Here is a 72,089-nt window from a genome sequence, read left to right on the forward strand (position 1 = left end):
TTGTTTGCTTTTAGGAGGTACTGGAGATTAAACCCGGGACCTCATACATGGGAAGCTGGTGCTTAACCACAGGAGCTACATCTGCTCCCCTTTTTCATTAGTTTTTCACTCATTGTGGTCCTTGAATTATATACCCAAACCAAATGAACTTGAACTTTAATCTGGGTTACTGGAGTCCTTTATAAGCAGGAGAAATTCAGAGAGTGAGAGACAGCATGGAAAGGAGCCAGGACAGGGAAGTCAGGGAAGTCAGAGGAGGAAGGAGAGGACATCGCCAAGTGATGTCAGGCAGAGATGTGGTCAAGGAACCCCAAGGAGCGCCAGCAGCCAGCACCAGAGCATTAGAGGCTTGGGAGAAAAAGCACCACCTGCTGATGCCTGGGTTTTAAACTTCTCCTAGCCTCAAAACTGTGAGTAAAAAAATTCCTGTTATTTTTCATTTTCCTATGTGGTTGTGTCATCATCTTTTTGGTGCATTGCTTCACTGCCTGGGTGGTCTGTGCTTCACTATGCAAGTCTGAGACACCTTTTTTCTTTACTTTTCTTTTCTTTTTTTTTTTTACCAGAAGGTCCCAGGGATCAAACCTGGGTCCTCCATATGGTAAACGGAAGCTCAATTGCTTAAGCCACCACAACTTCCCCCCAAATTCCCATTATTTAAGCCAACCCATTGTGTGGCGTTTGTCATAGCAGCTGGGAACAGCATATATTAGCTAAACAATCAAATCATGAACAAAAATTATCAAGTGCTAATAACAAATTAGTATTATATAAGAGTTTGCTGGTTATTATGGAAAATATTTAGTATGAATCCTAAATGTGTATAATTTTAGGACAAATATTTAGTAAATAACAAAATTGTTCAGCTTTGTTATTTTCTTTCATCTTTCTACACTCTGCAAAAATTTTTGGTATTGCTATGTGCCCTTAGTGTTATCCTTAGGATTAGTCTTTCTTCCTATTAAATTATTCTGAGAGCATAAAAGCTGGATAGGTGGATATAGTAATACCTTTATAAAATATATATAAAATTCAGTCTAAATATTCACAAATGTGATCATTTAATGATAAACTTATTCCTTCCTTTTCCTCCTTTATTCAGTGGGAAAATTAGCATAATAGTGTGATAATAGGAAAAAATACTTTATATGTTCAGCAAGCTAATTTTAAACAGTGGGTATTTTTGCCATTTCCATTTGGGATACTTTTTGTTCATCTTGGGTACTTTGCATAGCTTTGGAGTTTAAAAATAAAGCACTGCAGTTAACAAATTCATAACACAAAGCAGTACTTCATCTGTCTTCAAACATTCTTTCCTGTTTGCTATCGATGTGTGGAAGTCACTATATTCTATGGCCCACGAGCTCTTCTTTGGCAAGTGGCAGGATTTCTGAAGGACCTGGAAGGGGACTCTCAATTTGATAATCAGCTCAACCTGGTCAATTCTGGGATTCAATCCATTTCAGATGTCAAAGAAAAGTGCCCTCGTGTGTGTGTGTGTGTGTGTGTGTGTGTGTATGGTATGCAAACATTTGTACACTCCCTCATAAGCATGCCTGGTCCCCCAGAGTGAGCTGCAAACGTTTCTTTGTCTTTTATCTCTCTTGCTTCCTTTTGTTGTGAGAGGCCCCCTGAGAACTGCCTGAGAAGAACAATTAAAACTGAGATACAGTACATTAAGTGTTCTCTAAAAGTACAGTGGTGTTTAGATAGCATAACCTCACTGGAGGGAATTTTCAACAACTGCCTCAAATCTCAGTCTACTAAGTATCCCTTCTTGTGTTCACGGGGTGAAGTAAAGAAGTGTGAAACACTTAATGGATCAATTTACAGATACTTGATTTTGATTTTCAAGTATTTCATCCTCTTTTGTTTAAATTATAAGAATAGTTGTAGGTCAAGCAACTGAATTATCTGAATCATTTTTTTTTTACCTTCTATATATGTTTGAATAGTTCATTTGCTTCTGGAATATTTTATTTTCCCCTAAAAATATTTCATAGTAAATTATCTGCCTCAATAGACAGCTTTGTTGACATAGTGCAGTAGAAATAAAGTTCCACCCTTTTCTCCAGCTTTATTGACGTCATAGAGCTGCACCTGGAGTCTTGAGCAAGGTATTAGTTAGGGTTCTTTGGGGAAGCAGAACCAACAGGAGAGATCTGTAAATGTTCTGAGATTTTTATAAGAATTGTCTCACAGGACTGTGGGATGGGCAAGCCCAAATTCTGTTAAGCAGTCAGGAAGCCGGGAACTCCGATGAAAGTTTTCAATGAATTCCCAATGAGAAACTGGCTGGTTGAAGAAGAGATGGGAATTCTTTCTTCTGACTGCTGGAATCACTTCTCCTTTTAAAGCCTTCAACTGATTGGACAAGATGGATCTCTCATTGTTGAAGGCAGTCTCCTCAGTTAAATGTAGATATGATCAGCCATAGATGCAATCAATTTACTGATGATTGAAGTTCTTACAGTAACAATGAGGCCAGTGCTTGCTTGACCAAACAATTGGATACTGAAACCTGACCAGGTTGGCACATGGACTTCACCTTTACAAGTGGTTTTCTAATGACTCTCATGGTTGAGGCTTAAGAGCTTGAAGTTGTTGTCATCTGCCCAGCCGTATTTGAGAGACTCTACCCAAACCCTTCCAAATCTTCAGCCCATACCTAATACCCTCAATTCCACCATTAGTTAGTTTAATCCTTCTGCAAATTCTTGCAGGAAGGAATAGATTAAGTTACAAATTACCTAGTGAGAATCAGTTTTATCAAATCAGATTATGTTCTGAAACCGGGATGTTGGGACAGAAACCAGGTCTTGTACACCTGGGAGGTGGGTGAATGCAGGGACAGTGACAGCCAAGAAGAAGGGCAAGCTGAAGACCATAGGAGTTGCCCAATTTCTGTTGAGTCTTCAGAGAGGCTGTGGCCTGAGATGAGAGTGTGTTGGGGTGGAGGCTCAAAGTGGCAAAGAGGGCACTTTCTCTAGCCATTTGTCTTAGTTTCCTAGTACAAAGTGCCAGAGCCTGGGTGACTCCCAGTTCTGGAGGCTGGAAGATCAAGGTAATAGCAGGGCCAAGCTTCCTTTGAAATTTCCAGGGAAGACTCCTTCCCTGCCCGTTCCTAGCTTCTGGTGGGTTGCTGGTCCTCCTTAGCTTGTAGCTGCAGCACTTTAACTTCTGCCTCTGACTTCACATGGCATTCTCCCTGATTCTGTCTCTTCCCCTCTTCTACAAGGACATGGGTCAGATATGGGGTTAGGCTCACCCTACTCCAGTAGGACCACATCTTAATTTAACTAATTCCATCTGTAATGACCCTATTTCCAAATTATATCAAAATCTGAGACACAGGAGCTTAGAACTTCAACATTACTTTTTTGGAGGGCAGAATTCAACCCACAACACCAAATAAGGGCAACAAAAGAAGGGTAGATAAATCTGGACATATCTGTAATCATTTGGGGAAAAAATTCAGGTAATGTACCTTTGAGTATTGTTACCTTTCAGAAAATGCAAGTTGGATTTAAGAGGACATGGCTGGGGCAAACTGAGTCCCACAACCTAGTTTCTTTTTGAGTCAACATGAGTACTTATTTAGCATCCTCTGTATATAAAATCCAAGTCAAGTTCATTTACTTTCTCCATAGCCACTCTGTCATTAAGTCTCTCCTATGGGGCATATTTCTCTCTCTGATTTACAGCTCCTGCTTCTCTTGACCTCCATAAATGGGAAACATTCATGTCCTGCTGAGTGTTCAGAATCTTTGCTGCCCACAGATGCCAGATGAGATGATTGCCCCAGTCTTAAGCACTGGTCTCAGAGAAGGTTAGGACCTATCTTGAGCAAGAAGGTACGGCAGCCCAGTGAGATGTCATTACTCTTTGGAGAATGTTGGGTGGAATTCAGACTTTAATGTACTATCTTCCGATGAAGGTTTCTGCAGCCTTGTTTAGGGGGGCACTGCCCCTGGGAGTAGTAAATCATATCTGTAGTAAATTCCAAGGTTTTCACTCTGGGGATGAAGGATGCAAATTATAAGGATGCAATTGCACTAAGTTCCTCTCCCCGTGTCTAAAGCTACTTTGAAATAGCTTGTAATTAGTTTTGAGGGGGTGCTTCTAAAATAGCCTTATGATATTTACTTAAAATTATGTTAAGGATGTTTTACGATACCTAGAGGACTACACAGCACTTCGAGTTGATTGCCTTTCTCAATTTTGCCTTCGTTGTCTGGTGTCGTAAGAGTAACAGTGCAATTTGGGAATCCTTCTGGGCCTCCAGTACAGTGCCTCTGAGTTATAAAGGATAGGGGAGACTTAGTGGTTGTCTAATTTATTTGATCAAGCTTAGTAGCTAACTTAGGAAATTGGCCTCCTCCAGCGATTCTTTACCTGCCTTCTCTGAATTGTCTTCCTTCACCATAACAAGTTCTCAGTTTTTGCTTCAATTACACAGACAAATTTAGCAGCATAGTTGCACGCTCCCAATGTTCTGTGGGACATTTCAGCTAACTCTTGAGGTTTTCTTACTCAAACAGGGTGAGCGGTTGAGTAGCTGGGCTTTTGCTGATTGGAATGATCAACCTTCAAAGGTTCATTGGCCTGAATCAAAAGACCACCAGTGACCCTAAGGAGGCTGGGGAGCCCAGGACACAGGGCATGCATTCATTTGACACATTTGCAGGATGACTGGTCTCTGCTATTTTCTTCTGTCCCTTTTCTAGGAAAATGCAAAAAGTGCTTTTCTTCACACCATTGGACAAATTACCTCAGGATAAATTGAATCCCATTTACAGTCCAGTGGTTTTATGTAATCAATTTTTTTAAAACCTGAGCTTCAAACTAGAACACTTCAATAATATCAAAAATCTGAGTGCTTGCAGCAAGGCCCCTCCTCACCTGGTGCAGGTGAGAGCAACGGACCTAAAGCAAAGGCCGGGCCATGGACAAGGGGCTTGTGCCCTCCAGCCCTGCTCAGACTTACCTCTTTCCTAGTCTTTGTGTGTGTGTGTGTGTGTGTGAGAAATTCAAATGACGCAGTGTGAATGGGCTTTGTAAATTCTAAAATAGTAATGAACGTGAGTTATGATTTTGCTGATGAGCCTTCTCTCCAAAATTGGTCATCGCTCTCACCCTCAAGCAGTCCTCCTTGTCAGCATTGTTGAATCGGCAATGGCTGAATGATAGGGAAGGAGGACAAAGGGAGGCTGTCAAATGAGACAAAGAGAGCTGTGAGGGCAAGGAAGAAAGACTGGCATATGGAGAGGCGGGGGAGGGGAGGGCAGCAGAGAGCCTGGTCAGTGCAGCCGCATGCACAGACACAGTGTGCGTGCACGCGCGTGCTGCCATGCTTTCGCCATAGCTCTGAAACGTAAAAAGTGATTATTGGGGGTGGAAATATCTCTGAATCACATTTTTGCCAAACCTTGCCTAGCAGAACCAATCGCTCTTTTCCAATTGGCAACTGCAGTCGGGACTATTTAAAGGCAGTTCATCTCCATTTCGCTTTGGGGATGGAAAGTGGCTGTTAAAAGACATCTCTTGGACTCGTCCCAGGCTGCACAAGTGACTGGTGGGAAAGGGGCCGGTGCCACCTCCCTCAGTGCAGGTGGAGGGCGAGCCAGGCCTGCTGGGGGCATGAGCGGTTCTGGCCCGTCCTGCAGGCAGCTCGCTGGCTTCCTTTTCCTGCTCCAGGTGTGGTCCTTGGACCAAATGAGGTTTTGCTTACAATGCAGATTCCCAGGACCCCCTTCCAAGGTCGGGGAGCCTGGGGATTGGAATGCTTCACAGGTTTTCCAGGTGATTCCCACCCACAGGCCAGGGTGACGATCCATGACAGACCAAGGTGGCACCTGCTCAGGGGTCCTGGGAGTTGTGTCTGCCCGGGGCTCCTGGACACAGGTGAGAGCCTCTTCGCCCTGGGACAGGTAAGGCACTTCTCAGACAGCAAGCCTGCCCCAGGCCTTGTGAGCTAGACGCTCCGTGAAGCTTCCACGGCAGATGCCTCTCGGCTCCTTCACTTTTTCTTCTCGGTCGTCCATCTTCCTGGAGCCCTTCTGTCCCAGCCCCGTGGTTTAGCTTTGGTCACGGGCGGTGAGTCACACCCGTGTGTGTGTGCTGTGTGCAGGGACTCTCAGCTGCGCGTGAGGCCAGAGGCATCTCTTTGAATGATTTGGGAGAAATGCCGAAGAGAAAGCAAACTTGGTGTTGAGGCAGGCCCTCCTGCCACGCATCAGTGTACATCAAAAGAGCCGAGGCTTCCAGCCCGCCCTGCCCACCGTCTGAAAGCCCCAGACCTGGAGAGCCCCAGACCTGCTCGACCAAGGAAATAGCAGGAAGTGCAGTTTCCACAGGAATTAAGGCAGCACGGGGGCTCATCAGGCTGTTTGGGACCCTTTTCCTCATCCACGACCATGCACGGTTTTCCTTGTTCTCACTGCGGTTGTGATTTTCTAGAACTTTGCAATGCAATGACTATATTGCAGGTGAGAAAAAATAGCCCACGGAATCCTTATTGGTTTATTAAAAACAAAAACAAAAAACCCCACAAAAACCTGTGGCCCAAGAAGGAATGCCACTGCCTTTTTATTTAGGGTCCGCAGCCCAGAGGAAGATGTGGTAAACATTGTTGAGGCTGCCATCAAGCAAATCACCATGTCCCAGGAAACATTATTAAATTCTACCTTCCGTCTTCCTACTGTAGTTTCTCTGCATGGAGTTGGAGGAAGAAGATTGCATTCATTGTACCCCTTCACCAAGAAGCGGCTGAGTGGGCGCCGGTACCCTGTACCCAGAGCTGCCCCCTCAACCCTGTCCTCTCCCTGTCTGCCTTTTCCCACTGCAAGTAGAATGGAAAATTGTCCATCGTTTGGAGAATCGGGGCACACGGGCCGGCCTGTCGGGGTGTTTCTGGCCCGGCCCTTGACTCCCCTGAATTCTTCCGGCGCTGGGCCATGCTTCAAGTGCAAGCAGTTTGGGGTCTGCGCCTCCTGCTCTCAGTCCCCTCCGCCCAGGTAGTGGCCTGTTGTGTGGACCAGGCCTCAAGGGACCTGGAGAGCTCCTCCACCTTTTCTTTCAAAGGAGTATCTTAGCCGCCCCTCCCGCCCGTCAATGGAATGCTTTGAGAATTGATTAGATAGTGCGCAGAAAGCAAGCTGACCTCCTCCAGCAGGAGTACAATGTAGGATTTTATTGCTGGCCCCAGAGCGCTCGGGCCAGGCCTGCCCAGGACAACGTGGTCATTCTCTGGGCGGCCGGCCTGCCGGGAGAGGAAATTCACACCCATCGGGGCAAGACAATCCACTCCAGTTTCTAAATGGTGGGCATTGTCTGTCTGCGCAGCACAAATTCAACAGATGGTTGCCGACCTTCCACTTGATTTTGTGGCTCTTTGAGCTGTGTTCATGAAAACTTCAGCTTGCAGGCAGCTTTGCAGCCACCAGGAGGGACGCTGAATGGCCGCTTCTGCTGGGGGACTCAACCCAGACGAGGCGGGCTCCGTGCCTCTTGTCCTTGGAACCAGTTGTTAAATTCCCGTGTAAAATGAGCCACAGGATTACCATATCAGTAATCAGGGGTCCTTAAGCTCTTTCCCACGTGTTTGTGAAGTGCCAGTGGAGGGCAACATTTTGGAACTTACTTGGCTAGTCAGAATATTTTGCAGGATTGGGGCACAGCCATGTTTCATGTTGAATTTCAAGTTCCCTTTTCTCAGAAGGCGGAACATAAACCTGAAGCTAGGTTTTGGGGAAACAGAGACCAAATTTGTTTCCGTTTTTGTTTTACAATCTTTGCCACGATGCACAATGCCATGGCACGTTTAATTTCAAGCTGGCATGCTGTTTTCCCTCTCTCTCCCTTGGCCTCGATGTGCAGGCATGTGTGCGTTCACTCTTTAGGTTCTGCAGGTCTTGTTTATTTACCAAATGCCTTACTTTATGGAACATTTTGACTATTTCCTTGGACCACTTTGTTGCGAGAAATAAATGTGGTTCTTCAAATGATTTGTTTCTTTTTCTAACCTTGGGAACCAAAATAAAATTGACTTTCTCAGAAAACAAAGGTGCTGGAGAACCGAAAACATTTACTCTGAAATAAAAATTTGTGTTTACTTAGAGCTTGGTGTCTCTTAGAAACAAACATCACAGAGGCTCAGCAAAAGAGGGGCAGCCCCTGCCGACACTTTCTCCCCGTGATGGATGATGTTCTCTTTGCAGGGCCTCTGTCAGAGGTGGCGAGCGGGGGAGCCAACGGTCGGGTTTATTCAGTAAATATCCTCCAAACGAAAAAGGCTAAAACTCCAGGAATTGCATGTGAAACTTAATTGCATATGCTCGTTCTCTGCAAAAAAAAGGAAATGACATTGTGCTTTGGCCTCACTCTTATGGCCCCAGTTTGATTAGAAGGAGACCAGGCCACACGGTGACTTGTGACGTTATATACTGAGACATGCTCAGAATGGGGAGCATGGCTTCTGAGCCGTTCCAGCCTAGCACAGGCCCAAGCCGGGAACCACCACCTCCTGCAGGGTACGGAGACAGGTGTCTGAGGCTACCTGTAGCTCACGTTTATGAACACTGACAGCGAGCTGACATAGTGCATTGCAGGGCTATCTCACCTGAGCCTCAGGCTAGCCTTATGATAGCCTTTATATCCAGATGGGGAAGTAGCACAAAGAGGTTAAGACACCAGCCACAGATCACACTGCTAGGAAAGAGAAAAATGTGGTAGTCTGATTCCAGATTTCATTTCTCAACTGTTAAGCTCTTTTAAGTGTTAATAAAAATTTATTAACAAAGCAAACAAGCAAAAATAGAGCCAGAACCCATTAAAAACCTTTAGGACGTAGATAATTTATGAGTAGTCATATTATTTTTGTATTTGCACTCTCTATGTTTAGGCACCGTTTCATTTTCTTTTGCTTTCCATTTTTCCAGTGGATTCCATTATTTTACAATATCACCTTTAAACCCATAAAAGTGCTATTTACTTAGTTCAAGAGCATTTCTTGTTATTGTTGCACTCCATGTCTATAAAATTACACTGGGCAGGTATAAATCTTTCTTTCTTCTTATTATTTAAAGCATGAATCAAAATGCATGTCTTAATCTTGTTTTCAAATTTTAACTTTGTATTATCATGTCTGTTTTTTGCGCTCTACTCTAGCATTTCTTAAGGTGTTTGGGGGGACAGGTGATCAATAGGTCCTTTCAGTGTGGGGCTCCCTCCCCCCTCTTTGTTTTTGGGAGCCATTTGTGTGAGTGTGTGCTTATCTCTTCACTCATAGAGTAGCAGAATTGTTGGTGATAATAAAGGAAGCCACTTAAGAGCTTCCTAGCCGTGCTAAAGCCCTGGGCTGGGAGTTTGGTAGTTAGCAGAGCGCTATTCGGAGGTTAAGTGTGGAAGGGATGAGGCTCTTTCGCTTGGATCTGACAGGATTTTATATGTACGCGAATGAGCTCTTGCTCTGTTCTCTAGCAGAGGAAGTTAGGGAATTGGGCTTTCTCTACTCTCAAAAAGGTCCCATCCCAGGGTCCACAGGATGGAGGAATAGAGTATGGATTAGAGTGGACTTGCTGATATTCTACTATGGAACTATTGTGATCAGTAATGGAAGTAAATATAGCATTGAGATGGAGAAAGTGACCATGGTAGCTGCTGAGGGTGGGGAGTGGGAAGAAGAGATGTGAGGTGGGGGCATTTTCAGGACTTGGAGCTGTCCTGGGTGGTACTGAGGGGACAGTTACTGGACATCGTGTGTCCCCCCATGGTCCACTGGGTGGACTGGGGGAGAGTGTAAACTATAATGTGGACCATTTGACCATGTGGTGCAGCAGTGCTCAGAGATGTGTTCACCAGGCGCAGTGAGTGTCCCATGATGATGGAGGAGGTTGTTATGGGAGAGGAGTGGGGTGAGGAGGGTGGGGGTATCTGGGGACCAAATATTTTTTTAATGTAACATTAAAAAAATAAATAAAGACAAAAAAAAAAAAGGTCCACTTCAATGCGGCAATCATTCTCAAGACTGGCGGGGCGACGCCCTGGGGGTGCAAACACTGGAGGACACTGCTGGCCTCTCCCCAACCCCAAGTCTCTCTGCGGCAGGGCTGCCACTGTGGCCCCTTCCCCATTTGCTGTCCTACCATTCCGAACCCAGAATGTGAGCCAGCTTTGCGAGAGGGCATTGTCTTTGGAAACCTGCACGCTTTCAGAGTCAAGGCCCATAAAAAGCCCTCATTGAATGACGAATCAAGGTCAAGGGGCCCTGAGTCTCGCTGTTGGAACTTTGGCAAGCTCACCCAGCCGGTAGAACCTTCCGGAGTATTGGGTGGTGCTCCAGGAAGCTGACCGGGAGTTTGCGTGTGCACTGAACAGGTTATTCTTTAGGTTACTTGTCTTTCCTGGAGCAAAGTCTGCACTTTTAGCACAAATGGTACAGAAGGAATGAACGTACTTTTGAGTTTTGGTAAAGACTCGGAAGGCGAAACCATTTTCAAATGTGTTATGTGTTATACTGAGATGATTGACCAGTGAGTCCTCAAATGCATTTCCTCCAAAGAATTAAGAAGATTTTAAAGGCCATCTTTAGGAAGAGAGGCTATCACTGGAATTTGTTAGAGAACGACAATGACCTGAGAAAACACAATGAATATCTCAGTATAGCCCTGGGAGAACTTGACTCTTCTGTAGATGTCTTTTAGGTTTTCTAGTTTCTTTTACCTCTTTAAGTAAAATATCAGTATTTCATATGGGCATTAAAAACAAAGTTTTAATAGTTACTGTTTTTCAAGACCTTGGTTTTATACTTTAGAAGCATATCGCTTGTTAAGAAATTCATTTGTCCTGGAGACAATGAATGTAGGCATTTCTTTGGCAGAAAAAGAAGGAGAGAGGTAATGGTTTGAAAGAGAATCATGCTCAGGGAGAAGTTTGGATTCAGGCTAGACTTAAGTCAGGAGCTCTGGGTCTCCTTCCTCTATCCTTCATCACCACTTAATTCCTGCTATCAAAATCTAGCTGAACCTTCACTACACACCAGGCATCATACTAAGCCCTTGGGATGCATCAATAAATTTTGTCTTTGTAAGTATATTTATAATTTGCCTTATTGCATGAATGATTTGAGGTGAGAGACATGAAAACTCCCTTGTGCTGCCCTTTAAGGGATAAAAGTCTACCAGAGCATGGACTCAGATGCAGAAAAGTTGCAGCCACATGTTGAAGTGTATCGCAAAAAGATGGGCCTGAATGGAAATAGTAACTGTTTTTCTATGGGGAGCTGAGAAAGACTTCATCAAGAAAGTATTATTTGAACTGGGTCTTGAAAGGTGAGCATGGATATGCCACATTAAAAAAGGTGGGGGCACCAAGCAGAAGGAAATAACACTGAGGACTTGGCAGGAGATACGGATGCAGTACGTCAAGTCCTGGGAAGGTGCCAAGTGGGGGCAACAGTGTACCTCATGTGTTGGTGTGTTCAGGTGCATGTGGGTGAGTGTAACAAAGTGGATTGTTTGGGCTGTGCAAAGAAGACGTTCTGGGAGAAGATGATTAGGCCTCTTGAGAGAAAGTTTAGAGTTGGATTCAAGAATATGGAGCTCATTTGAATTTAGATGACAAAGAGTTAAGAATGAAATAATCTGTCACAGAAAAGCTGAGAGAGAAAAGAAGAGGGTGAAGGAAGTAATGCTGGGAAGCCCCAACATTTAGGAAAGATAGAGGAGGTAAAAAGCAGTGGAAGAAAAAACAGTGGAGTGTTCACGATGTAGGAGAAGCAGAAAATAATTGGAAATGAGAGGAATCTGAAAAGTGGATAACAATTTCTGGTTATGTGCAGATATTAATTGGGAGGAATACTGGACATATGAATTTGGATTTGACAATTTTGTCATTTATAATCCTAGCAAGAGCAATTTCCCAGTTCTGTTAGGATTAGCAGCCTAATTGAAATGAGTTAATGTGTAAATGATATGTAAATGGAAGATGAAAAAAACTTGAGATAGCAAGTATAGATTACTCTCAAGTAATTGGGCGGTGAGGAGAAGGCAATTAGTCTGGTAGTCAGACTAATGTATGATCAATGGAAGTTTTTCTGTCTTATTTTCTTAAAGAAATTGAAAAATGAGGTAGTATGTCAATGAAGAGGGGATCAAAGCAGAATGAAAAATTCTAAGATATGGCAGGTGATGGTGATGGAGAGCCCAAAGAAGAAAGTCCTCACAGTTCATGAGGCAGGAAGGAGGGAAGTAGGTTATTTTGTTTTGGAGAGAATGTCGGAATTTCCTATGAGACAGAGCACAGACACTAGAAGTTAGGGTGACTCTCTAGTTCATCGGACTCACCCAGGGCAACTAATAAAATGATGATGATGGACAACTCCTATCCCCCAAAAGAAAGAGTGTCTACAACTGCAAGCAAAACAGTTCCTTCCATCTGCCCACAAGATCTAAGTCCCTCTCGATCAAAAGCAGATCAGGAATCACCATCCCTCAATCCACAAGACTGAGGAATGAACAAACACGGGGGAGGGGAATGCAACCATGTTTCAAAGTTGACATTATTATTATTATTATAGTAACAGAAGAACTTGTAACATTGAGATGAAGATAGTTGTTATCACAGGTTCTGAGGGGAGAGAGAGGGAAGAATAGGTGGTATGTAGGACATGTTTGGGGCATTGGAATTGTTCTGCATGTCATTGCAATGATGGATCCAGGCCATTATACATTTTATCAAAACCTATAAAACTGTATGGTGAAAGCGTAAATCATAATGTAAACTATAGATTTTGGTTAGTAGCAGTGCTTCAATATTGGTTCATCAATTATAACACAGGTACCACACTAATGTAAGATATTAATAGGGGAAAACGTGGGAGGAGGAGGATATGGGGTATACGGGGCTCCCCTAGACTACTGATGTAACTTTTTGGTAATCTAAAACTTCTTTAAAAATCAAGTTTATCATATGAAAAAGAGAAGTTAGGTTGGCTGCTTAAATGACTGACGCTAGAGGTGGCAAGAAAGAGAGAAGGGGAGCATGACCCTCCATGACTCACTGAAGCTTCCTCAGGTTTGGGCAGGCGCTTGTGGGTGGAGAGGGTATGTGGGCTCTGGAATAACATTGACCTCATCCTCACACCTTCTCCCTCACTCCTGAAAGAGTTGCTGTGTGATCACTAAACTATCAGGCAGGGAAACCAGCCAGGACTAAGAACCTAAATGTCAATTGAAATTTAGCAGTCTTTTCTCCCTAACTTCTCCTATTATTTTATTTGGAAAGTCTCAAAAAATCTCTCCGACATGAAGGCATCTCACACAAATGGAACACCCGGCTGTGTTCTGTTTGACCCCGATGGGAAGATGTTTGCTTTGGCTCTCACTGACATTTGAGAGTCAGGACTGGAACTAGTTATGATAGATTTTGAAGATTCACTTGATTTCCAGCTTCTTCTCTCATTGATTCTTTACAAGTGATATGACTCTCCTATATGCCTCAGGAGGATGCTAGGGTGCTGGACCAGGCAGGAAATGTGGACCCTCCCAGGTCCATCACCTGCTTAAGATAAGAACCCTTACTCCTTCCCCATATCCAGGGAACAATTTCTAATCTGCCTGAATTCCCACTGGGCGACGCACAGATGCGGGAGACTCAGTCCCTAAAGATTTTGAGCTTAGAGATGGTAAGATACCATGTACAGAATTCCTGAGTGCTCTTGACAAGATAGGTATATTTATCTTTGAACATTCTAAATTCACTTGGTGGCATTTGTGTGTTTGGTCCCTTTGGAGAAACAAAGAAAAAAAGTAGTGTATGCGCTTCTGCCTGCAAGAACTTTATTCTCCCTATTTCCATTCATCATACATAGTTACATGTGGTTGAGACCAGGCGAAGATGTGAAGGAGAAACAGGCAATTATCTGGCTCCTTTTCTGACTTGGTCCCTGGCAAGTGATTGCATGTTAGGTCCGGATTGACAGAAAGCAACTCTACATGATCAGGTGAAGTCAAATTTTGTGGTCTCGTATTTTGTATTGTGCTAGTAGCTTTAAAAATGATAATTCAGTAAATGTCACATTTCTTCTTTTCCTCCACCTTCTGTTAAAAGCAAATTCAGTCTGAGTCGCTGCAGAATTGGTCTCGTGTTTCGCTCTTGCCAGAGTGTAAATTATAAAGTTTTAAAATAGGAAAACCATAGATTTGCTGGCAAATTCACATATTTATCGCAGTGTCGCAGAGGCCGCAGTACCCTTCTGACGGCCTGCCCTACCTCCTAATACAGTGTTAATCACATGCATTTTCTGGATGAAGTGATGACAGATGTTACCAAAATGTCTCTATTTGTTATAAACGAATTCTCCTCGGAACACACAGACACACACATACACGTGAAACAGGGCAAAATTGCTTCTCTTGTTGGAGAGGGAGCTGGGGGTGGCTGAAATCCGGTAAATATCCCAGAATTAGGCAGCATTTTTCAAATTCCAGCAGGAATCCCTGGGAGGAGGCGCTGGGAGGACGAGATAGAAGAGGGTGAATTGTGCCTTGGGGGAGGGGAAGAGGGTGGAAGGCTTTTCATACCCCTTCTTTTATAGGAAAAAAGAGCAGCCAGCAGAAATGAGAGGGGGATCAACGTGGGGTGAGGGTGGGGGGGCGGGCAACTGCTGAGACGGTCAATAGGCAGATTGTTCATTACGCACCGCCAGAAGATTAGCTGAGCAAATGCCCAGACAATGCTGATTAGCGCCTTGAAACGCATCGGTTCTCGCTGGGGAGAACAAAGCCCGTCCAGGTCCCTGTCCTGCAGCCCACGGGCAATAATGGACCCCAGCTACGACCCAAGCAATGCTCCGAGCTGAGGAGGGTGGGCAACGGTCTATCTGTTTGTATTCTCTACATTTCTCCCATTTCTGGAATGGCCTCAAGAGATGCATATCTTATTTCCAGCAAGTTCTCCAGGGACAGGAGTCTTATAATCATACCCGTATATTTCATCCCCTTGTGAGGTGTGTATTTCTTTCCACTTAATCTGAGAAAGGAGATAGCATTGAGTTGTCACTATTTTGGACTCTTTTTTACCCTGACCTTGCGAAAGCAGATGATCATATTGGGGACAAAAAATTAAATTACTACAAAATGCATTACTGACTTGCATAAAGAACTGTTAACCAACAGTTATAAATATATTGGGGTATTTTGAAGTTATGAAATAAAGTGGAAAACATTTACCTTTATCCTTCCGATGAGGTGTTTTTTGTTTTGTTTTATGTTTTTGTTTGTTTTGTTTTTCTGATTAGACAAAGCCTACACATTACTTGTTTCACTTGAGCTCCTTTTCATAAAAGTCCAGATAGGGCTAGCACCTTTCCTATACCACCTACCTTTGGAGTTATGATTTGGGCACTTAGAAAAGGAGTATGATTTGTTTGGCACTATTTCTAAGATGCTAGAAACTTTCATAAATAGTTCATTACTTTATGCAATGTCACTGCACAGGTCAAATGTAGCCTTTCACTTCATTGATATTATAAGGAAACCTAATGATAACATCCTTCTTTACATTTTCTTTACTCATGTAAAAATAATCTCGGTATTATTTATAAATTTGTGTTATTTTTTGTTAGCAGCCTTTTCTCTTCCTAGGAAGGAGTTTTACTTGAGTTATAATGCTCTTAGCAGGACTCACTAGGAGAAATCACTGTAAGGCTCAGGTGTCCTTCTCCATCCTACTGACGTCTTTTAACCTTACAGGGCTTACAGCTTTTCTCTCTTTCCCCTCTTCTCCTCCTCCTTTTTTTCCTCCCGCTACTCCTTCTTCTCCTCCTCCTCCTCCTCTCCTTCTCTTCTTTCTCTTCCTCCTTCTCCTTCTCCTTCTACAACACCCAGACCTCTTTTACTTGCTTTATCTACTCATTCACTAAGACTGGATTAACCTAGGAAACATTTTTCTCAATTAGTGTATAATGAGAAAAAACAAAACTATCTTACAAAAATACCACTTTTTTTTCCCTCTTCTGTTTTATAATAGTTACCCATGCCACAATATTTAAAAAATATATTGGAAGGAATTATTTGCACCATATTTAAGAGACAACAGACAACTAACTGTAATATATAAAGAACTCCCAAAAATAAATATTGTAGAAAAACTGATGCCAAAAAAAAAAAAAAACAAAACTCAATGGCAAAAGAAGGCAAAGGCTATGAATAAGTAATTTAGAAATGAAACACAATCACTAGTAAAGATATGAAAAGTGCTCACTCTCACTGGCAAACAAAATAAAAACAGATTAAAAAGAAATATTTTATACCCATCAGTTAGAGAGCATTTTAAAAACCTGTGGTTCAGTCAATATTCTCCAGAGAAACAGAACCAATAGGGTGTGTATGTGTGTGTGTGTGTAAAGAGATTTATTTTAGAGAATTGGATAATATTCAGTATTGTTGAAGATATGAATAATAGTGTAATTTTACAGTACTTGTAGACAATTTGCCAATACCTATTAAAAAGATAAAATTGCATATTCTTTCATCCATTAATGTCATTTCCAGGAACTTATTCTACAAAAAATTTAGATATGAACACCAAGGCCTTTTTTTCCCTCTTTCAAAGCAGTTAATAGGGAAATGATGCTAACAGCCAAACCATGGAATACTATATAGCAGTTAAAAAGAATGATACACTAATGTATACATATCTATGCAATCTATTAAATCACATATCAGAAAAGACAAGTCTCAGAAACATGAGCATTGAATGATCTTATAGATTTTAAAAAAAGGATATCACTTTTACATGTGTGTAAAACTAAAACAAATATCTATAAGAGTAGCCCAGTTAACTTTGGAGAGAGAAGTAGGATTGCAGCAAGAAAAGATAAGGAATTAAGCAATTGCTCCAGATTTTTTAGATTTTTACAATTGTGTTTTAGTTTGGTTGGTAACAAACCATTAAAAAGAATGTGTGTTCAAGGGCATAGATTAATGCAAATCAAGCTAAAGAGAATGTTAGCCAATAGAGGTCCTAGGAAATATGTTTTAATGAATAGATAAGAACAATGTGTTACTAGCAGGCAGATCTCCACATCAAATGTCGTTCTGCAGTAACACTTGCTTGGAAAATGCAAATTTGTTCCAATGAGATTGATATATTAGAGAACAATTTGAGCAGAACACAAAGTTCGCATTTCCTTCTGTGTGATTTCATCCGGGAGAAGCATTAGGTGAATGCAAAGCACTGCACTTACCTGAGCTGAGTCATGTAGGAAAACACAAATGCACGTGCACACCACAAACATCTACCAGCCACCTTGGTTCACTGGCCTGGGCAAGCCACTCCCATCCACATCTGGGTCACAACTGTCCCCTCTGATTTCAGATAACCCTCCCTCCCCTACTGCAGTGAACTCAAAGCTGAAACCCATGATGGCCACTTCCACAAGGCAGCGGCAGTTTTTTTTTCATGGTAAAGTGCCTTATTTATTGTGGTATTTATGTACTAGTCAATTGTATAACACGTATAAAAACTCTGCTACTTGTTTATCGGTTGCCTAATGTGTCACTGGTGAAATTCTTGAGTGCTGTGCTCCCAACACCATTTTCTTCAAAAGCTCTGTGCATATCTTTTCAGAGCATGGCATTTTTAGGAATGCATACTCTGCGTTATTGAACTAACTCTTCTCAATAAACGGTAGAACAGTGATCCTAGCGGTTTGCCCTTCACCAAGTGACATTTGCGGGAGGGACAATTATCCATACAGTTCTTGCCAAGTAGATGCACTGAATGTCTTTGTTTTAGACGCTGTCTTTTCAAGGATGTTTGTAGAGCAAACGGTTTTGGAAGGTAGAAAAAGCATTTCTCTCCAGAGCAATATGCATTCTGCTCAATAGGAAAGGTTCAGATTCCCTCAGCCGAGGGTTTCTGTAATGTGACTCTTTATGGGTTCAGGGGTCACCTGGCTTTTTTTTTTTTAAGTCACACTATGGGAATCTGCAGGAAAAATGATGATTCACTGATGACAGCTATTGCTGGGAACAATAAACTTTTCCTTGTCTCTGACTTGTGGTTTTGTGTCTTTTGCCAGCATCCATGAAAATGTGGCGGGCTAACAGGTCAAAGCAGGTAAATCTCGTACCCTTCTCACTGCACAAGTCTTGGCATTCTGCAGGATGTTGTGGCCCCCTCACCCCTCAAGCAGTTACAGGTATCTTTATAAAATTATTATTCAACACAGTTCATGACTTTATTTAAAACATAACGATAATCACTTTTTCATCTTTAAAAAATTTTATTTCAAAGATTGATGTATCTAATAAATTAGTACATTTGGGACTATTAATTTGTGTAGAAGAACATGCTTGGTAGTCAAAAAGTGGGATAGAGAGTGTTTCTAGTTTCCTTTTACTTGATTGAATGAACAACTCAGTGTTCACTTTACCTAAAATAAAAATTGTTTAGGTTAAATATCATTTTGGTATGTTTTTTTATTGCTTTTGAAGTTCTTAAAAATAACTCATCATTTAATGAAATTTGTATAACTCTGTGACAGTTCATTGATTTTATCAGACAATATATATTAAGATCCTAACCTACGTGAAGCACTGTGAAGGCTACGAAAATGATTAAACTCTTTTTGTTCTTTCAGAAATTTGTTCTTGTTTTAGTTTGCTAAATGGCTCAAAGCAGATACCATAAAATGGGTTGGCTTTAAAAACAGAAATTTATTAACATACAAGCTTGCAGTTTGGAGGTTGTGAGAATATCCAGATCAAGGCATCATCAAGACAATACTTTATTCCTAGTGACCAGCTGCCAGCGATCTTTGGCTCCTCTGCCACATGGCAAGTCACATGGCCTCATCAGCTGGCCTCTTCCTTCTCTTTCTTGCATTGTTTTCTGCTGTTTGCTTCTGTGGCTTTCTCTCTTTTTCTCTGAATTCATCCCATTTGTAAAGATCTCCAGTAAAGGGGTTAAGACCCACCCTGTGCCATGCCTTAATTGAAGTAGCCTTATCAAAAAAAATCCAACCCACAGGAGTGGATGAACAACAGGACTTCCTGAGGGTACACAAGGTTCCAAACCACCAGAACACCCTATGACAGAAAACAGAACAAAATGAGACAAAACACAAAAATTATGCAAGGCAGGAAATGTTAACTGCCACATGAGAAGAATGAATAAGGGATTACAGGTGTTCTGAAGAGAAAAGGATGGAAAGACATCAGGAGAAAAGATGGGATTTAATTAGGAAGGAGAGTATTGCAAGACAGGGAAGGTGTACCTGAGGCAGGAAGGTTGATGTGAAGGGAGGTGAAAGAAGAGCCTGGAAAGAATAATTGGTACTAGAGTCCCAGTTGGAAAGGGCTATGGATGGTTAAGGATACTTATTTCATTGTTCCTAAAAAAAATTTTTTTTTTGCATTTTCTAATATTATCAAGGATAAGCCCAGAGGAATCCATTTAGATGACTATGACTGTATTAATGCAATTGAAGGGTGGAAACATAGAACTTTGAAAGTAACCTTCATAAATTTCTGGTCCAATATTCTGATAGCTAACATTCTTTTTAAAAGTTGTAATATTTGCCACATAGTAAATGGTTATTCTTTGCCAGTCTTGTTCTTTGTATGTAACCCATTATCATATTTAATTCTCACAAAATTCCTGAGACAAGGATCAGCTTCATTTTATGGATAAGGAAAGAGAGGTTAAGAAAAGTTTTGCAAGTAGTCCAAGGTCCTAGAGAGGATTAGTAACTAAAATTTAGATCTAGGTAGTTTGTGGATGGAATCCATTTCTTCCTTCTCTCAGAACCAGGCATTGATTATGCAGTCCTTTCTATGGCACATCTTTCCTTAAACACACTCAGTGATAGTAAATTCTTTCTTTTAATGTGGGGAGGAGGTGATAGAATGTGTCAAACAGCCTCCCTGAGAACGTGACTCAAATCTAAGACTGATCAGCTCTTCCGATATTCACTAAGATGATAAATATTTATTATTTATATTCATTAACATTATTTTATACTTATTTTAGAAGCCATAACAAAGTGGACACAAGGTGACGCTATCACAAAGTTAGCCTAGGGAAAACTTAATCATCACATAAAAATTTTCAGTGGCTTCTTCTACTTTGATTAATACTAGAGTATTACTAGAGTAATATATTTTAAAATTTAGATCGAGTAGTTTTATAAGTACCTTATTATTTGGATTCGTTTCAATTAACAGATTAAATGGTTGAGGCCCAGAAAAGTTAAGTGATTTGCATAAAGTCACAGAGCATGCATTACAGGATACAGGGTTCCTAAATATCTTGATTGTCCAGTGCTAAATAATTTGAGTGACAAAATAACTCATATTAGAAAACAAGGTTGGCCAAGCATTGGCAGATTTATTTGTTGAATTTTGACTGTAGTTTTAAGAAAGGTCTGCTTTTAGGTGTCGTGTCCTATGGCAAAAACACCCTGTTCCTCAAATTTCTTTTCCACTCCTTCTAGTGTTTAAAATAGGTTATGCATTTGCTTGTCATTGTCAATTTTTGTTCTCCATCTAAAGCAACTCTGGGATTATTTTGTCCTAGCCTGACCTTATAAGGAAGCTTAGTTTTCATTTCAGAACCTTTGTAACTTGAATGTAGTGTTTGCTAAAATATTACAGGCCTACCTTGGAAATATTGCAAGTTTGGTTCCAGACCACTGCAATAAAGTAAATATTGCAATAAAGTGATTCACATGAGTTTTCTGGTTTCCCAGTGCATATAAAAGTTATGTTAATACTATACTATCGTCTACTAAGTATTCAATAACATTATGCCCCCAAAATAACATGCATACTTAATTAATAATACTTTATTGTTAAAAGATGCTAACCATTATCCAAGTGAGTCATCATCTTTTTGCTGGTGGAGGGTCTTTCCTTGATGTTGATGACTGCTGACTGAAAGTTGGGGTGGCTGTGGCACTTTCTTAAAATAAGACAATGAAGTTTGCTCCATTGATTGATTCTTCCTTTCACAAAAGATTTCTCTGCAGCATGAGATGCTGTTTGATAGTGTTTTACCCACAGTAGAGCTTCTTTCAAAATTGGATCCAATTATCTCAAACTCCACTGCTGCTTTATCAACTAATTTGATGTAATATTCTAAATCTTTTGATGTCATTTCAACAATGTTCACAGCATTTTCACCAAGAATAGATTCCACCTCAAGAAACCGCTTCTTTGCTCATCTCTAAGAAGCAACTCCTCATTCATTAAAATTTTATCATGAAATTACAGCAATTCAGTAATATCTTCAGGCTCCACTTTGAATTCTAGTTTTCTTGCTATTTCTACCACATCTGCAATTATTTCCTCACTAAAGTCTTGAATCCCTCAAAGTTATCCATGAGGGTTGGAATCAACTTCTTCCAAACTCCTGTTAGTGTTGATTTTTAATTTTGACCTCCCCCCACCCATAAAACACAGATGTTCTTTCTGGCATCTAGAATGGCAAATCCTTTCTACAAGGTTTGCAATTGACTTTTCCCAGATCCTTCAGTGGAATCACTATCTATGGCAGTTATAGCCTTAAGAAATTTAATCCTTACATATAAGACTTGAAAGTTGAAGTTATTACTTGATCCATGGGCTGCAGAATGGATGTTGGTTAGCAGGTGTGAAAACAATGTTAATTTCATTGTACTTGTTCATCAGAACTCTTCAGATTGTCAATCAGCAGTACTATTCTGAAAGGAATCTTCTTCTCTGAGCAGTATGTTTCAATAGACGGCTTCTAATCTTCAGTAAACCATGTTGTAAACAGATGTGCTGTCATCCAGCCTTTGTTGTTCCATTTAGAGAACACAGGCAGGGTAGATATAGCATAATTCTTAAGGGCCCAAGGATTTTCAGAATGGTAAATGAGAATTGACTTCAAATTAAAGTCCCCAATTTCATTAACCTCTAACAAGAGAGTCAACTTGTCCTTTGAAGCTTCAAAGCCTGACATTGACTTCTTCTCTCTAGCTACAAAAGTCCCAGATGGCATCTTCTTCCAATACATGACTGTTTCATTGAAATTGAAAAACTGTTAGTGTGGCCACCTTTGCCTTAGCTACATCTTCTGGATAACTTGCTGGAGCTTCTACATAAGCATTTTCTGTTTCACCTTGCACTTTTATGTTATGGAAATGGCTTCTTTCCTTAAACCTCATGAACCACCCTCTGCTAGCTTCATACTTTTCCTCTGCAGGTTCCTCACCTCTCTCAGTCTTCACAGACTTGCAGAGAATTAACGCCTTGCTCTGATTAGGCTTTGGCTTAAGGGAATGTTGTGGCTGGTTTGACCTATCCAGACCACTAAAACTTCTCCATATCAGCAATAAGGTTATTTTACTTTCTTACAATTGATGTGCTTATTGGAATAGCACTTCTAATTTCCTTCAAGAACTTTTCCTTTGCATCTATCACTTGTCAGAACATACATTTATCTATTAAGTTCACTGTCTTATACAATTACAATGTAACATCAAAGATCACTGATCACAGATTGCCACAACAGGTATAATAATAATAATAAAAATTTGAAATATTGTGAGAGTTACCAAAATGTGACACATAGACATGAAGTGAGAACATGCTGTTAGAAAATGGTCCTGATAGATTTGCTTGATGTAGGGGTGCCATAAACTTTCAATGTGTAAAAAATGCAAAAATTATGAAGCACAATAAAGGAAAGCACAATAAAATGAGGTATGCCTGCAATTAATTTGAAGGAGAAACAAGATTCATTTTAATTACATCTAAAAACAAGGACTTGTCAAGAGCAAAGGGGTAAACACATTCAAAAATGAGTCAAGAAATTGGATTAAAATGCTTTTCAAGTTGGTGCAATGATACAAAACAGGATCATGTCCTGGAGAACATCAAGCTGTCAAACACTTAGAATTTGGCTTGTTAGAATATTCTTTTGAGTTTAGGGTTCTTTGGCTTTAACTTGCAAATATTGCTTTCTGAGCTAAATGTTTTGTTTTATTTTTCACTCAAGTAGTACATCTTGGGATTTTGAAATTTGTTTGAAAAAATCAGATTTTTAGAGCTGCTTTGCATCTTTTCTCTGAATTTGACATAATTTATGCTGTTGGACTATGAATTTTCATGCTATGAAAAGAACTATCAGTTATGGACATTTAACAAATCACACCGAGCATTAGTCTGGTGTTATTTTCTTAACCTGTAAATTATGTGGAAGTTTAGGATATTTATTTGGAACTTATTCAGTCCAAATAAATTAGGCTAATTTTATATTCTAAAGGAATTGATTTTTGGATTACTTGAGAAGTAATTATCATTGCTAGAATTAGTCATGATGGAACCCATGGCATATGAGGAAAAATAGTATGATAGCCTGGGAATGATACATCAAACTTATTCATAATAATAGATCTACAACTTCTTAGTCAAGATTGATAAAACAATGAGTTTTTTTGCTATTGCCATTCCACTAAAATGTTCTAATACCAAAAGGAGATAGCTAAACATATTCTTTTATTGGAGATAAAAATATTAAGAAATATTTTAGAAAAGTCACATTCTTTTTTGAGGAGCTGGGTTGAATTTTGTGTGTTAGTTGTATATATTTTAGATTTAATGCAGAAGATTCATCCATACTCAGTATCACTTTATCCCTTTTGGCACCTGACAAAAATTAAGAAATTTAAATTTTACAATATTATATACACATTTAAATATACATTAATGAGATATAATATTTGATATATATATGACATGATATTTGTGTTATATTATAAGATAATATTGTTTCCAACTTTTTTAGTTTGCCAAAGTGGTGCCAATGCAAAGTACCAGAAATCTGGTGCTGTTATAAAGGAAATTTATTGGGGGATAAAAGCTTACAGTTCAAAGACCATGAAAAGTCCAAACCGAGGCACTGTCAGAGATGCTTTCTCACCAAAGTCAACTACTGTTGATCCTGGTGTGTTGCCATGTGGTGAAGCAAGATGGCCGCCGATCTCTGCCCAGGTTTCAGCCTTTCACTCTGGGCTCACCTTTTCCTCTTGAGCTGCTCTGCGGGCCAGCCTCTTGGGGCTTCATGCTTAAGCACCCCTGTAGTCCTCTTTCTCCTGGCATATGGCTTGTTTCTTTCTGGGCCTCCTATGTCAGTCTCAGCTGCTTTTTTCTCTTCCCGAGTTCAGCTGTAAGCTCTCAGGCAAATGGTTCATCTCTCCCTGGAGTCTCAGCCGTTTGAGCCTCTCCTTTCTGTCACATGGCAGGATCAACAATGGCAGAGCTCTCTCTCCCTGTGTTTGTGTCCATCAGTCCATTTATATCAAGCCCAGAAAGGGGGTGAGAACTCAACATGTGTCATGCCTCACTGACATAATCCAGTCAAATGAGTCTCCCACCCAAAAGGAATGGATTAGTTTCAAACACAATCTTTTCCTTTTTTGTGATTTACAAAATTCAGACTGTCATACCAACCCCACCTTTCCCTCAGTTTTCTCTTTTCACACTTGGGGCACCTCACATTTGGATCTCCTGTGGAACTCTGGCATGTCAAGAATGACAAAAATTGTTCAATTTTCCCAGTGGGTCTTCTCAATGAATTCATAGCTGGTTGGATGGAGGAGGTTTTCATAAAAAGGCAACAATAATAGATGCTCCTTGAACTTCAGAGAAGTTCCCTGTGGGGGCAGGGAAATTATCCTGGGAGCGTGGTTTCCTGATCTCACCCCTGTGAACTCCCAACTCTCCAGCTAACCACCAGAAAAACCTGTTGAACAAGCAAACCTACGTTTATTACACCTTACGGCAGTAAAGGGAGAATACTACCTTGACAGAATCTTAGCAGTATCTTAGAAGAGGTGACTAAGGGCAGGCTATTTATAGGATTTAGTTCCAGGACTAGATGATTTTAAGGCAGATCTTTCAAGGTGGGACGCTGATGATGATCAGGAAATACTTAGGACATAAGAGTTTGGTTTTGTGGTCACAGAAATGAGGGGGCCTCAGAGCCCTTCTTGATGAGAAAGACATTAGCTTTACTAAGTAATCTGACATTATTGGTTTATAGTCTTATCTTCCCAGGTGTAGATATTTCCTGAAGAACACAGTAAAATTCTCTTTCCAATTCTCAATATTGCTTACCACAGACAGGCAGGTGTGCCCAACAATCTAAATAGTGTTTAACTTAGGGACAGAGTTGGTTTTGGTTGGTGGTTTCCCTACAAGTCATTTTTCAGTCTAAGCAGAATGACAATTATCTATGGTCTAAGAGTGTGATTGGTCCAGATCTGTACCACTGCTTAATGTATAGTATTTTGGTTGGTACTTATTCCAACTTCTGTATTGGCCAAATTTCTTGTTCTGTTTGTGGAAATATTATTTGAGGAATAATTTCCCAGGACAGTGGTGGCCAAATGACACTGAAGACTCCAGACAGCATTTGAGCATTGAAATACAGGCAAAAACTCAGAGAAGGATTGCAGTCTAGTTCTCAATTAGAGACAAGGGTTACCAAGTTAAAACAAGAGCAGGTCCTGATCCTCATTTGAAGAATTCAAAGAAACAGCAGGATGTTAGCCAAATTATCAAACTTCATTTTTTGTTTGTTTGTTTGTTTCCAAGATTTGCAGGGATTAGCAGCCTTCTTTCCTTAAAACTGTGCATGTTCCATCTCGACAGTCTGCTATCTAAAGTGGCTTGATGCTGAACTACAACCCTCCAGTTCTCATGAGCTGATCAGCCTTTGTGGTGAGTAGAGTAACAGCCTACAAAGACAGTTATGTCTTAATTCCCAGAACCTATGAGTATTCTTTTCCATGGCAAAGGGGAATAAAGGTTTCAGATGGACTTAATGTTGCTAATCTGCTGACTTTGAGATGGGGTAGTTTTCTTGAATTATTTGGATGGTCCTAAGGTAATCACAAGAGTCCTGGTAAGCGAAAGAGGAGGGCAGGAGGATCAGAGGCAGAGAAGGAGCTGTGACAATGAAAGCCATCCCTGGATCTGGCTTTGAAGATGGAAGGAGCCACAGGCCAAGGAATGTGGGCAGCCTCTAAAAGTTGGAAAAGGTAAGGAAATGGAGTCACCTCTAGAGCCACCAGATGTGCTACAGCCCTGCCAGCACTTTGATTTTAGTACAGTGAAATGTGTTTTGGGATTCTGACCCCCAGAACCGTAAGAACATAAATGTGTGCTGTTTGAAGACATTACATTTATAGTCCTTTGTGACCACAGCCATTGGTATCTCTATTTAGCTTTAGTGCTGTAGTCTGGTGACCTGCTGCCCTATGAACCATAACCTGTGAAATTTCTCCATTTTTGGGGTCTCTTGAAAAACATGAAATTAGAGACAGAAAGAAGCTTCTATATTTCCCTTCAATGGCTGAAGTTTTTGAACTTAATTTAAGGCCCAGTTTTTGTCCATAAATTAGATATCAGAGACAATTTCTCAAGAGAGGTGTCATTTTAGCAAAATAACATTCCTGTCAAATTCACAAATAATTGGAGAGAAACTTGATCTACAAATCAGAAAACCCCACAATGGTCCATTATCAGATGAGATATCCTTAGGTAGTTTTCAAATAACATTATGATATTTTGATGTCACTCATCAAGTGTGGTACTATGTCAAGTGATGAAATTTATCATATAGAGACCTCTAGGTAGATCTAATGAACCAAGCTAGAGTAGAGCCTGAGCTTTCAGCCTTTTTGTAAGGTCTGAAAAGGGGGATAGCTCCAATTATACGCTATCTGTTCCCTGTCTCCTTATAGAGTCTAGTTCCTGTGAAAGTGTCACAAAGGCTGATTCTACAGAGCTTACCATTTAGGTTTGATGTGAGCAGATTTTAGATTTCTGACTTCCTTTTCTACTGTACTAAGTGCTACTAAATGGTTTAGTCCAATTACTCAGGAAACCAACTTATTTGTTACAAGGAAATGGTGTCAAAGGAAGGAAGGGGCACTAGGAATATGAGCACAAACTTAAGTCATTTGGATTGTATGTTTTAGCCAAATTACAAGCAAATTGTAGCCAGCCATTGAACCTTACAAAGGAGTGATGAAAAATGCCAAAAGCAATATTAAGAGTAGGAACCTTTTAGATATCAAATTTAAGACACAGCAAGTATTTTAATTTGACTTGTGTCCCTAAAAGATATATTCAAGTCCTAACCCTGGTCCCACAAATGTGACTATTTAGAAATAGTGTCTTTGAATATGTGGTCAGTTAGGATGAAGCCAAACTGGTTTAGGGTGGACTCTGAATACTCATCACTGGTGTCCTTATAAGAAGGGGAGAATTGGCACAGATAGATGGACCCTAGGGAACAGGCAGTGAGACCATGGCAGAAGAAGAGCCAAGGAATGCTAGGGATTGCTGGTCAACCCCAGGGGCTAGGAAGGCAAGGAAGGAGACTCCACTAAGGGGTCCACAGGGAGGGTGGTCCTGCTGACACCTTGATTTCAGACTTCTGGCATCCAGAGCTGGGACACAATCCAATTTTGTTGTGTTAAGTCACCCAGTTTGCAGAACCTTGTTGTGGTAAGTCATGAATCGGTTGCCTTGAAGGGAATGCAATGCAGTACTTATGAAATAGAAGACAGAGAGAGACACACAAGAGAGGAGAAAAAGATGGGACCAGTGGACTCACAGCTTCTGGAACTGAGAGCCTCAACCCTAGTTTCCACATCATATTTATTTGGAAACTAATGAGCAGCTGTTTGCTATCAGAACTGCAACATTTAAAATAACAGGAAGCAACTGCAATATCTATAATAACAGGAAACAACTGCAACATCATCTACAATAGCAGGAAGCAACTTGCAACATTTCCAATAACAGGAAGCAACTTGTAACACCTACATTAAGGTAACATCTACAATAACAGGAAGCAACTGCAACATCATCTCCAATAGCAGGAATCAACTTACAATATTTCCAATAACAGGAAGCAACTGCAACATCATCTACAATAACAGGGAGCAACTTGCAACATTTCCAATAACAGGAAGCAACTGCAACATTTCCAATAACAGGAAGCAACTTGCAACATCTACAATAAGGTAAATCTTCAATAACAGGAAGCAACTGCAACATCATCTACAATAACAGGAAGCAACAGATAGGGAAGCCAGTTTCCCACAATATATTCCCCTTCTTGTTTTTATAAAGCAACAAAGGCAGATTAGGTGATTTCTTACTACTTCATGCCCTGAAGGGCTTGTTGCATACTTATTGTTTAAATAACATGTCAAATCAGAGAACAGCATTTTATACATAATCCATAACTACAGAAAATTATGCAAACTTCCAACTAGTAGATGATTTATTTCTCATGGGCTTAAGATTTCCTACCAGCAAGGCTATATAAGCCAGTACTCAATAAAAAAGTGACCTCATTTTTCCCAGTTTGTATAGTGCTCTTAGCATCTTCACTGGACCTTGGGCCACATCTAGTTCACAGGCTAAATCAATATCCACTTTCTGCCCCTTTTATTATTTTTCAAAGGAGCCTGCTGGAGGTCCTCCTACTCCCATGAAGGACCTTTCCTAATTAACACATCTTAGTGAGGGATAAAAGATTTTTAGTATTCCAACAATGTTACAAATTCTATTAACACGAGAAAACATTGTACTTTATCAATTACAGCAGAGAATATAGTTTTGTCTCACCCAACCAAACAACATTTAATAAGATGATAGAGTAGCAGGGACCTTACAGCTTGTCCCAATTGTTTGTCTATTCCAGGCTCTTAATATATCATTGTCTGATATTTCTTAGTAGGGTCCCTGCCACAGGTTTTTTCTGTGCAGCCAGATTTATTGCAGCCAGGCTAGGGTAGAAAGCCTTGAGGAAGAACTGCAAAAGTCCATTGCTGACCTTTCACACAGTTTTTGTAGTTTTGGTATTCGTTCATGTTCATTTTCTTTTTACAAAACACATAACTCACTGAATGCTACCACAATACTTTTACAATTTGCTATATGCATTTTAGTTCTGTCCTGCATATCTTCATTTTCTGAATTTATAAAACTAACCATTTTATTCTAGGACAAAATACACCTTATAACATTTCAGTTAGCATTCCCACAAACTTTTTACCTTTTTCAATATTCGCTTAACTTTTAAATCTTTCATTTTATCCTCCCTTTCTCTCTTTTTTCCTTTTCCTTTCTCTTTCTTTTTTCCTTCCTTTTTCTCTCTTCTTCTTTTTTCTTTTCTCTTTCTTTATGGGCACTTGCCCTTCTCTGGGCACCTGCCCTTCTCTGGGCACCCACCCTTCTCTTTTTCTTTCTCTTTTTCTTTTTAACACACACTGAAAGAATTACAACACACACAGTGACATTGAGCAGACAAAACAAAACAAAACAAAAAAAAAAACACAACAATTCCAAATCTACTAACCTAGAATTTCTTCATTGATTTTAGTTTGACTTTTAATAAGCTCTCAAGCTTCCCTGTCTTCTGCCTTTTCTGTTTCTTTCCTCTAATGTTCTTTTTGTTAACTCTTCTTCTAGGTTTCTTTTATAATCCAACATTTCTTTTCCAGTTTTCCTCCTCTCAATTTTCTTCTTAATCTCTTTCTGTCCCCAAGTCATACTTTTTTAATGATGCCATGCTTAAACAAGTTCTGTAGTTTAGATACTTTTGAGGTAAAGTCATTCTAGTCTTCGGAATGAGACCCAGCTGTGCAGGTTCCAGGGTCTGTCTCTCCATTTGCATGACCAGATGTTCTGGGTTCTGTAGGAACTTTAGACATCTCTTGGCACCCATGGCTTGGCTCCATCCATCAAGCTGGCACCCACACAGCATGTTCTCCATCTCCCGGGGAAATACAAGCAAACCCTCAAGGATTTCGAAGGCTTTCCAAACCACTTGGGGCTCTGTGCCATCACACCGACTTTACTTTTGCTCAAGGCAATCCTTCTTCCTTTCAGGTTCCTGTTTGGGAGCCAGTTGCTTAGCTTCCCTTCAAGCCCCATGTTGGGTGCCAGTTGTTGCGCTAAGTCAGCAATTGGTTGCCTCAAAGGGAAGGCAGAGTAGAACATATGAAATAAAAGGATTGAAAGAAAGACACAAGAGAAGAGATAAAGATAGGACCAGGGGCTCACAGCTTTTGGAACTGAGAGCCTCAACCTTAGTTTCCACATCATATTTATTTGGAAACTAATGAGCAGCAGTTTGCTACCAGAACTGCAATATTTACAATAACAGGAAGTAACTGCAACATCATCTACAATAGCAGGAAGCAACTTGCAACATCTACAGTAAGGTAACATCTACAATAACAGGAAGCAATTGCAACATTATCTACAATGACAGGAAGGAACAAATAGGTAAACCAGTTTCCCACAACAGTACCTTGATAGAGTTAGGAAACTAAGACAACAAGTGTCTTAAAAACTGGAAACTTAAAACAGCCAAGAGGAAAGAAAATAACTGAGAATATAAAGAGAGAGAGAATAAATCATGCAGATTAAAATATGAAAATCTGTGGCTCTTTTTGTGGGTCTTGTGCAGAAGCTGTTTGCAATCATCTTCCTTTTTCCAAAAGTTTTGAGTGGAAGCTTTCTCTTCACAAGTGTCATCTGATTTTGAAGAATTCTTAAGAATGTTCTGTCTGAGGTTTCTGACTAGAACAGGATTCAAAGAGGTTTCTGCTTTTAATTGAGTAGTGTGGCTCTGAGGACAAACCCTTGAGTCTCATTATTTGAAAGTTGCTAACAGAGCCTGATCAGGTGTTGGCATCAAGACCCAAGGCTGGGTTTTCTCTTAAGTTTCATTCAGAAGGTGAAATACATTCAATTATTACCAGAATGGAAAAGAGGGGAATGATCTCTGAAGTGTATACACAATTTGTTTCTAAGGATGTTTTTCATGATTTAGCCTGGGAGTAAGAATATGTCCTGGAGAGTAAGGACATTTATGAACTAGGGCCAAATCTAGGGCCATTTGGTTTGAACCAGAGCATACCACAAATTGCCTTTGATCAAAGGTGCAATTGGAATTTAGTAGTGGAGAAGCAAAAGCTTTTGGCAGATAGTTATTACAGTAATCCTTGTATATAAAAATGGATATTTTCCTTAGAAGTATGCAGTCACTGAAATATATTAATTTTTTTTATATAATTAACCCAGAGAAAATAAGTTTTTATTTAAAAAGAGAATAATTTGGTAATAAAATAACTCTGCCCATGGTCTAAAGATAATTAAAATTTGGGGAACACTGCACAAACCTAATTCTTTCTATTATCTTTTTTTTAAAATGCAAAGAAGCAAATTTTTGTGTTAGCTGATGGTCATTTCAGAAAAGTCAAAGAAAGCTTAGACTTAAAAGACTTGTTGATAGTTCATGATGAGTTTAGTTCTACTTTGGGAAAGAAAAAAAATCAAGTCAAAGTATCTAAAGAAACATTTATAGGAAATATGCTGACAACACAAAACAATATGTTATGTTACAGCAATTTGAAAATTAATGTCTTTCAAAAATAATGAACTTTTTGTCAAAGGGTTCAGGAGCAAGCCAAAACATTCAGAGAACTAACAATCTTTTAGTGATAAAATAGAACCTCTATTATTTCAGCACAGAATAATTTTTTCATTTTATAGAAAAGAAAAAAAACCTCAATTATAATTTTACTTTTGATATGTTATTTATGTAACAATTTGCAGGAAAAATTCATAAACCATTTTTCTTAAGAAAAAGTACATTGACAATGAGCCCACATTAAAAGCAAACATTTTAACAAAATTCATTGTTTCCTTCAAGCTCACCATCAATCATTAAAAAACTCAGTTGTAAAAAAAAATTATTACCATTGAAATTTTAAAATTTAAATATGCTATTAAATTTGTCTTCTAAAAAGTTATTTATATAGCTTTGAATTAATCTCAATATATCTTTATATGTATGTGTTTGGACATTGACATCTATGCAAATAGAGGATACACATGAAGCTTTTAATCCTGTCTTTTAAATATAATAACTTAATAATTAAAAATAATCTATAACAATTTCTATAGAAAACAGAGAAGCCATATTTATTACCTTATATACTTATTCCTGTTTGTTTCTAATTATTTGTATGAGTTACATTCTTTAACTAGAAGAGCCAACTTTTGCTATGTAGAAATAGAAGAAACTAGAAGGTAGTGCACAAGAATTGTGTAGCTATATATTTTTTCTGAGTACATATTATATACCTCTTTAACACAACTTAAGATGGTGAAATAAACTTATGCATGCATTAATTAAAGAGATTGTGCATCCTGTGAATATATAGTGATTCCATTTTTAGAAATAAGGAAAAAAGTTAATTTAAAATAATGTTTAGTGACTAACATTTGTATTTTTTTCTGTTTTAGAAATTGTGTATATACCCAAAATAATTTATTAATTAACTTAATTTAATATTAAAGATCTTAAAATTGACTAGAAATCTGGAAAGTATGAGTTGTCAACACATTAAATTTTTATGATTTACAGCCTTATAGGAATACATAATATTAAAACTATGTCTTTTGTTTGGTTTCTTTTAGTTAAACACATTCTAATATATATTCGTAATCTAAACTCTTTGTGGAAATGCTGATTACTTAATGACTCAGAACTAAATGTAGAACATTTTAAAAACTTAAAATAAGAAATCTTGTCTTAATTAAAATATTGTGACTACCTCACTTTTCCTGGTACTAATACTAGGGAGAGGATATAGCATTGTTTTTAAGCTAAAATTAAATAAATCCCTTTCATTTGTCAAAATAATCATTGATCAGGGATATTGCATAGGATTTTTTTCACTCTACACATGAAGAATAAACTTTTGAAAATGTAAATTAACTTATTTACATATGAGAAAATAAATTAAGACTGATGAATTCATGTAAAAGCTCTAAATGTCTAGCTTTCCTTTATTTTTAATGAGAATATTGTTACTCATACTCACAGGTAAACTTTTTCTTCTTTATTCCAGATTTGGTAAGGAAAAAAAAACAGCATTTAGAGCAATTTGTTTTGGTTTCTGTTTTTGGAAATTCTTGACTGTTTATCTGGGCTAAATATTTCTAGAGTGTGAACACAGTGACAAAACTATTGTTTTTTTTGGATCAGTTAATCTCTAAAGTTACCCAAGAGACAGAAAAAGGAGTAAGAGAGGAAGGGGAAAAAAGTGAGAGGCAACAGACTTCAGACAGATATTACAATATCACTGCAAAAGGCAAATGATCTGCCTGCTGCAAGGAGAGGAGAAGGCTTAGGTGAAAACCCCCTTTTCCCAAACAGAGGCACACGTATACCGGGGTGGGGGGCAGAAGGAGGGGCTCATTAGAGTTGATTTAAACAGTGACTTGGGCTTTTTTTACAAGTCCATGAAGCTGTAAGCTTTTTAACTGTACACCAATCATTAAGCTCTGAAATATGGAGGTGAAGAAGGAGAGCTTCTTATTAAACAAAGACATCTCTCTTTGCGAAAGGCAAATCATCGAATCTCTTTATGAGAGTTTCTTTCCCTTTTTGCTTTAACGTATCTTTCAAAGGAACATTCTTGTTCGTGCCAAAAGTTCCCCAAAATAGCCCCTGGAATTTCAGACAATCGTAGGTGCAATTACGCTACTTAGAAAGAAGCACACTTGCTCTAGCGCATGAAGGGAGGCGCCGTGTAAATAGCAAAGGTCGGAAAGGGGTGCTGTTGCCACTTGGTGTCGCCAGAACGTGGCCAAAGAGGAGCAGTCAACAGGGTCCAATGAGCCCTCCAGCTCAAGGCTAACAAAATGAAATAAAACATTTCTCAGGAACGCAAAGACAAGTCTGAGTTTTATTCGGAAAACAAAACAACAAACAACTTTATTAAGGTGTCATTTATAACAACTAACCTAAGGCAAATTTCGTCCAATGGACGACAGCCATGACCTTCTGAGCTCTTTCCGCCTTGGGGCCAGCCTGGGGCTATGCGTGTGCTCCCCTGTAGACTTCTTGTAGAGTCAGAACAGAAAGCTTCATGAGGACAGAAAGGCCAAACAGAGTCATCCAAGCATTTCTCAAACAGTTCTTAATTTCTCAGGGAGAATAAATGGAGGACTGTGAGTTGATAAAATGAAATTGGAGCTCAGACCCAATTCAGGACAGACCTCACTCTCGAGACCAGAAGTCCCACCCTCCACGGGGCACCCTAGTGGACCCAGGGGACGGCTCCTCCTTGTCACTTCACAGCACTGAGAAGATCTTGGTTGGAGGTGGCACCTCCAAGTTTTTCAACAACTGATTTCTCAAAAGACCACTAGAAATACCTGTTGACCGCGGAGAACTAAACTCATTAGTTAGCCTCACTGTGCCGTGAAAGAATATTAACATTGTCTCAAGAGGGGAAAGTCAGCGTAGGATATCCCCAGGGTTTTAGGGCCTGGGTTGGGCGATTTTAATGCCAGTTTTTATAAGGTAGGGTAGGGCTTGGGGTTGGTTGTAACAGTTTGGGATCCCAGAGAAGCCAGGGTCTTAAGCTCTTTTTAGTGAACAAACCGTTAATCTTGACAAGGAAGCTGTTTTGTTGGGCCACAGTCTTCTCTTCAAGGAACAACTTATTTCTGGAGGTGACAGCTAAGTTAAATTTGCTTTGCTCTCCATGTTATTTCACCCAGGGACAGAAATCACGTTGATTTTGGTTTTCATTCTCTCCCACCCCGATGGAGCTCGTGTCGGGTCCCAGAGAGAGGGTCTGCTAGATTCATCGCACAGGTGTGTTGTAACATTAGGATTATTATAAGGCCTTGGATATCAAGCCACACTATTAGAGAGGTCACTAATAGGCCTTTCTCCAAGGATTTCCAATCAAATTAGCCATCTTTTCGTCTCTATGGATTGATAGGGGGTACATAATCTTAAAGGGCTATTATGCATTCAGTGATGATTTTTACACACCTCTGTGCTTTGTTAGCACATTCACTATGTGACCAAACAGTAAGTCATCTTGAATGAACTCTGTAGGCTTCTTCCCACCAACGGACTGGTGGGACCATCGCTGTAGGCTGAGATGGCCGCAGGAAGACAATACAAGGTCATATGGTGATGGGGGAGAAGGCGATGCCTTCCAGGACAAAATGGCAAGTGCCAAAATCACACACTGTGTCAGGAACAATGGCCAAGCTAGAAAGGACACAAACCTTTGTCCATTCGAAGATACCTGAAAGCCCTTGGGCAGCATCTAAAACTTCCGCACAGTTGAGGCCCAAAGAGAATACAATAAATTCCTATATGTCAGAGGCTTCAGAAGGAAAAAGAACCAACAGAAATGTGAGTTACTCTGGGATCAGGCTAAGAGAAGAGAGGAAGATGGGGCAGGTAGTGCTGTGCCGAGCCCCGTGATTTGCACTGCTGTGGTCGTAGAACTGGAGACGGCTGCCATCGTCGTGCTTATTTCCTTGGCTGAGTTCTCTGGTGCCTGGTCCGTGGAACCTGGAGATGCGAGAGTCACATTCACAAGGGGAAAAAAAAAGTCTTGCTCTAAGGGTATGTCAAGTATATTATAATCACAGTGCATTAACAATAGACTGATTTGACCCATCGAAACAAGCACAATGACAACATATGATTTAAGGAGCACAACAGCTCGGGGAGCAAACCAAAAAAAAGAAAATACCATTTTCACAGAACAAAAATGGCTATGATTTTTATTTTAGTTTCCCATGTTTTCTAAAAATTGTCTCAGTTTATAAAATCACAGGAGTGACTATACACTTAACAATGACTTCTTGCACGTGTGAGTGCATCCTGAGAGAAGTCGCCAGCCTCACAAATCATCGCCGAGTGGCCAGGTGCCAGGGAGCAGGTGGCTTTGTCAGGTTCGGCAGGGTCGTACTTGTACAAATGCTAACGGCTGGGCAGGTCGGGGCAATTTCTCTTGGATGGAAGGAACAACGTGGTCTTTTCAGCTGATTTGTTTTTCTGGGATTTTCATAACATCTGCTAAGGGTGCCAAGTCCTGTGAGTCTCTTTTTAAGGGCCAGACTCTTTAACCATGCATTTTTGGGTCATTTTGGAACATTATTTCTTATGAGGGGACTGTGTGGCCATGCTTCACAGCTTTCTGGGGGAGAATAACCCTGGAGTATCATTCTTGAACCTGTTAGTTTATTCTCTGGGGCTTCAGAGAATTCAAGGGGAAAACACTAGGCGGTAGTCATCCAGCCTGCGCCTGGGAAACTGTCAGATCTCCCGAGCGAGGCACAGTGTTTGGGTCTGCCCAGGACTTGGGTAAGAGAACTCAAAAGAAAAAAAAAAGTTCACAGAACACACATCTGCTAGGCACCAGATGGCAGCTGTTATTTCATCTCCCATGGAACTTGCTCCTATAATTCTTGTTGCATTTCTTCTACGGCAGTCCTTACGGGTTTTAAGAGAGGCAAAAAAAAAAAAAGGAAAATATTTTGGGGAAAAATGAGGTGAATGTCACATTAAAACCAGGGCTTTAATTGTTCCAAAACTCAGGATTTGCAGAGTTAAGGTTCCCACAGCAATCCTCCAACTGTGCAGTGTGCATTACAAAGGGATCACTCATTACATAATCAGCAAACCCCGGGTAATGTTACACAGCGTTCAGCAGATAAAGGGCACAAAATAATGGAAAGGAACTGCACTTTTTCTCTAATCTTAGATGTACAGAGCATATTATGTTACTGCATAAATATTACATGATCGTGTAACAAAATATACTAATGAAATACGCAGATGTGAAGCAAGGGCCCAAGGGTTGCGATGGCAGTGGGAGCACTTAAATTGATTTTCTCATTCTTTCTAATCCAAATTCAAACTTAATTTAGCACTTGTGTCTTTTTGTAAGAGTGCAGTATGCCATGTGAGACTTGACAGTTTCTAATGGATCCATAAAAAGGCATTTAGAGTCATCTTTTTCTTTGGCAGCAATAATGTAGACACACAAATATGCCACTGCCTTTCTCGTCCCAAGCTTCGGTTGCTTCCTGACTTCAGCATTCGATTGCTGAGCCCGAGACGAATTTCTGCGCAACAGTTTCTTGCCCATCGAGAGTCCCACCCATGTGCTTTTTCTATTTAGGGAACTAGGTTTGTCTTTTGGTTGATTGGGTTTCTGCCTCTCTTTCCATCTCTTCATATCTGTGGGCAAAGTTGCCTATTCTTAGAGATGCCCTCTGCCAATTGATTAAAGATACATTTATACAGCACCTACTGTATAAGGAGCTCTGTTCTTGATGATGATGTGATGGAAAGAAATCATCGTAGTCGGCTTTTTAACAAATTAAGGCTTTCATTTGGATGATGCCAGAGTTAACCCTATTCAATTGGAATCACCTTCTGGTGTGCACCCCTTGTGCTGGCTTGTTACACCACCTTTTTTCCTTCCTTTTAATAATTTTATAAACGCCCTATTTTGGGCAATCACTTCCGGTATTGCTGGGAGTGCTGAATGGCCTTCTCAGAGTTGCCGTGTTGAGCAGCCCCATGTGCTATGGGGCATACTGCTCATGCCAGGCCCTAATCCCTTTGGAAGATGAGGAACCTGAGATATGTTGGTGGCAGAGTGGATTGGACCCAGCTTTTTCCTCTCTGTTGGGTGAATTTTTCCCACAGGCCGCCACTCGGGCAAACGCCATGTTCGGTTGCATGGTGGCAGAATAGATTTGCTTCCAATGACACTGAGTTAGTAAGAAGACAAAGACATCGAAAGGAGAGATAAAGCAACAGGTCCAAATGGAAATCAGTAGATGAAAACGGACACCCAAAAACCTGGTGGGGAAAAACAGAAAGAAAACAAAAGACAGAGAAATATATCTAAAACAAATGCTTTCATCAGTGCATCAAGTGAAGCTTCCCTTTAGAGTTTAAAACTATAATTTGACTTTTTAAAAAAGTTGTTTGTTCTATTTTTAAATGATCACTTGGATTTATTTTCATTATTTTAAAATTTTATCTGTCTGTGATGGAATAACATCTTTTTTCCAGATAATTGCTGTTCTTTTATGCTATAGCCCATGAGTTTAATTTTTGAATTCAATTATCAAATAGCATACACTTAGTATAGTTATTCTTTCCAATTACTATAGTATCATAGGAATGTATTTTGTATTATCAATGATCTAAATATACCACTTTCAAATAGTCAAATGATTTTAACAGAAGAGAAATTCTGAATATTGTTGGGGAAATCTTTGAAGTGCTCTCAGGCTGCTGCTAAGACTGCTACCTACTGTGGACTCTAACTTAAATATTTCTAACTATGGATATGCATTTTTTTTGGTTCTAACAATCTACTACCTATGTCTCCAGCAAGGAAACCACGAAACAGTGGGAGTAACTGAAGGTGAAGAAAAACACTTATTAAATTAAAATTTACTGCATTCGTTCTCAATGGAATCAATTACTAGACATCTGAGAAAAGGTATTTATATCTATAATAGGAAACAAAAGAAAGCAGCAATGTACAAATCAGATACTAATAAAGTAGCATTATACTTTAGAAACTTTGCAAAGTTCTGCATTAATATATGATTGTGGAGAATTGGAAAAGTTGAGAGAAAAACTATATGGCTGTTAAATTTTCTCTATTGATTTTCTACTCATTATTAAATAGTTCTGCTCTTAACATTCTGTTTATACTCTGTCACTTAATAACCAACATAAATCTCTAAAGCTGCTGGGAAAGTTTTGTTCTGTCTACTTTTACAAGAATGAGAGAGACTTTTAGATTGGTCTAATTAAGCAAGACTTTTTTTTTTTTAATCTCAGGAACTTCCATTTCTATGATGTTATTTTCTGTCACATGAGGTATAATAGAACTCACCATAAATGTTGACAGTTTTACCTATCATTTTTAGTTGTTAACACATTTACACAGAATTTTTACAGAGGTCCCAACCATAGTTCATTTTTATAGCCATGATTACGATGTCTGCAAAATTGGATTCATGCTTTTACCAAATTTGGCTGTGGTCTGCCTTCATTTGAAAGCCCATCTTTACTTAATTTTGGTCAAGTCCAAAATATATTGTTACAGATTTTTTAAAAATGACCATCTATGTGGGATTTCCAAATGATTTAGTCACTGGATCTGTTAGCCTGTCTATGTCTCCCATAAAAATTGATGAGACAAGTAGAGGTTTGTTTATTCAACTAATTTAAGGTCTTAAGTTAAAGAGTATAAACAACACCTTCTATGAATTAAGCTGTCATTTTTAAAAAATGTTTTCACAATATGTTCCAGAGTAATGTTCCCACAGGAAGTGTGTTAATAACTAAATAAGCTGTTCTGTTAGACTTATATTGCCATGGAAACATTCTCCTTACCTAAAGAAATGTGTTTAAGTTTTAGCTAGGATTTTACATTTGACACAATCCTGTAATTCTTTGATGGGTTTCCTTTACACTTGCTTTTTCACGTTGATGTTATTTATACACTTCTTGCACTTTTGTTACCCTCCTGAGTCATCTCAGAGAGAAACGCATTCCCGAGCCCTACTGTTCGATTTCACGCTAGACAGTCTACTCGTCTTTGGTTTGTTTACATGGGAAGATCAAGATAAGCCAGAAACAGATTCCAGGGGGCGTGCTCCATGTTTGGCCAATCAGAAGGCTTGGACAGAAACCTTTGGCAGAAAGGCAAGGAAATATTTGGAAAACAACAAGATTTTACAGAAATGTTCTGCAGAGTGGCAATAACTGATCTGTAAACTCCGATGAACCCTTTCCCAAATATCTGTTTCTCTTGGCTAGAGACTAGCACCTTCTTTTTCTTGTCCAGTGAATTAATCAGTTCCACTCCATACGTGTGATCACTTGTCTTTTTCTGTAAACCCATGGACTGGAAAAATGTGCACAATCCTTCCAACCTTTCCACTATTTCAATTCTGAATTCATCCAATGCTCATTTAATAAGCATTTGTCAAGCTTGGGGCATTGATAGACATGACTATTCCTGTAAGTAACATAGCACCTGTTATCTTCTTTAATACACCCAATAGTTGGTATAAATATACCACACTGACGATGGCGTTTTTCTCATCACTGAATTGATTCAGAAGTAGATAAGACCATTCAGGCAAGCAATGTACAGTCTATAGAAAATATGTAAAATAATTTTTCAAAATCACAGGAAAGGAATTCTTTAACAAAACATGGCTTTTTCACTTTAATATGTTGAATTGCTTTTTCCTGAATAGGTCAGACACCACACTTTGATTGCTAACTTCACTGTAGCACAATTACCTGTGACTCTGCCATGCTTTACTGCTCACTTGCATTTGCTATGCTGCAGTTTGGCACTTACTTCTCACTGCTCCTTCTTCTGCCAGGATCCAGTTGTTTTGGGCCTTGGACTATGCAAGGACGACAGAATTGAGCACATCTCTAAAATGAGGACACACTGGTGATAGGCAAACAACCAGCACAAGCATTTTAGTCGGCTTCCAGAAAATGCAGCAGGTCCAATATCTGTTCTAGATACAAGACCGTTGTCACTGGAACGGGGGGCCCTAACCTTACTTACCTGGAAATGGCACTGACTGGAGAAGAGTAGACATTCATTGTCCTTTGATGGTTTAGGTCATTTCTTTTCCTTACCTTGTCTTTCTTATTTTGAAAGTTTCTTTTTTTCAAATGAAGACCTAAGTGGAAATGACAATTAAGACAGTTAGAAATAAATGGTTGAAGAGGGGAGAGGCACCCCGAGTTCTGCCTAATGAGCCTGACTTTTCTTAGTACTGCTCCAAACAACTCGCCTCCCCCAGCCGCAGGGGACTCGCTTCCAGCCCCGCCCCTCTCTCCCAGCTGCCTCTCCCTCTCCCCTCTCCCGGCCACCGCCACCCCGCAGCTCCCAGAGCAACCCGGGGAAGGGAACTCAGGAGCATTTCCTTGAAGACTCTTAGCACGTTCCCACTTGGCTCTGATTTAAACACTTAACAAAGGCAACCCAGCATATTTATCTTAGGCCCCCCAGGGCCAGCGCATTATATGTACTTACAGACTTAGTAACCCAAATTACATAGAACACGGTTCCTTACCTTGAAAGGAAACTAGTAATTTTTTCTCTTAAAATCTAGATGGCTGGTTAACAGTGTCTCTCCTGAACACAGGTTTTTAACATAAAGGATGAGAGAATGATGATGTCCACTTACCAGTTTAGTTTTACGAAAAGGTCTGACCACTCCTGAAGTTATAATGGTGAAAGGTGTGGAGATTTATCAATGTGGGGCAGTAAGGGAAACAACGAAAACACCCCGTATATTGTACAGAAGCCAGCGAGTGTCCAAAGCTCTTCAATCTGCATAAACATGTCTTTTTCTTCAGCTTGTCATGGAGCCCCCCCTTTCCTTCCCACTTGGCATTAAATTCCCACCAATAAGAGTATTGGATCTTTTTATGACATTTGACCATTGTCTTGAGAGTTCAAGAAGTGAGGAGTGCTAGCAGACTCTCCTCCCACAGGGTTCCTATTAACATAGAAAGTGTTCATTTTGTGGTGTAAGCACAGGGACCCAGAGACTTCCGGGAGCCTCGGCTATGGGAATGGTCTGGAATGGGGCTCAGCAAGCCCTGGCCCCCAGGCCAGCTGCTTATGCTTGTGGATAAAGTTTTGTGGGAACACGGCCATGCCCATTCGTTCACAAGTTGTCTGTGGTTGTTTTCCAGCCGCAGAGGCAACGTTGAGTAGTTGCAACAGAGACCAGAAGGTTTGGAAGTTCAAATTCTTTACTATTTATTGTTAAGCGACCTTGAAGAAAAAGTGCCCTGATCCCTGGTCTACAGAGGCACTGTCCGATAACTAGAACTCTTGGTGATGATGGAAATATCCTATATCTGTCCTCTCTAATGTGGTAGCCACAGGCTGTGGGTGGCTATTGAGCACTAGAAATGTGAGTGATATGACCAAAGAAGTAGACTTTACTTAATGTTTAATTACTTAAAATTTAAACTTATCCACAAGTGGGGAGGATATACTAGCTGGCACAAATACAGAACCTTTCCATCATCTAATGGACAGTGCTTCTCCAGACTAGGGGAGTCAGGGCCGTTTTTCCCAAGGGACCACAAACAAAGCGGCCAGCTCCTGGGGAAAGGTGGTGGGTGCGATCGCAGCGCTCCTTTAACTCCTGCTGTAGTGGGTAGAGAGGGCTGGGGCCGCCGTTCCCAAACCCTGCTACCCAGAGAGGGAGCTTCTCCATCGACTGGGAACTGGTCAGAAATGGAATTTCTTGGGTCCCAAACTGGAGCTCCTGAATCAGAGTGCCTTTGGGAATGGGCCCAGGAAACTGTTTCCACAACCGCTCTCTGGCAGTGCTTCTCAGAGTTTAGCGTGCATCACAGTCACCAGGCAGGCCTGGGAAAGCCCGGGCTGCGCCCCTCCTCAGAGTCCTGATCAGCTCCCGGGGATGCAAACGCTGCCGCTCCCCGACCAGACCTGGTGGAGCCAGTGTCGGGCCAGCGGTCCGCACAGCCAGCGGTGGGCTCGGCCAGTCTCTTGAGTTCCAGGAAAACATGGTAAAATTTTTATTTCTATGTATTTTTCACCCCAAAATAAATAAATTATGCTTTCCCAGCATGGTAGGGTGCCCTCAGTGGTCAACTGTGTCAAATGCTCCCAGTGTCAACAGTCAACTGTGGGCTCATTTCCTTTTTATTTCTAATTCCATTCTCTTAAAAATTTGCATACTATGCACTTTTTTTAGTTTTAGTGTACAGCTGAGTGTATCATACCAGAGATATTCTGTCATCCCAAACATCCCTCCACTATTGCTTAATAGGTCCCCCTGTCCCCACCAGGGACCTCTGGCAGCCACTGATGGGTGCTCCATCTCTGTGGACGTGTCTTTCCAAGAATGTCATGTAAGTGGAATCATCCTGTGAGTGACCTTTAGAGACTGGCTTCCTTCACTCCATTTCATCCCTTGGAAATTCATTCATGTTGTGGTCCTTGTTTACTGCTGCGTGGTATTCCGTTGTAGGGAGGTACCCCTTGTTTGTTCATCCACTTACACATGAAATATTTTTTCATGTGCTTTTTCACCATTCTTATATCCTTTTGGGGAAGTGTCAGTTTTTATCTTTTGCCCATTTGTTAATCAGATTTCTTATGTTCTTATTGTTGGGTTCTGAGTATTTTCACGTATTCTGAACTTCTTATCATTTGTCAGATACGTGATATATAGTTATTTATCCTTGTCTCTTAACCTCATTTTCTTTTAAACTGTGATATGCTGAAGTTCATGTGAGCCACATTAATTTGATTAATTCCTTGCATTATCCAGTTTAGGAAATGGACAAAATAGACATGTGAATGAGTAAGATTGCCATAAAGGAGACTCTAATAGAAAATGCTGACACAGCAGGTACAAAGAATTAAGAAATAATACAAATGGCATGCATGTTCCTAAGAGAAGCTCCTCTTCAGCCAGATTATTAGAAAGTTGCTGCCGGTGGTAGTGACCTGGGCTTATATTTTTGTAAAAGTGTCATTTTTAACATGGAAGGGAAAGCAATGGCTTTTTGAAAAATACTCATGCTATAGAGAACAGTTTTAAAAATTGTAGGTTAGGAAATTTGGGGGTGATTTTTGTAGCTAAAAACAATACAAGTATGTCATTTGCTTAAATCCTCACAACTGTAAACTTTAAAACTTTGGAAAAAGGATTCTTATACCTGCCCAATATATTCCAGCTGAGGAACTTCAACTGGCTTTGGTGCCTATTTGTTACAAGTAAGAAACTACAGGGAAGTGGATTTGGCTCAATTGATAGAGCGTCCACCTACCATATGGGAGGTCCAGGGCCTCCTGACCTGTGTGGAGCTGGCCCACACGCAGTGCTGATGTGCACAAGAGTGCCATTCCCTGCACGGGTGTCCCCCACATAGGAAATCCCACACGCAAAGAGTACGCCCTGCAAGGAGAGCCACCCAGCAGGAAAAAAGTGTAGTGTGCCCAGGAGTGGCACCGCACACATGGAGAGCTGACGCAGCAAGATGACGTAACAAAGAGACACAGATTCCTGATGCTGCTGACAAGAATGCAAGTGGACACAGCGAATGGACATAGAGAGCAGATGGGGGGGGGGGTGAAGGGGAGAGAAATACATAAATAAATAAATCTTTAAAAAAAAAAAAGAAATTACAGCATCTCCAAGTTATTTCCTAGAATAACTGACGACATCAGGGAAGATGCAGATTGACTAGTCAAATTTCAACAATAGTCTTTGCCTAATTGTTAGATGGGGTTGACATTGAGTGTTATGATTTTACAAGTGCAGATCAGGGTGAATTTCTTCCATCTGAAGGGTGACATAGGATGTCATGTGAAGGGTGTCTTTTTTATTTTATTTTTTTCATTTTTCTTTTCAAGATTTACTTATTTATTTCTCTCCCCTTCCCCCCCCCCCCCCCGCAGTTGTCGTTCTCTGTGTCTATTTGCTGTGTCTTCTTCTTTGTCCACTTCTGTTGTTTCAGCGGCATGGGAATCTGTGTTTCTTTTTGTTGCATCATCTTGTTGTGTCAGCTCTCCGTGTGTGCAGCACCATTCCTGGGCAGGCTGCACTTTCTTTCGCGCTGGGCAGCTCTCCTTACGGGGGCGCACTCCTTGCGCGTGGGGCTCCCCTATGCGGGGGACACCCCTGCGTGGCAGGGCACTCCTTGCGGGCATCAGCACTGCGCATGGGCCAGCTCCACAGGGGTCAAGGAGGCCCGGGGTTTGAACCGCGGACCTACCATGTGGTAGATGGACGCCCTAATAACTGGGCCAATTCTGCTTCCCAAGGGTATCTTTTTTAGCTACCATAGACACAAAAAGCAAGGATTGATTTAAATTGAAGTCATTCCATACCTTTGAATTAGTATGCCTGTAGGTGTTAAGCTGAAATTTTCAAAAAGAAGGAAGCATTGTCAACATTGATGATATGTTTTCTGAAAGCAAAATCTTTTGTACCACAACTAGGCAATATTAAAATTATCTAAAACAGGCATTTCTTCCAAATCCCATGTCTGTGTCTATGTTTGAACATATAGAATATATCAGCTTTGACGGTTTTCCTGATGGTTGATGGGGTTGGGTAATCACAAACTCTGAGGCACCTGCCCTGGAGCTGACCAAAGCCCCTGGGGAATGCAGCTCTGTATAGGGGTTTTGTTTGAGGACTTTGGAGAGATACGGACAAAAAAAGAGAGCGAGGATACGGGGTATACACAAGTGTCTCAGACGTTTCCTGGGTGTTGACCCATTTGCGGCCTTTGATTAGACCAGGAGAGCAGAGTGAAGGTCATGGGGAAAAGAACTACAAAGTTGGACAAAACACTGAGCCCACCTTCAAGGGTGCTGAATTCTAATGAGCGGTGCAGAGCTGTACAACCCCAAACAACACTTCCTTGGGAATTTTGCTGAGAGCTTGATCTTTGTTTGGACTTTTCCCGCCTAAGTTATGAAGTCATATGGAGGGTTGTAGGTACAGCACCGGAGTTAAGAAAATGACGCCCTTAAACTCGAAAACCATAAACGCCCCAGTGGAGAGCGACCTCTCTATAAAGTAAGAGGGAAACATGACTTGTCCCACTTGGAGCTGGTTAGGCCTCAAGCCTACTTCAGTATAGTTTTTAAAAAGGCAACAATCAAAATAGTAGACCAAATAAAAGGGATAAACATCTACAGGGAAAAGTGTAATTCCTAAATATTCGGTGTTGAGGGAAAAAGAGGGATATTGGGAACAGGACACGGGGTGATTGCTCTCATTAATTAATAAGTAGTTTTAATTGTAAAGTAAAAAATTTTTATCCCTTATTACTTAAAGCACAATGAATGTTAATTAGAAAAATCAAGAACTCTAGTGAGCTGTCAGGAAAAATGGCGGAGTGACTTTTAGAGGATGTCCTCAGATGCTGAGATCTTAACTGCTGCAATCCTGAGAGTTGTACACGGCTAGAAAGCTACGGTGCTGGAAGTATTTCCTTATCTCATAAGTTAGCCAGCCTAACCGTTTCATCACGCTCTTTAACTTGCTAGAAAAGATAAAGGAGTCAGTTGGAAATAGAGATAGCTCTAGTAAGTTAATAAGAGGCATATTCCAGAGTGTTCAGAGGTCCTGCTGTTAGAAATAAAGTATTCATTTTCTCTTATTATTTCTGAAAGATTTTAAAGCTCATTCTGTATCTCTGAGAGGCATTTTTCAAATCTGTTAGCTCATAATTTAACTGTTAGTACCATCTTTCCGATGGAAAAAGAGACAAAGTGTCATATACAAAGAGAAGAGTGAGGAGAGAAAGAGAAGGGGCTATGAAACCTGTTGGCTCCTATCTCTTTCCACAGGTCTTTAGTGGATGAGGGCTCAGCCCTACTACGTGACCGTCCGTTAGGAAAGCATCCCAAGCCCCAGTGCCTTAAGAACTCACCTCCACTGCTTCCTTCCCACTTTCTTCCCAGTCCCCAACTCACAGCCCCGCCGTGTGTGAACCGCCTCGCCCTGCTCACGTGCTGGCGAATGGGGTCTCGCAGGGTGTTTGTCACTGTCATGTTTTGATTGTTTGTCTACAGCACCCAGACTTTGTTTCTTCTTTGGCACACAGACACTGAAATGAAATGGTATGTTGGAAAATCCAGGTTGCCTTTATAACAAAGAGCATGTTGCCTCTTTAGTGAACAATGGAACCCGATGAATAGCTATTCAGGGTTTTGTAGTACTTCCAGCGCTGGATAAAGCCGGAATCTGGCCCAGCACCGAGAGCCGCCATCTCCTTTGTAGGCGACGCTGGAATGGTTAATTACTTCGCGGATCTCTAAGAAGACAACAATGGGCAAGCTCCTGCCTCTGCCTCCCGACCTAAAACAACACTGACAGCTCGCACTCCGCAGCTGAAACAGATGGTTGCTTACGGGGCTGACAAAGCCAACGTCAACTGTAGAGGCTTTCATTCTCTGCCGCAGCCCCAAAGAGGTGAAAAGAACACCTTCCCTTTGGAAGGACCCACAACACACACACGACACACACACACAACTCAAGGGCTAAACTCCAGCATGCTGTCACCTCCGTAAACTATGGCAAAATCTTAAGCCATGTGAGATTGTGTTCAGGGAAAATTGAAATGTGGCTCTCTGCCTTTCCACAACCATAAAGAAAGAATAATGGACTTTTAAAATATTGGAGTGGACAGGGTGCCAGAAAAGCTGCTTCCACTCCAAACCTGCTTCTGACTTATGGGTGACAGTTTTTCAAACCATTCATTTTTAGAACCAAGAAAGGCAGAGAGAAATATTAGCATGCTGAAAAGTCACCAGCCCAGGAGAAAGGTATTTTAAAATTTCGAAAAGTGGTCAAAATCTTGGTGAAGATGAAAAATCTGCATCTGTTTCCTTCGGCCCAGAAGTGGCTAAACAGACATGATGGGAGCTGGCTGAGGTCTTCTCGAGATGCTAATAAAGTGGACGGGCAGGACAAGTCCAGGGACACTGCCATAGCTACCAAGAGGAGGGCTGATGAAATGAAGAGAAGGGGAACGTAAACCGAAGGTCAGGGAAACCAGCTTTCTCTCCCCTGTGGGATCGTGGATGTGGACTGCTCTTTCATCCCCGGCGCTTCAGCTATCTAAACCCTCCATCATATCACTGGTGGGTAGAGCTTGCTGATGACCAGGCAACTGCTGACCCTCCATCATATCACTGGTGGGTAGAGCTTGCTGATGACCAGGCAACTGCTGACCCTCCATCATATCACTGGTGGGTAGAGCTTGCTGATGACCAGGCAACTGCTGACCCTCCATCATATCACTGGTGGGTAGAGCTTGCTGATGACCAGGCAACTGCTGACCCTCGTCAGATAGAAAGTCGTCTGACGCCAGGCAGTGCCACTTGAGTCTTGTGACCAAGAGCGCGTGCTCTCAGCTCAGGGGTGGAAACCTGCTGCGGAGAGGCTTTGTTTGCTTTGTAAAGATGCTAGAGGCGTGGGCAGGGTGACAGCCTTCCAACTTGGTCTTGTTAACATTCGAGCCCCTCGGTTGACTAGGGTCATTGAGTTGTCTTCAGTGTGTATGAATTTTTGCAAAATCAGTTAAGTGCTAAGCTTGGTGTCCGGTCGCTGTTCTTCACCAGTTTCCTATTTTATTTTGCTTTCTTTCAGGGCTGCTCCCACCACCATCCTTTCCCATTTGGCTTCCGCGTCAGCCGTTTTGCCTGGAGGTCCCCTGCTGCACCGGTTAATGACCCCTCGGGCCTTCTTGCCCCCGTCCCACTTCCTGCCCTCTTGCCCGTTTCTGTCTGCCTTCCTGACACCTCCTTGCTTCTCAGGTGAGGCCACCTGCTTCTGAACAAGGCCAGTCAGCTCAGACTCTCCGGGTGCTTCACAAAAGAGCGTGATGTTGAGGTTTCTCCAGAAGCATCTCTTTCCTACCAGTTTCTGTTTGGATGGCCAGGGACGCTTTATATCCCAACATCTCACTTAGAACTTGGGAAAAGCATATGACTTCTGCTTCTCCCTCTTGTTTACACAACCCCTTGGCAAATGCTCTTGTTTTTTTTTCCCCTTGCACTGACCAGCTTCTCAGTTCACTGCTTTGTCTCCAATGTTCTCTCATGACAAACGTACTTATCACATCCTTTCTGTAACAGCCTCTTTGACCTCGTCTACATTCCTTCTGGTGTTTGGGAACAAGAATTGTTATCATAGCATTGTTTTTTGGGGGACACAGCAGAGGATCAGTCGAATTCTCTCCTTCCTCCTGTTAGGAGCTTGAGGGATCTGGCCAAGGGGAACAGATATGAAATTTGATTTTCTCTCTCCTTTTCTTAAAGGGCCTGGCCCTACCTCCTTTCACATCAGGTCTAAGAGCCAAATCCCTACCGGGTTCACCTAATTCACTGGGCCTCTGGCTTTCACGTGAGCTCTTTTTGTCATTTCTGGAGGAATGTTGATAACTGCCATGTGTTTCCTCCTGTGTAACGTGTCTATCCCTTTTTGTCTTTTTCTTTTTCATGCCAGGAAAATCAAGATCTCTATGTTTGAAATGTAAACATGGTTTCTTGGTGTTCCAAATCATCAATGATCATGCCTCTAGTTGTACATAAAATTGTGATGTCTCAATCTGGGTCCTTTCACTGGAATGTTTTAGATGAACTGATATCTGCTTCTCCTGAATGTTGTTGTTCTCACCCAGTTTGGATGCTCTGACCTGAAGGAACTGACCTCCAGAGTCCAGATATTCTGGAAAATGCTGGTGCTGCTCCTCCACTCTGTTTGTCCTGGTAAGTGGGTATGTTGGTTGGAGTAGAATTCTGTCCACTGCCAGCTATAGGGTATCTATTTTAATGGGAGATAAAAGTTCTCAGCAAACAGCATCGATTATCCTTAACTCTCAAAAAAATCTTTGCAAATATTTACTCCAGTTCTCTAGAGGGCATTTCCTGCAATGCCAGGCTCTGCTTCAAAGGGAAGTGTGCATCTGAAACCCCTTCTCCCAGTGTTCTATCAAGGGTCTCACAACACCTTGTGCGTGGGGATTCTGTTCTCACTCAACGGGTGTGAAAGGTAAAAAGGGAATGAATTTGCACTCCGTCATGACACGAGTTGGCTTTCCACTGTGGCTGCCTATAAATAATAAACAGACGTTGCTTGTGTGAGCATATGTCCATATCCTGATCTGTTGACCACAAGGAGAAACATTTTTTATTTAACCCAGACCTTCTAGAGACAGTACCTTGCTCCAATGGACTTGGACTCTGAGCCTTGAAGGGAAGATGGTGAAAGATGGTGGAGAGCTGGTGCAACTGCTGTGCTCCTGGCTGGCTCTGCCAGGACTCGGGGTCTTTCATTGCCGTGCAAGGCTCTGATCCAAAGCACCGCCCTGCCTTTGGTCTCTGCCATCCAGGAGCACAGGGGGCAGGAATTGCTTTGAAGTGCCTGGCCTTTCCCCTGCCATTTTAAAGCTCATTTGAAAACTGAAAGATAGCAAAATACATGTTTTCTTTCAGGGATAAATCCTGTAGTTTCTCTTTTGCCATCTTGGCGCTTACCAGGTATTCCAGGAAAAGGAGGGGTGATTTTTACCTGTAGAAATTACTGAGGGATATGTGAGGAAATTCTATTGGTCCTGCATTTTATTAACATACCACACACACACACACACACACAGCACACACAAATGCCTACAATATTCTCCCACTGTCCTAAGAGTGGAAAATGTACTTTCTGGGTGAATTGGTGCAGGACTGAAAATCAGATTAAATGGTTCAGTTAATCCTAAATGCCTGGGTAGTATATTCACTAAGTATTTAGACGTTGGGAGTAGACTGACTAGATTTGCCTTTTGGCTCCATCATTTAGCAGCAGTGCGACTTTGAACAAGTTATTTCACTTTCTGTTCCTAAACATCCTTGTGAAGATTCAGTGAATTAATGTAAGAAAGCTTCTTAGAGCCTGCCAAGTGGTCAGTCACTGTACAAGCCTCGTGTTGTCGCTACTGTTATTATTACATAATTATATGTTAGTGGTTGGAGGATTGCTTTTGGCCATGAAGAGCCAAATACTATTTTGCTCAGTTTTTCCAATTTGAATATTATATTTGCAAATATAAGTCTCCTGATTGAGCTTCCTGGTCCCTTACCCTTGTCCTACTTGCCAAGGCCCATGGAGGTTTTTGGGGCAATGTGTGTTAATTCAGAGCACTTTCTCTCTCAGTGCCCAGACCTCTGCAGATTAGGTATCCTGCTGGTGAACGCAGGAGAGGAACCCCTGCACACAGTGGCTTCCTGTTGAGTGGGGGAACAAACAGAAACAAGGGTGTAATTGCCAAGTACATTACATAATGTCCCAGAAAACCGTGGTGTATGGGCGGTTAATCCAGAGGCTCTGCATCGGACTTGGAGCGGGCAGCGAGGCCGAGAGCGGCTTAGCCGGAGGGTGGGTCGGGAAGGGCAGGTGGCAGAGGAAGGAAGGGGCATAGGGAGGAGGGGTCAGGGCAGGGAATGTGCTTCCACTTCACTTTATAAAAGCCCAGAGCCGTCGACCATTGCACCCACGCAGAGCTTAACCCCCTCCGATCCGCCGTGCTGAAGTCTGTTCTTGCCATTTCTTGTGTTATGGGTAACCGTACCTTTCTTCTTATGCCTTTGGACCAAGGTATGGCTCTTCCCTCCCAGGCGGTCCTGAGTGCTCTTCTCTCTAGTTTTCTGCACATGGGTAATTTCCCACGAGGGCCAGCCTGGGAGCTGGCTTCCTCGTCCAGGCTGCCCAGGGACGCCCCCAGGCTTTGGGAGGGGAGGTCCTCGACTGTTCCCTCAAGGCGTTTGTCCTCAAGTCACTCTAAAGAAAAGCCACACATTTAATGAATAGAAATATAAGTGGAGGCATATATATGCACGCATACATGCTTAGATACACAGAGAAATATGTATATACCCACAAAGCCTGAGACAACACAAAGAAGTTTATTATTTTTTATATTTTACTTCTGTAAAAAAGTAACAATCTAGTGTTAAACCACTTTTGAACTAGTGCCACTGTGTAAAAGTCACTGCTAATGGATTTTGCTTTGGGGTGGAAGTTTCCTCCCTGGTTACTAATGGGTGTCGTCTCCGTCTGCCCAGGTCCCTTTTGAGATCACAGAGCTTGATTTAGCTGCAACCCGATGACTCCGTGGTAATTTTGAGAAACAGTCTCCACCGTTGGAGGTTCTGGTGCTTCCTCTTGGAAGGGTGAGCTTGCGTTTTGGCGGGGAAATGTGCAGTTCCATGTGACCTTGCATCTCCCAGGGTCCCAACCCCTGGGTGGGGTTCCTGTGTGAATGGCCGGTTCCCCCTGTCTCCCCTTGAGCCTCGACTCCCATACGTCCCAGCTAGGGTCAGCAGAGGAGGTGAACAGGGCTGAGAACCCTGTACCAGCTTCCACGTCATGAGCTGTGGACCCATTGTCAACCCTTGGGGGCCCCAGAGCCCATTTCCAAGCCAGTGAATCACGCTGTTTGCTTTTCCATAAGGAAGAATTGTGCAGCTGCTTACTTCTGCTGCAGCCTTTGGAATTTGGTCCCCTCTTCCATCAGCCTTTTGTGTAAAGAAATTCTGCCTGAACAATGACTTGCCTGTCCCCTTCGCTCATTCCCAACACCACCATTCTTCAGCCTTCTGATTCCCATCAGGTTTTCTCTCAAATGGCTCATTGGCATCGATCTGTTCTCAGCATCCCCCAAATCCACCCAGCTGTCCTGAAACATGCTGGAGTCCAGGTAAGGCGAGGCGTAGCAGTTAGCCTGGTGGGGTCTCCATGTTTCGCCCCTGCATCTTCCTGTTCTCAGGAAAACTGAGGGAGGAGATGGTGTGGAGACGTGTCAGTGACACAGCACATTTCAGCACACAGCGACGTGGGTGAGCATCGCAGGGACTGCAGAAGGGAAATAGCCATTGCTGGACATTGTCAGAAAAGAGCTGTTTCAGACAAGTTCACAGGTGAAACCATGGTGCAGCCGGCTTCCAAGCACCTGTCCCTGCTGGAAAGGGTGCCCGAGATCTGTGTGGCTATGGCTACACTGTAATCCTGGCTGTTGACCTTGAGCTGCAGACTGTGTGCCACTACAGCTTGGCTACGAGTGGGCAGAAGACACTGCTCCCCGTTTAGCCCCCTTAGCATAAAGAGAAGGGTTGTAGGGTTAGTCTAGAAAACGGCCCATTCAACAGAGCTATCAGGCACGATCCGGGTTCAAGGAAATAGGTTAGCTCAGACAAAAAAAGGGCTTTAGAGCTTAACTGCTCAAAGTGCTTTCAAGTTCTCCTTTCTTCTGCAGAAACGGAGGTCCAGCGTTTTTAAGTAGCTTTCCTAAAGTCACCGTTCATTGGTGGTGCACTCAAATCCCAAGGGTTTTCTTTCGACTCCTGGCAAAGTGCTCATTCTAACAAACCACACCATCTCGGAGAGGTCGGGAAGAAATCCTTTGAAGCACAGGCCAAACGTTGAGCCCCTGTGGGTCTGGACTGGCCTTTCCCAGCCACTGCTGACGCGAGGCCTGGGGGAGACGGTCACTGGACCACTGGGTGGGTGGACAAATGGACCTTGCTCCACCAGGCTCTTCTGATGACTGCTCACCTGACCCTTCTCTTGGTAGGGGTCCCAGGACAGTCTTCTCCTCCTGGGCCCTAAAACAGTTCCTGCTGTGATGCCAGGCTATCTGGTCATGAAACCAGCCCCTAAGGAGTTGAACAGCTGTAGGCCTTCATATAAAACTGTCTGGGGTGTTTGACCAGACGCCGGTTAGATGTGGGATTCACTGTAAATTTGGGAGGGGCTACCATTTTGAAAAGTTTCTTTGGCATTGCCTGAGAAACCATCAGCCCTGTCTTCCCGATCCTGAAACGACTTGACCCCTAAATGCTTCCTCACTCTGGATGGACTAGTCTGTCTGTTGGTGCCACCCTGTCCCCCGTCTCTCCTTGCCTGCACAGAGCCACACTCCACCCAGTCCCACCGGCTCTTTGAGGCTGGCAGTGGCTTATGGCCTCTCTGTGGGACAGTCTGAGGCCACAGCACATGGCTTTGGCCTGTCCTGCTACTGCTGTACCCCTGGGGAACCGGGGAACCCCTAACGGACATTCTGTTATTATGATCTGGTGAGAAAAGAACTGGTTTTAAGGGCAGATGGCTGTTGAGATACTCCTCACCCTGCCCCATTCCATTCCCCTTGGCTGCTGCGGGTCCCAAACCTGCCCGGAGGGCTGTAGATGTGTCTGGTCACACCGCTCTTTGGAATTCCTCCCCTTTCCTTGTTTGCTCTGTTTTGGAGGGAACAGAGATGCCAGCAATGCTTGCTTGAGCTTTCATTTCTACTCTGGGAGTCCCAGTCTCGGAAAAGTGGTGCATTCATGTAGAGGGAAAGCAAAGTTCTTTTACTTCCCTTAGAATAGAAAAGTTGACTTTAAATAACGCAATAATTATTATTGACCCTATTTACACAAGAAGAAACCAAGGTTTAGAGAGGTTTACACTCAGCTAATAGATAAGAGTAACAAGGATTAAAATGCAGACCAATGTAATTCAGAAACACACTTTCTTTCTGCTAACCCACGCTGCAGTCGCTTGAGAAGATGGGCTGACAGATAGTACCAGTCCCTTGCTGTAGATGAGAAACAAGAGGAAAAGAAAGAAACCATTGCAGAATTACAGTTCTTCCCATTTAAAATCGCCTTAGAGAGAAAGAGAGTTACGTATATATAAAAAGCATTGCTCATCTATTAAAAATGCTTGTATTTCTGCACCTGCATGCACACACATACATATATACATACATACACACACACTCAGAGTCAGTCAAACTCCACGGCGTGCACACAGCTACATGCTCGTCTAGCACATCCCCAGTTCCCTGAGCTGCCGGTTGGGGCTCAGTCTGCCTGGGGAGGGAGCCAAGTGGTGAGACCAAGTGATGTTAAGAAGCTCAGTGCCATGGAGAAATCCATGATTTCATTGCAGAGTTCCTGGAGCGTTGCTTTTCCATCTTTTTAGTTTAAATAAAAATTTAACCCCTCAAAAAGTGTAGTGAAAATATCAGTAAGGCTTTTCCCTTCAGGAAATTGCTCAGGATGGCCTTTGTAAAATCTCTTTACCCAAACCCATCCCTAATAAACTTTTCTTATGTCCTAAACAGGTGGTGAGCTGAAGAAAACCCCTGGTTTGTATGGTTCACACATGTAGCCAATGAGAGAGGTCTGTTTGCAATCTAGCCTTCTTCCTCCCCCCCTCCCCTGCTTCTGTATTTATTTTTCATATGGCGTTTGGCATTCAGAGACTGCAGATCCTTTAATAAACAGTAGGTTGTTGAACTGGTGCCTCTGCTTCTCTGAAAAGAAAAAAGGACTCAAATCTGAAGCTGGGGCTGTAATATTCAAAATTCTTAATAGTTATAACTCTTGATTGGTGATTGGTTGATTTGATACAATATATAGCACTTTGATATGGTTTTGAATTCCAAAAATAGATGTTGCGTTATGTTTGTAATCTGGTCTGTACCTGGGCATGATTGAGTTATGATTAGGGCCTTGATTGGGCCACGTGATTAGGGCATTGAGTCCCCACCCACCAAGGGGTGGGTGGCAAAGGATAGAGTTGAGGTTTTTGATGTTGGAGTTTTAATGTTGGAGTTTAATGAGGAAGCCTTAACCTGGAGCCCTGGGAAGTAAGCACACAGAGAAAAGAGAAGCAAGCCCCAGGAAGAGAGGAACCCTGAACTCAGAGAAAAGCAAGACTCTGGAAGGGAGGAACCCAGGAATCCTGAACCTCGCGCCATCGGCAGCCATCTTGCTCCAAGACATGAAAATAGACTTTGGTGAGGGAAGTAATTTCTGCTTTATGGCCTGGTATCTATAAACTCCTACCCCAAATAAATACCCTTATAAAAACCAACTGATATCTGGTATTTTGCAGCAGGGCCCCTTTGACTGACTAATACACCATGGGAGTTGTGAGTCAGACATGACACATTCACCATAGTCTCTCCCATCCTTGGGACAACCTCTAAGGGAGGTGTTTTACCATTTTACAGAGAAGGAACCAGAAACTAACAAGGTTAAGCTGCTTGCCTGGGCTCCCCCTCCTAATATTTGGCTGAGCTGGGATGAAAACCCAGGGCTAACAATGATGCCCTAGCAGTTTCCGCTGTGCTTAGCTATGTTTATTATTATAAAGGACAATTTCAAATCTTAAACTCCATTATAAGTCGTAGGCTTATACTCACCTTTGCAGGTGCATCTCGAACACTTATTTGTCTTTCTAGGCAAATGGAGAGCTTTCTTCAATACAGTTTTGATACTCTAAAGTCCCCAGGAAGCCAATTAACCACATCTGTCAAGCAAGAGTGTGTCCGGATGAGCCTCAGGCAGCTCCGTGTACACTGCTTTATGGGGGGACCTTGGCGCCTCTACTGAGCGCTTATTCAAAATGCAGAGCTATTTGCTGGAGAATAAAACCAAAGCAAAACAAAAGAAAACAGACAACAAAAAAACCGATCCATCTACAGACCACTCCACGTGCCTGTGATTTGGCTATTTAACATGACAAGCGCATAAATACTCTTATTCAATTGCTGTAATAGCATGCTGTCTTTGTGATCCATGAGCCTGGTAGTATCTTAGAATACCTAAAGGATCTCCAAATAACTTCCATCAGAGGTCCTGCTGAGACACCAATACTTGAGCAAAATCTTCTAAAAAAGTAGATAGTATTCAGGAGTGCGTATTATTTAGGTGCAACCTGTGTTGAACCATGTTGTAGAAACAACATGTTGGTGCCTTTGTTTTTGGCCAACTTTTCCTTTCTTTCTCCACTCCCCAAATTCGCTTCCCAGGACTGCCAACTGCTAACAGGCACTTGGCTTTAGCGCCAGAGCCATGGAAGCATCGGCCCCGGGGCACGTCTCTAGCTGGCTTGTAAAATTGCTTTGGGGACAGTACGAGGCTCACCATCCCTTTTACAAAGATCATCATGACAAGCTCATCTTTGAACACGAGGATGGGAAAGATTGTCTTTGGTGATGACCGGGTGTGGTTTCTTTTCCTAGAATGTGGTAGCTCTGCCGTCCATCACACTGCCCTCTGCTCAGGCGGCTGGGAACGCCGGGCTAGGACAGTGCCCGAGCCCAGCCGCCTCCCTCACGGGGACTTCCTGCGCACAGTCCGCCTCCAGGTTTGCCCTTTAGCATTTAGTTTTGGGTCAGTTTTGGCTGTAACAGTTTTTCTGGTCTTATTATATCTATGATTTTAAAAAGAATGTCACCACTTATTCATTTTGGGATGAGGTTAGGTATAAATGAGTTTGTAGACTTACATGTTCAGGTCTGTGTATGCTTCTGTGTGTGTGTGTTTTAGAGAGAGAGGAAGAGAGAGACTCTCGGGAAGCACAATTCTCTAAGAGTCACGAACTATTCATTTATTCCCTATCACCTTGTAGTCATGATAAACAATTATGCAGGCTCCATGAAGCTCATGAATTTGGGCTAGGTAGATACCAAAGAAGATATAACAACAAAAAGCTGTATGTGTGTGGTGGAGAGCCGTGAGACTGTATTTACTCTAAACATTATACAATTTCAGCTTAATAGCTGCCAAAGCCTTTCCCACGCGACGTCAGAAAATGAGTGAACGGCTCAGCCAGTCACTCTCATACAGGCTCACACTTTTCCGAGAGGGCCTGCAGTTAACGTTTTTCAGCAAAGTTTATTTACTTCTAGACCTCTTTGTTTTAAAAAGTAGTTAAGGCCGTTACTTGACTATGAACAATGTCTGTAAGTGACCTGTAATTAAATTCTACTAAAACCCTCACTAACGTGGCTGGGCCTCGGTGTAAGCTACTGGGTCATTTCTGAGAAGGTCGGCCCCGTGGGTTTTTTCTGAAGAGCGGGAAAACACCTCCACCAATTGTTAATGCAAACATTTGCTTGCAGATAGGTACTACAATTTTACTTAAGAAAAATTACAAGTACAGTCTATGGTGTTTACGAAATGTATCTTGAAGTGTGGTCCAGCAAACTGAGATGATTTCTGAAAGAGAGAGATTCAAGAGTCAGAAGCGCCAGGCAAAGTCAAAAAGAAAGGACCAGGCATGCTGAGGACCCGGGTTCCCCATCTGTGCCCGGCTGTCTCTCTCTGCTCCCTCTCCGCAGCGCCCTCTTCATACCCTGCTTTAATTCGGGATGGGTGCCTGCCCCCCTTCCTGCCTCAGACTCTTTGCCACTGGCTGTGAAGGAATGGGAGCTACAATGATCACAGCTGATGAGGATGTAAAGGATTACCTTCCTGAGACCATTTACCTTCGATTGAGAGAGTCCAGTAGAAGGAAACTCTGCAAGGCCAAGTGGAATTCTTCTTCTCCCCGAGAGGCCCCCGGGGGCTGATTTTGGAGGGAAAGATTTCTGTGATGGGTCCATCTAATCTCAGGACCGAACAATCCAGACCTGCTCTCAGTTATGTTGTTCAGAAAATATAAACGTTTACTGTTATTAATTTACTAACAGGAAAACATTTGCATTAGAGCCGACATCTTTCGGGAAAAAAATTCTCATGAAAATACATAACCTTATTTTTAATTAGTGGTGTAAGGCTATAAAACAGTATATATATATATATATATTTTTTTTTCTAAAAAGGCTTTTTTTTTTTAAAAGTTTCCAGTGTTGCCTATTTCCTCTCCCTTTTCATTGGAAATCCCATACCACCTTCCTTATTTTCATAAAATTGGTAAGTCAGTATTTTCCTCTTAGAACTGAAATGAAACACTAGAAATAGTTTGAAAAATTCATCCATCAGTTATACCCTCCTTTTTTTTTTTGAACACTCTTAGCCTGTTTCTCATTGAGTCTCCTGCCCCACAGTCAAATCAATGTCCCTGGGTTTTTTCTTTTCTTCCGTGCATGCGAGCAACGACTCCTCATCAGATCATCCACCGAAAAATTATTTTGCTTACTAGTGAAAAAATAATGTTTTTCTACCAAAACATAACATAACAGTATGGAAGGATTTATTGCCCAGTTTCGCTCTGCTGGTTTTTCCCTTTTTGGACACAGAAGTATGCAAACCCGGGTGCCTGGCGTGCTGTCGGAAGGATCTGGGTGCTCCCCACAGTTCCAAGCTCTCCCCAGTGTTCGGTGCATCCTCCCTTTGTGCCTTATCTCCTATTTGTGTCCAGTGTGAATTGTTCCTTCTGGCTCATCTGGACCACTTCCTATGTTCCAGGACTTCCCTGCATAAACATGTTTTTTCAAATACCATCCCCTAAATACTCTCCCCAGCCTGTTTACGTAAAAGTGAGCCTTTTCCTCACTGTGCTTCTAGAGCCTTTAGCGTGAACCTCTCATCTAACTTCATCACTTGACGCTTTACGGGTCCATTTTTGTATATTGGTCACATATCCTGCCCAGGTATAAGTTAACTCCCTTTCACCCACTATACCCAGACACTCACTGTGAGCAGAGCACACTAAGAGCAAGACACAACCCCTGCCCTTGGAAGCTTACAGCTAAGGGGTAGTGACAAGCATCTAAACACTTCAGCAGTGCGTGCTGTCATTAAGACAATAAGCGAGGGAGTCTCAAAGCACTAACGGATGGGACAAATGTCTTAGACACCTCATTGCCTGAGCCAGGCCTTGGAAGATGAATAGTCTGGAAGAGAAAGAGGAAGGGGCAAAGGTAGCAGAGGAACAGACTTCACCGTGTAAAAAGAGAGCATAACAAACTTGAGTGACTGGAGCCATCCCTAAACACAACTCCCAAATCCCAAAAGTTCTGAAAATTGATTTTTTTTTCTTAACTCTTTAGATGTTGACCCTGATAAGATCTGATCTCGTTGGTCAGGAAAACCCACCTGACCAGACCTGAGATGACTATTTTATTTTTTGTCATAGGATGAATTTATGTGTTTGAGGATAGGGTATTATTACATACCTCTGGTAAATGATCTAAAGTTGTGCACCAAGGTGTCTTCCTAAACCTGAAGAATTCCGAATGCCCAGTTTTAAAGCAGAGCAGATGGCTGTCCATGTCAGTGAGCCTGCTTAAGGCCATGTTGCTGGTAGATGACGGAGCCGCTGGTAGACGATGGAGCCGCTGGTAGACGACGGAGCCGCTGGTAGATGATGGAGCCTCAGCCTCATGCCTTTCCACCTTGCCCCATTGCACTGCCTTCCAATGAATGAATTTGCACCCCACGCATCGCCCAGCAAAACGTCATTCGCGTCGTATGTGCTCAAGATAGACTTGCTGATAGACGAGGTGAACACAGCTTTATGTCCGAAAATAATCAGTTTGTCTGGACTCACAAAAGCGAACTTTCTGCGGTGACTTCGTATTGGAATTCTGGTGCCTCATTTGGAGGTACTCATTGTGATGGTGAAAGCAGAGAAATTTGGAAAGTCCAGGAATACAGAGAAGCGAGCTAGTTTTAGGAGGCACCTTGTAAAACACTGAGAGGGTGAAACAGAACGAAGCGGCAGGCCCCGGATCTCCTTCCCTCGATTCCTTTCCGCAGTCGTTCAGCAGCCCAGGGCTGTTGACACAGCTGCGTCGAAGGATGCCCTCATTCACACGTGCACATCCAAAATACTTTTACACATGTGTGCACAATTGTTGATTGAACTGATTTTAGAAATTTCAGTCCACTTGGTTGAAATAACTTATGTGTATACAAAAATCATGGTTGCCATACCTGGTACACATTTTAGTAGTCTCCAACCAAGAAATGCTCACGGTTCTTTCAATTGACAGAAGTGGAATACATAACTCCTTCAGCTTTTTTCAATGGTTCTGGTGCTTTTTGAGGTAAAATGGTGTGCCTGACAAGACAACGTAGGGTCTAGGAGTCGTCGTCATGGCTTAATTTAGCACAGTTTTTAATGATCTGCAAGAAGGGCTGAAAAAAGCACTTGATTAAATTTACAGATGATGCTAAATTAGGAGATGTTAAGAACATCCACAAGGACAGATATTTAAAGAAATTAGAAATATGTGAAAGAAATAGCAAAACGATATTTAGATTGCACAAAAATTTAATTGAATGTGTTAAAGTCTTATTAATCAGACCACTGATTACTCACAGGAAGTAGCAGAAAACATAATGACTTCTGCTTTCATATGTTGTATGGCTGCAAAACTAAGACCACACCGAAATTCAACAGACCTGGTTCACATCCAACCTGGTACCTTTGGGTCTCTCAGAAGAATGCATTTCATGAGTAATCCACTGCTCTTCTTAGGCCACTCTTAAGTTGTTTCATTCTAAAGAGAAAGGTAGAAGGAAACTAATGTTTACTGTAAATCTGTTGCTGGGCATTTTATTAATGTGGGTTATCTCAAGTGATTCTCATTATAACTGTGCGAAGAAGGTACAGTGTTAATATTTTTCCCTGCTCGTTTTTGTTTCTATTTTTATCTGTTCAATAATTTATTTTCTGATATGACATTTTCTTCTGAAATCACTTGCACATGAACTCACATTAAAAATATATTTAAGTGAAAGACTGAACACATTTTTATTTTAATTGAACTTTTAAAATGAAAATGCACTGCTACACTAGTTGCCATTTATAAGCAAGTGAGCGATTCCAAAATGAGTCCAATTACCAGGGAGAACCTTGGAGAGTCGCCCTGATGAACTTCAGTAATAGTGACACGTGCCCACAATTTGCTGCTGTGTCTAAGGCAGGCATTTGTAAACTATCTATTCATCAGGCAGTCCTAAGTGAGGATGTGTTTAACCATTATAACAAGGTATATGCAAATGAGCTTCCCAGGAGACTTTGAAACAAACATTTAATTAGTTGTACAAAGAAACAGTTAAACATACCCATACACATTACAGAAAATTGACTAGTGTGTATTGTTAATTTGTGCACATAATTCCTAAACAGCACCACTTAATGATGTATGTCTTTGTCATATGCTTATTTATGGAAAGGTGTAATTTTACGTGAAAATCAATTTTTCTGAACTTCTTATTTGAATACTTTTAATATTTCATTTGTAAATAAGAATAGTAAAATGTCAAAACTTAATTATGTATTTATCAAGTTGATACAAAAAGAAGAAATTCATAGAGTAGTATAAATTAGGGAGGTAGGTGGTAAACATTAGTTATCATTAAACAAAGAAGAGTACTGATATATATTAAGGAAATTTACTATATTTATTAAAAATGCTTTTAACTTTTAGTTTCCTCATTTACTGTCCAAAATAGACATACATTTCTTCTCTTAAAAGTAAAATTCATTAATAATATTTGTATTTTGAGTGTCTACATGTAAAAAATTATCTTTTTAAAATTTAGTTCTTAAACACTTTCATTTTATATTTTCTTGCTTTAAATCATAAAGAAATTCTGTAGAAAAAGTTACAAAAATATTTACTTTTTATTTTTCTGTAATCACACATGTTCCTATTTTTTAAAAATCCATATTAATTTTCATTATTGCATTCTATGCTGGTGATTTACAGTGAATGACAAAAGAGTTAACAACATTATTCTGGATCTCGTAATATGAGGTTCTTAAAAACACATTCAGAATAATCTCTCATTTTTTGTTTATCACTTAAAGAGTAATCACAAGTTATAACAAGGATAGCTCACAATTTCAAGCAAATCTTCTCCTTTTGAATATTAAGTCCCAGCTCAGGGTGGTCCAGAACCACCTAAATTTTCTTATTTTCTTATTTCAATTCTTAGATAATCAGGATGAGACCCTATAGTTTATGAGACTATAGTTTACACTTTGCCCCACATAATTTTATAGGTTATAACAAAATGTATAATGACCTGTATCTGTCATTGCAATGTCATGCAGGACAACACCAATGCTATTACAGCATTAAAATTGTATTTCCAATAGCTTCATTAAGATATGCAAATGTTTTACTTCGGATAAGTTTTAATTGGCCCCCAAAATTTCTAAAATTATGGGGTTTTTTTTCCAAGTAAAAGAATTATTTCCTTTCTTTTCAATGTATATGTCTTAAAATGTTGCCTTCCCATTGAGCTATGCTTCAAGGAACAGGTCAGAGTTCAGCTCATGTAGATTTCTATTTATTTAGGATTAGCATGAAGGTTACAGAGCGACACATGCTATAAGTTGACTTTGCTGTGTAAGAATAAGCTGCCTCAGCAATTCAAAACTGGTGAAGGTCTGAAAGAGACGCAGAGTTCAATGAAGTAGGGAAACTACAGAGGCGTGATCCTCGCCATCTAAAACAAGGAAGAAGCTCCATGTTACTCACAGGTGACTTTTCAATCTCTAATTTAAAAATGGTTCAGGAAATTAACCCTAGTGACTTCTTAATAAACGTTTGGACACAATCTTCCATTTTGGGCTTCTCCACCTATTCATTCATGTTTAATAAATTGAACTGATAAGGTCCCTAAAGTATTTTGCAAGCTTTAGAAGAGATAGAAGGATAAAGAGGCAAAGGCTTTGTCATTAGTGAATTAATTGTTTCCAATGCACATTGTTATGAAAACAAGCACAGGTGAAGAAACAAAAGCAATGCTTTTGTTTGTACAATATATACTTCTAAAATCAGTGCAAATTTAAGTGATGAACAGATTCAATGGAATAAAGTAGATGCACAATAACACATTTGCTGTTTTGTAATCTTATTACGCTTTTACGAAAGTAGTGATTAAATTATTATTTTTTTAATCTATAGCTACTGCTTATATTAATGCATCATTTTGATTAATAGCCATGGCATTCAATAAGAACATTATTATCCAGGATGACAAACTTCAATTCCAGGATTTTCTAAACTGTTCTTTGGGACACTAGTGTTTTGAGCAATGTTAATATGTTTTCTATGATCAATGAGTTTTACAGACAAATTAGTTTGGAAAAAGTTGCATTTTATATTTCCCTTTTGTTGATTCAAATGGATTTACATATTGAGGGCACATAGAAGTTCTGCAGTAAAGGTAACTGTTTAATCCTTTGTGGCACATGAGTGGTTTGGCAAATACAGCCAGGAATCACAGTTTTACTAGGAAGAATTCTGACATTGTCAAGTCCCTTGTTTTGCTTTCCTCACAACTCTATGATTTTCATTTGCTCACATTTAATACGAACTTAATTTGCACAATTCTTATTGCCAAGGCTACTGGAGAATGTTCACCCTGCAAGTGCGAATAAAAGTTCTCTGCACTGACTCTGAGCTCTGGCTTGAAGCCCCTCCAGGCTCAATTTCCCTCCCCTTTCTTCATCTTCATTCTCTGCAGAAGCAGAGGCAAAGCTTTGTGGCTCGGGAATATTTAAGTCAAACACAAATTTTATTTTAGCCTCGCTGACTCTAATTACCATGGTGCTGCTGGGTACAGGCAACTAAACCGAGGGAGAGGGCTATGCCAGAGGGCTGGGCTGTGGGAAAATCCCCTTAAACAGAAGTTGAGCAATAAAAAGCAATAAATATTTATGCATTATGCCATGCTGCAATAAGCTAAAGTAAAGCCTCACACCACTAAAGTTGTAAGTGGTTTGCATGAAGTTTATTAGCATGTGATAACTTAAAAGAAAATTTGAACACTGGGGAGAGCCAAGCAAACTCACAGCTTACAGAGAGCCGGAATAGTGATGTTTTCGATAGCAGGATCACCCTGTTCTATGAAAGTTTTGCCTTTTTTGAGGTCATTGTTGATTATTGAGTTTAGGCGAGAGGTTGTGTTTTTCCTACTTTGACTAAATGACCTAGGATATAGACCTTTCTGCTTTATTTTGAACTTTCTGGGGGGACCTGTTGTGATGTAAGCATTTTTCAAAAATCAGTCTTCCGACTTTACTTTTTCAGAATTTATGATAGACGGGAGTCCTCAGGCACAGTGTTTGGGGTGATGTCCTGGAGGTGAGAGGGGTGCTAATTCTTTGAAGGTGTTCACTGACAAGGGGTGGTGGGGTTGGGTGTGTGAAGTAGGCAGGGGAGAGAATACAAGACAAATTAGATGGCCTGCTAAGTCCTCTTTGGATTCCCTGTGAGCACTGAACACTTGACGGAGCATAAAGTACGCGGGGAGGAGGGACAACCCAAGACGAGGAGAAACGTGAAAAGGCTGGAATGGAACAGTCAGGCAGGTGCAGGCGAAGCGAGCGCTGGCAGAGCAAGGGGGCGGATGGCGACTGGCACAGCAGGGTGAGGAGGGATGGCGGGGTCAGGACGGTGGCCCCAGAAATGAGGTGGGACTGTCCCGTGTCCAAGGACTCCCGGGGCTCTCAGAGAGTTTCCTCTCGCTGAGGTCAGCAGAGGCCTCACAGAGGTGTCAGCTGCCAGAGCAGAAGCCACGGGACTCTGTGGCTTTGCTACCTTCCCTGCGGGAGCTGCCGGCACAGGTAATTCCTATTGCATTGCCTAATTACGGTCATTTTTATCCATAGCTCCCTGTAGGTCCAGGGAAAGGGGCAATGTGAAAACCAGGAAAGAGTTTTTCAACATGTTAGCAGACCCTGCCTGCCCAGATGTGAAAGTCACCGAGCAGGGATTTATTCACCGCTAGACGTTTGCACAAAAGTTGCCATTTCTCTGAGTTCAGCTTCAAGTTCCCTACCTCCTGTAGGTCTCTGGCCTTTGTAATATTCTCAATATCTATGTTTCTTCTCCTAAATCCATGTGTGATAAAAGCAGCCTTCCAAAGGAATGTCCGCTGGAGCAGTTAGCGGAACAGGCCCCTGCTCTATGGAGAAAGAAATTTTAAATTTTGGTCCATTTTCCTTTAACGCATGAACTAGTAGGAAAACAGAGTTGAGTTTTTTAAAAGCGCTTTCCCCCTTCCCCCCAGCAACTCATGTTTTCCCAGCAGTGAAGAAAATGAGCTATGCACACAAGCGTTCAAAGTTACCTCATCGCATCAGAATCAGCTGGCGGTGGGGACAGGAATCATTTTGCGATGAATAACCAGGAAGTGAGCTTTTGCAGGCAATAGTTCAGAATGAAAACTATGACTGCAAATTAGTTGGTTTTAGAAAAAAATGAAAAAGAAAATGTTGCGTTCCTTGTGGAGACAGGATTGTAACAAGCTGAATCAATCGCTGCTGCTTAATGCAGTTTCCCCCAAATTACATCCATACATTTTTTCTGGAACCAAGTACACGGAAAACAATTGACGACTGGTGTTGGTGAAATCCACCAATTAAAAGCCTTACTTATTTTTTTTTTCCCTCTTCTCCTGATTTCTGAACAAAAAGCATTTTTATTTTGCCTTTTAAGTTCCCTTCTCGTTTACTTGCTTCATGAGTCCCTAACAGACACAGTGTGCAAGTATTGACTCAGGTTCAAGTGAACAGAAAATCCAACTACAGGTCTAATTAAAGAGATTGAATGGCATCAAGTCAAACTGGGAAAAATTACTCAGTTTATGGCAGAGGGAAGTTAAACTCCTCTTAGGGAAGTAGGTAAACTTCAAAACCTGTCCTTTGGTCGTCAGTGCAGAGAAGGGTATTTTCCAAACCTTTTAATTTAACTTGAATGCCTTGTATGTCAATGAAATGTGATATTCTTTTTAAGAGCATTAGGTCGAATATAAAGAAACCTTTAAAATCTCCAGGGAGACCTTTCATTAGCGGTTCTTTCTACAACATCTGGCCAGTGATTTTTAACAGGCTGGAATTAGTGTCCTTTTCTCTTCAATTTGCTGTGCTGAAACTGTTAGGAAGATTGCCTGTGGTCTAGAAAATTAAACAAAACCCACACTGGACGTCCTCCTCTCGGCGTCCTTTGTCCTACGAGTGGGAGGTAAGAGCGGTTCCTGGGCTCTGAGGACGTTGGAGGGCCTCGCCGCACGCGCCCCTCCCGGCTACCCGCGTCCTGGGCGCGAAGACGCCTGGACTCTGCCCGGCCGGGCACTCTCTGCCTGGTAATTGCGTCAAACCATCCAACTCTTCTTTCTTGGAGAGCTAAATACTAGGGCAGACAAGGAGAGGGACAGGTAGCCAGGCTGGCAGAGAGCTCCAGGGGAGAGGGCAGCAAAGCGGAAGCCTGGGGCCGAGACCCCACGAGCAGTCACCCAGTCACCGCCGTGGGACTGAAAGGCCAGTCAGCAGAGACAGGGGTGCGGGGAAACGAGAATTGGTGAGAGTCCCCGTCCTGTCCCCAAGTCTGGAGCAGAGATTGCCAGCTGGCAAGGACTGTAGAGCCAGGGCTTACTCCATCTCGCAGCCTCCTTGGCAGTTGTACCTCCAGGTGACTAAGGTGCAGCCAGGGGACTAAGTTTTGGCTGGAGGGACCCAAGCTGAAGTGTCATGTGGCAGCCTCTGGGAAGCTCCCTTGTAAGGTGGGGTGTGTGAGGGGGGGTGTTATTCAATCTAACTGCCTAGATTAGATGCTGCCCATTTGGACCATTGGGCCAGGCTGGCTTGAATGGTACGTTTCCGAGTCTGGGAGTCTTTATATACTAAGTCTGGATGACGGGTCTAGGTATGTATTTGAGAGAAACCTGAAATTCTACTTTGTGTAATCTGCTGCCATCCCACCCATTGGTTCTGTCACTCTACCAAACTTAATGCTAATAATATTATACACGTGGTTGAAGGGCTGCCTAGGAGATAAACACATATTTGAACACGCAGGGACACGTGTAGATTTTGGACTGATTTGATGAGGGCATGTCTAAAACCAAATGGTGCAAGAATAAAATGCATCTTCTTATCCCTGGAGATGCTCAAGTGATGCTTTCATGTTGATTTATGAGCGATGTTGGAGAGGAAATGTCAGCTTTTTATGAGGATATTGGACTAGAAGGTTACACTGTGAGTTTTCCACCACAGTGCAGATATTGTAACTGATAGATAAACTGAGGTGCCTGCACTACTTGCAGTCTATTCTATGAATTTTATTCCTAGCTGGCAGTGAAGAAAGCTCTCCCCAGTTGTTCCCAGTGGAAAGACGACCATGTCTCTACCCCACGCTATTCCACCTCTCTTATTGTGGAGATTGGACCACGGTGGGCTCCTGGACCAAATTTTTCTCCAAGAGATTTGAAATTAAAAAAGAATGCTAACTATTAACATTTTAGTCTATATCATACAGGAAAAATCCAGCAGGGAACATTAATATATGGAGGCACTACCAAGAATAATAAGTCAAAGAAAAAAGATAAACATGTAAGGACTGAAAAGGAAGAAGTAAAACTGTCCGTTTTTTTCACATGATAATGTACACAGAAAGTCTAAAAGAATCTTCTGGTATAGTAGAAGTCAAACTGATGAATAAAACAATGGATGAAGAGAACATCGCGAAAGCAATCAGAGAAAGACAAATATTAATATTACACCGAGGGAGCAAATGTGAGAAAGACTAAAGATATCCTGTCACAACAATGCACCAAGGACAGCTGAAGGCCATTCATAAAGAACATAATGAAATGGTCCACTTAGAATCTATATCCAGAAAAAATTAAGTAGAATTGAAGGTTATTGTAGGAACACAAAACTAAGGAAAGCTATTGCTGGAAAACCTGCACTATGAAAACATCATTGAAGATTGGGAATGAAAATAATACCAGATGGAAACTTGGATCCAGGGAATATAATATCTTTTAAAGGTCATAAATGGTAAAATGTGGGTAACTATGAAAGGCTTTTTTCACAGTTTAATTTTTTTAAAGATGATTGTTAAAAGTGAAAGTAAAAGGAAGGTATTTTGAGGTTTATAAAATATGTAGAAGTAAAAGGTATAAAGATAATAGAATAAAGGAGGGAAAAGGGAAATTGAAGTATACTACTCAAGGTTATTACAATATAAGTGAAGTGCTATAGTACTACACCTAAAAGTTTACTTAATATTGAAAAATTGAATGCTCTCCTCTGATATCTGAAAATAGGAAGATGAATATCCTCATTCCTTTAATACAGCAATTTTCTAGACTTCCTAGGCAGTGTAATAGGCAAGAAAAAAACTAACAAGATTTTGTCTTTTTTTTCCTTCAGCAAGAGTTCAAACATATAAAATCTTGAGGAAGCCTCAAAAATCCTACTAGAAGTAAGAAATAAATTTAGAATAGTTTCTGGAAACAAGGGAAATACACAAAAATCAATTGTGTTTATACATACTAATGAGCAAATTGAAAATAAAATTTAAAACAGGAAGACCACCTACAATAGCAACATACATGGATGAACGGTTGTGGGATAAATTTAACAAAATATATGCAAAACCTAAACACTGACAACTAAAAGCATTACATAGAAAAATTAAAAGAGATCCAAATAAATTATGAAATATACCATGTTCATGCATTACAAGACTTAGTAACAATGATGTCTACCCTCTACAACATAATCTCAATCCAAATCTGATTAGGTACTTTTGTAAAAATTGACAAATAGATATTAACATGTATGTGAAAATACAAAGAAACTAGAATAGATATATTAATTTGAAAAAGAACAAAGTTGGAACACTAATTGTATCAGTTTTGAAGACAATAAAAAGCTACAGTAAAAAAGACAACATGATATTGACTGAAGGATACTTATATATCACCAGAAGGGAATATAGAGTCCAGAAATATATTAACCCATATATAGTCAACTGACACTTCTGTTTTCATTTTTAAATTAAATTCATTTTTAATTAGAGCATTGTATGTTTATAGAAACATGATATAGAAAATATAAACTCCCCAGATAACCCCTGTCTCAAATATGCAGTTTTGTCCATTGTTAACATTTTACATTTGGGTGGTATCTTTGTGAAAATTCATGAGACAATATTATTATAATTATGCTGTTACCTTTAATGCATTGTTTACATTAGGGTTCACTCTGTGTATTGTACAATTCTATGGGTTTGTTCATAGAATTGTGTGTGTATGTGTGTATATGCGTGTGATACTTAGATAATTGACTTTTGACAAAATGTCAGTAATTTGATTGAGAAAGGATAGTTTTCTTGAAGTGCAGGTGAGACAAAAGAATATCCATAATCTTTATCATATCACACCAGAAAATAATTACCCTGGAATAAATCACAGACTCATAAATAAGGGAGGAACTGTATAAATTATAGAGAAAAACATATAGTAATATCTTTGTGACCCTGTGGGAAAGTAGTATGTATTACCTAGGAAATAAAAAGCACAAATCCTAAATGTAATGATTGATTGGCTTTCATCAAACTGAAAAATTCTATTTGATGGACTCTGTTAGGGAAATGAAAAGACAATCTACAGACAGGGATGTATGTATCTAAGGACTTGAATCTCACTTATGAAGAACTCTTAAAATTCAATACAAGGAAAGAAATAGCTCATTTAAGAAAATGAACTAAAGACTTGAAGATATTCATTATAAGAGGAGATATACAAATTGCCAATAAGCACATAAAAGGTACTTAAAAACCTATATTCACCTATGATATTAAGATTAAAATCAAATTTTGAATACTATTCACCAACTATAATGGCTAAATTTCAAAGACTGGCAATAGTAAGAATTGTCAAGGATTTGGAGGTATATGGCACTCTCCACAGTAAGTTTTGTGAAAGTTTCTTATAAAGTTTAAAATAAAAATTGTGGTAGAGTCCAGTAATTTCATGCCTTCATGGTTACCCAGAAGAAATGAAAACATACGTCTAAACAAAAACTTGCAAATGCTCAGAGTAATGTTATCATATTTGATATTGGTAATTTGTGTCTTCTCTCTTTTTCGCTTAGCTTGGTCAGAGGTTTATTAATCTTATTGATATCAACAAGTTTGGTTTTGTTGATTCATTTTATGGTTTTCAATTTCATTGATTTCTGCTTTAATTTTTATTAATTTTTTTATTCTTCTTGCTTTAAGCTTAATTTACTGTCTTTTCTCTTGTTTCCTAGAGACACTTAGATCAATTTTAGATCTTCTTTTCTAACACATGCATTTAATGGTATAAATTTCCTGATAAACACTAATTTTGCTGCACCCCACAAATTTTGACAAGTTGGATATACATTTTCATTGTGTTAAAAATATTTTTAAATGTGTCTTGAGAATTCTTTGGACCAGGGGTTAGTTAGATGTGTGTTGACTAATATCCAAGTATTCGGGAATTTTCTAGCTATTTAGCTGTTATTGATTTCTAGTTTAATTCTATTATGATCTGACAATATACTTTGTATATTTATACCCTTGTAAATTTGCTAACATGTGTTTTATGGACAGAATATGGTCTATCTTGGTGAATATTCCATGCTAACTTGAGAAGATGTATATTCTAAGGCTGTTGGATGGAGTATTCTATAAATGTTAATAATATCAAGTTGATTGATCAGGCTTACTGATTTTCTGCCTCCTTGGTCTATCAGTTACTGACAGATGGTGCTGAAATCTGCAACTATAATAGTGGACTTGTCTATTTCTCCTTTCAGGTCTACCAGATTTTGCTTCATATATTTTGATGCTGTATTGTTATTTGCATACATATCTAGGATTATTATGTCTTTTTGCACTGTTGACCCTTTTGTCATTATGTAATACCCCTCTTTATTCCTGATTAATTTCCTTATTCTGGAATCTGCTTTGTCTCAAAGCAGTCCTTTGATTAGTGTTAGTATACTATATCTTTCTCCATCCTTTCCTTTTAACCTCTCTGAATCTTTATATTTAAAGTAGGTTTCTTGTAGACAATATATAGCTAGGTCTTGTTTTTAATATTCTTGGACAATCCCTGTCTTTTAATTGCTGTATTTAGACTACTTAGACTTAGAGGGTTAATTGATATATTCAGATTATCATCAACCATGCATGCCATTGTGTTCTATTTTTTTGCCAGAGGATTCATTTTTTGTCTTCTGTCATTTTAATTGAGCATTTAAAATGATCGTATTTTATCTTCTTTCTAGGCAAATCAATAATACATTTTTTCCAAAATTTTTAGCCGTTGCCCTAGAGTTTTCAATTTACATTTGTAACTAATTTAAATCCACTTTCAAATAATACTATGCCATTTCATGTTTAACACAGGCGCCTTATAAGAGAGTATTCCCTGTTCCCCCCTCCGTCTTTTGTGACATTACTTTTATTTCACTTATTCATATTCTGTAATCATCAATACATTGTTTCTATTATTGATTTAATTTACCTTTTGTATCAATCGGGAATAAGAGGGAGTGGATGTGGCTCAAGCAGTTGAGTTCCCTCCTCCCACACGGGAGGTCCTGAGTTTGGTTCCTGGTGCCTCTGAAAAATAAAAAATGAGCAGCAAACAAAACAAATGAAAACAAACAACCCAAGGAAGCCAATGTGGCTCATTGGTTGACGGCCAGCTTTCCACGTATAAGGATTTGCGTTCAATCCTCACCTCCCGGTATCTCAAAAAAAAAAAAAAAAAAAAAAAGAATAAGAAAAATAAGTAATATATTTTATTTTCCTTGTATTCATTCTCTGATGTTCTTCCTTTCTTTATGGAGATAAAATTTCTGACCTAAAATTTTTCCTTCTGCCTGAAGAACCTCTTTTGACATTCCCTACAAGGCACATCTGCTGGTGGCAAAGTCCCTCAGATTTTGGTGGTCTGATTCTTTATTTTACTTTGACTTCCTTTTTGCTTTTTAAAATGTATCTTCAGTTTTGAAGGACAATTTATCTGGGATATGGAATGATGATTTTGACTTTCAACACTTTAA

General features: G+C 40.8%; 1 long non-coding RNA gene across 1 annotated transcript; it reads right to left on the minus strand.

The window, feature by feature from the left end:
• Positions 1-18,509: 18,509 nt before the first annotated feature.
• On the minus strand, positions 18,510-41,297 carry LOC131280473 (uncharacterized). Its single transcript, XR_009188085.2, has 4 exons — positions 41,145-41,297; positions 40,517-40,634; positions 32,954-35,454; positions 18,510-19,094 (listed from the first exon to the last, which is right to left on the minus strand). It is a non-coding gene; the product is annotated as an uncharacterized lncRNA (long non-coding RNA).
• Positions 41,298-72,089: the final 30,792 nt, after the last annotated feature.

This window comes from Dasypus novemcinctus, chromosome 11 (genome assembly GCF_030445035.2).
Source record: "Dasypus novemcinctus isolate mDasNov1 chromosome 11, mDasNov1.1.hap2, whole genome shotgun sequence".
NCBI lineage: Eukaryota > Metazoa > Chordata > Mammalia > Cingulata > Dasypodidae > Dasypus > Dasypus novemcinctus.